Source organism: Schistocerca serialis, chromosome 3, assembly GCF_023864345.2.
Source record: "Schistocerca serialis cubense isolate TAMUIC-IGC-003099 chromosome 3, iqSchSeri2.2, whole genome shotgun sequence".
In the NCBI taxonomy this organism is placed as follows: Eukaryota; Metazoa; Arthropoda; class Insecta; order Orthoptera; family Acrididae; genus Schistocerca; species Schistocerca serialis.
In genome coordinates, this window is record NC_064640.1 from 688,743,308 (window position 1) to 688,815,396 (window position 72,089).

Genomic DNA, 72,089 nt, shown 5'->3' on the forward strand with positions numbered 1-72,089 from the left:
TATAATATAATAGGCTAGACAGTAATAACACACAATTGCATGCAAAGTATGTGCATAAAGCTAAATGATTTACATCAGAGTTATAAATATGTTTTTATGAATGTTACATTGTACACGAATAGTTTTTATTCTAGTTAAGCTCCTTGCACTAATTTGTAATTATAGTATCTCAATATCGTACACGGCGTGTGTTATTCACAGTATGAACTTTTCCTCACTGTCTGGTCATATACTTTTGCTTTGTGTCATTCTTCTTCTTTCAAAAACATTATTAGGGTTGCCAGTAAAATCTTCTCAGTTTTGAGGTTTTGTAAGTCCCTTGGAGGTGCTTGTATTAATTTTATACAAGCATATTGAGGCCCTTTTTCTAAAATCTGAAGTCTGTGTGAAATGGACTGCAATTGTTTCTTGTTCCTTGTGTTATGAAGATGAACAACCAGGTCTTTGAAACAGTTGCAATAAGATTCTTTTTGCTTCTTTTTCAGTATAATTGGAATGGCTTTCTTCTGTAGTGTGGATAGTCTTTTCAGTCAAGTGATGGTTGCGTTTTGCCATACTGTGATATCATATTGCACGAATGGTTCAAAATGTCCGTGATAGACAATGCACAAGAGGTCTTGTTGTGTATATTGAGTCAGTCGTTTCATTATAAATATCACTGAGCTTAGCTTGTTGGATACCCTATTTTTTCTGCTACTTCCAGTTTAGCTCACTGTCTGATCTTGAGTGTAAAACTTCAACTGAGGTTACTCCTTCCTGTTCCTTTTCACTTAGAAAAACGTCTATGTGTTCTTCCTTTTGTTTAATGTTGAAAACCATGCACATAGTTTTTTTTTTCAGATTAATAATTAACTCACTGTCTATGTGCTATGTTGTTGACGTGACATGAAAGTGCTTTCTCAAGTGCTTCACTGTTGTTGGAAACATTCAGCACAATCATATTATCTACATAGAGTAACTTATTTTTATTTTCGTACATTTGTGCATTATTTACAAATAAATTGAAGAGGATAGGTCCTATATCAGATTCTTGACGTACATTATACTTAATGCCGCTAACTTCTGATGTACCGGTATTTGAGTTGTTCATGGTTACATATACACTACTGGCCATTAAAATTGCTACACCACAAAGATGACGTGCTACAGACATGAAATTTAACTGACAGGAAGAAGATGCTGTGATATGCAAATGATTAGCTTATCAGAGCACTCACACGAGTGGGGGACACCTACAACGTGCTGACATGAGGAAAGTTTCCAACCGATTTCTCATACACAAACAGCAGTTCACCGGAGTTGCCTGGTGAAACGTTGTTGTGATGCCTCCTGTAAGGAGGAGAAATGCGTACCATCACGTTTCCGACTTTGATAAAGGTCGGATTGAGGGCCTATCACGGTTGCGGTTTATCGTATCGCGACATTGCTGCTCGCGTCGGTCGAGATCCAGTGACTGTTACAGAATACGGAATCAGTGAGTTCAGGAGGGTAATACGGAACACAATGCTGGATCCGAACGGCCTCGTATCACTAGCAGCCGAGATGACTGGCATCTTATCCGCATGGCTGTAACGGATTGTGCAGCCACGTCTCGATCCCTGAGTCAACAAACGGGGATGTTTGCAAGACAACAACCATCTGCGTGAACAGTTCAACGACGTATGCAGCAGCATGGACTATCAGCTCGGAGACCATGGCTGCAGTTACCCTTGATGCTGCATCACAGACAGGAACGCCTGCAATGGTGTACTCAACGACGAACCTGGGTGTACGAATGGCAAAACGTCATTTTTTCGGATGAATCCAGGTTCGGTTTACAGCATCATGATAGTCGCATCTGTGTTTGGCGACATCACGGTGAACGCACATTGGAAGCGTGTATTCCTTATCGCCATACTGGCGCATCACGTGGTGTGATGGTATGGGGTGCCATTGGTTACATGTCTCGGTCACCTCTTGTTTGCATTGATGGCACTTTGAACAGAGGATGTTACATTTCAGATGTGTTACGACCCATGGCTCTACCCTTCATTCGATCCATGCAAAACCGTACATTTCAGCAGGAATATGCACAACCACATGTTGCAGGTCCTGTACGGGCCTTTCTGGATACAGAAATGTTCGACTGCTGCCCTGGCCAGCACATTCTCCAGATCTCTCACCAATTGAGAACGTCTTGTTAATGGTGGCCGAGCAACTGGCTCATCACAATACGCCAGTCACTACTCTTGATGAACTGTGGTATCGTGTTGAAGCTGCATGGGCAGCTGTATCTGCACATGCCATCCAAGCTCTGTTTGACTCAATGCCCAGGCGTATCAAGGCCGTTATTACGGCCAGAGGTGGTTGTTCTGGGTACTGATTTCTCAGGATCTATGCACCCAAATTGCGTGAAAATGTAATCACATGTCAGTCCTAGTATAATTTATATGTCCAATGAATACCCGTTTATCAACTGCATTTCTTCTTTGTCTAGTAATTTTAATTGACAGTAGTATAGCTTCCACTTTGTTACTGTGATATGATGTTATCCTATTTGCAGCTTGTCCATGAAACTACATGATTAATTATGTCGAAAGCTTTGGATAAGTCAAGAAAAACAAAGACAGTTGTCTAAGGCCTGTACAATAAACACTGTTTATGGTTCAGTTAGACTTGCACCAGGTGAGCGGTCTACCCGACGGGAGGCCCTCGTCACACGCCATTATTATTACTGTTCTTGGTGATTTCCCTTTCTGGTATCCATGCTGTGCTGAAGTTAGAATAATATGCTTTTACAGATAAGCAGTTAGTCAGTTGAGCATAAGCATTTCTAATATTTTGAGAAACCTTGAGACTAAAGGTACTGCTCTGTAATTGTTAGGATCATCATCTTTTCCCTTTTTGTATACTGGCACTACTTTAATTAATTTAAGTTGATCAGGAATTATTCCTTCTTGGAATAGCAGTTGATAGTATCCAACAGTGAAGTAATTATTTCTACTGTCTCCTGCTTGATCAGGTAGTCTGATACTTCATCATGTCCAGCACAGATATTTCCCTTACCATTTTTTACAATCTTCGTCACTTCTTCTTTAGATAACAGTTTCAGGAACATTGAGTGGCTTGGCTTAACTTTCACTGTGGCCTGATGACTTCCTTGGTTATTGCTTGCATGCTTTAGATTTTCCACTGTTTCTATGCAACTATTATGCTGAATGTTGGCAGTTTCTGTTTGGTCTGTAATGACTTAATTATTCACTTTCATTTGTTTTCTGCATGTATTTTTCATGGCTCCTGAGAGTTAATTATATCCCAGGCAGTTTTCAGTATATTTGTTGATTTTGAAATAATTTCGTTTATTGATTTGGGTTTCCCTTATGTTATCAGCTTCTGTACTTCCTCTGATGATGTTTGTAGGTTTCAGTACTTTCCCTCTGTTTCATCGCTTTAAGGTAGCCTTCAGCCCTTTTATTTCTTTTGTGATCCACTGCTTGTTCTGGAGGATTTTTCTTTCCATCTTGGTTTTTGGAAATGCTATAGTGAAGTAATGTTTTAAGGTTTCTTAAAGAGAACTGTATTTTTCATCTGTTCCTTAAGCTTGAAGAATGTTTGTCCAGTGTTCATTTCTCAATATTGCTTTAAAAATGTTGATGTTTTGTTGGCTGAAAAGCGTAATATCTCTTTCTATGTTTTTGTCTTCTGTTTGTGAGTGTAGATTTCCATATACTTCACATAGTTCTCCAAAATGATGAAAAAGTCCTGTTTATAGAACCCTTGTCGTATATTCATTGCTGTCTATATTAGTGATAATATCAATAATTGACTCAGTTTCTAAAGTTATTCTTGTAGGTTCCATTACAGTTGCTTTCATGTTGTACTGTATTAGCATCTCCACAAATTTTTCTCTCTTTGTAATTTCATAACCTTTTCTTTATCCATGGCCAAATTTTTGTATATATCATTCATACTGCTAAGTAATTCTCAGCTGTTTTAACAAATATTGCTACTAATCCACTATTATACAGATTTCTGCAGAAATAGTTTGCAATAATATAATCGTTTATAGTAGACGTGCATATTTCATTTTCATTTATTCCACGTTCACTTATATACATTATAACTGGGTATGTTTCATTTATGAGTACTTTTACTTCCAACTTTTTTATTGCTCATGTATTGTATATTTTGATGCGGGGATTCCAAGCATAATTTCTTTTTCCATAATGATAAAGCTGTCATTCTCTGTTTTTTCCTTTGCACAACTGCTTCTTGCTGCTGCTCATCGGATGGTTGGTTTTGTTTTTTGGACTTAGTGCCAGTAACATATGCTCTTGTTCTGCAGAGGATTCTTTAGTTTCATTTATTGTCTTCATTTCTATTGAGGAAAATGTTACAATTGCACTCCGCCTTATTAGGCCTAGCTATATCTTACTGCTCTTCATCACTGGGTTTGTCTATTACATTAATTTGCAGTGATATTGTTTCTTCTTCTGCAACAGAGTTTGGATTTTGGTTTGGTTTCTGCATTTATACTAAGAAGATCTCATAGTTGAGACCTTTATTCTCAGATAAATGGTTGATAGCTCTTTAGGCTTCCACAGATATGTTTGTTACTCTTGATGATGAAGATTTCTCTGTCTCACTTATCAGTTGCACTTTCAGTCTGCTACACAAAGCTATTTTTCCTTTTAACACCATTGCACCGATATGGGTCAATGTGTTATATAACTGCAAATGTTAGGTTATGGAACAGCCACCAGTTTCAGTATGAAATATTGTCCTAATTACTGCAAATGTGTTTGAAGTGTAAACTTTTTAATCAAGTATCTGCCTAATAAGTCACAGATTTAACCACATACCTATGTTAACAAGAAATACAATACTCCATCAGCACATCCTATGTGGCAATTTAATGGTGAAGTTTCTTTACATATAATATACAACTTCAGTGTTTGAACATTAAGTTATGTTTAACGTGCCAGTATAAAATGAGATAATTTATTTGTATTTCTGTGAAATTCTTCAAATGGACAGTGAAGTAATTTGCAAATTTTATAGTTAAAAGTTGTATTATGAAGTGAAAAATAGTATTTCCTATCTTTCCATTCAGTTTAGCAGATAGCACTTTTTTTTATTGAAGCTAGAACATTACAATGGGTCTAGTTCTTTCTGATTTTATTAAAAGCTTTTAAAGATTCCAGGAATTACTGTGCCTAGAAATGCCTTCTTCCTTATTTTAAGTCTTCAGCACTAGAATAAGATTTAGAAATTCATTTCTGTTACAGAGGAATGTCTCCTTAGTACTCACATAAAAATCAAAAAGACCAATTTTTGTGGTCACTACAGTCCAATTTCTTTATGAAGATCTTACCAAGAGCCCAAGGATAGACAACTAATGTATTGGGGGAGGGAGGGGCAAATGATTTGTTCCTTGTGGGAGTTAATATTCTGTCAACCACAGCAGCCGACTGGGCATACTCAGTGACAGGCCAGATGTGTCGATAGCCACAGTCTCCAAGAAATGTTTATTTCTTATGTAGGTAGTGGTGTGGTTTGTGGTGTCATTGCCACTTTTGTGAAGAAAACTGAGATATCAGTGAAATAAATAAGAGCACATGTGAATGTGCTGTCACTCATAGGATGTTACCATTTCCCAAAAAAATATTTTTGTTTGGCGCAGTTGGATATCTCAGCAATATTTATGATACAAGGTACCTCCACAACAATTTCTCCTTAAAGTTTGCCAGTAGGATTTTCAAAATGGGATGTTAGATTTGACTATAGAAACCAAATGCTGTCACTCTGCAGAAATTAAATAAATGAAACATAAAAACTGAAAATGCTGTGCAGGACATAGGCAACCAGGAAATTTATGAAGTATGGTGAAATGGCACTAATAAACATTTCCAAAAATAAAATCTGTTTTTTTGTTATTACATATGCATGCCTTATGATAGATAATTATGACATTTTTTCAAATGTTATTCGTAATGTTAACAAAGCTTGTTTCATTTAAAAAGCTTTAAGCAATGCTTTTCAGCACATCCTTGATTAAGAATGTGCTTGTGATTTACCTTTACCTATAGGTCAACGCAGAAAGAGAGCATAGTGTGAGTACGAGGTCTGTGAGAAAAATTGCCGTAACACCTTTGTGTTAGAAAAAGGTGAATATTTTGGCAGCTAGTTAATACTGAATTTATTTGGATTCAGTGACAGACAAATGAAATGAGAATTATTAATTATAAAGTTATGGCTAATTCCTATGTCACAGTGTGCAAAAATATAAAATGGGACATGGCTGTCAATAATGATGTGCAGGCTATTTTTTTGCAGTGTTTAACACCAGGGCACATTTGCTGTTTTATAAGAAGGGGAAGGCTTGTTATGTGAAGTATGGTCTGCTGCCATTGTTAGTAAGTCAATGGAAAATGAGATAGATAGCTGAGTTCCGTGCTCAGCAGCTATTGCAACATCAGAATAAGAACCAGTTTTCCCTTTCCCATTTTGCTGACTCAGTTTTCCCTTTCCCATTTTGCTGACTGTTATATGGAGCATTGTTAGCAAAATCTGGAGAAATGATTCACTAGTCAGTCATGGTTCAACCATTAAATCAATTGGTTGTATGCTCCCATGTTTTTTACGGAGCTAAAGAGATTTAAAACTGACTTACATGTCAAAATTATTTTCTAAAATTCTCAGAGACTTACCCTTCTTTCTAAAACCATAAATGAAAAAATTTTTGAACGCATTTGTAAAATATTGTCTCAGTTTACAAGGTTGCTGCAACTAGAGGGGAACTGCTGGTTTCAGCCCAACCTGCATTGTCACTATATTGCCAATCACTTAATTTCCCTGATGGCATCATACAGCATTGCCAGATTTCCCCCAAATCTGTTCCCCACTCCTCTGATCTGTCAGTTTAACTAGGTAAGTTGTGCTAAGCTTAGAATCCAAGGCGGTGGGGTTAGTTCACGTGTTCTAAGATTAAAATGGAATAAAATAAAAAAAAAATCCAGTAGGGTGGATGGACTAGACCACTTGAATTGAGTTCAGAATGGGAAGGAATTTAAAAAATCACATTTTAAACTGGCAATAAATTCAAAAGCCACATTGGGTCCCCTCGAACCCACTCTTGTTAAGTTTAAAACTTAAAAAAAAATGTCCAAAATTACTTGAGAGGCACTTGTCTTCAGTTTGAAATGGTGGAAAATTTAAATATCCCAGTTGTTTCAAGTTTAAAATGGCAAGCTGGCTCACTGGAACAGTCTGGGTCTGCATAGATGTCAAATTTACCCCCAACTGGTGGAACTATGCCACTAATACTAAATTTAAAAATGCAGTGTCACATCCCAGTGCCACTGCCTGCGTGGATGCCATTATGCGTAGACATCTGCTACCTCTGTGTGTGTGTGTGTGTGTGTGTGTGTGTGTGTGTGTGTGTGTGTGTGTGTGTGTGTGTGTGTGTGTATGTGTGTGTGTGTGTGTGTGTGTGTGAGTCTGAGTGTGTGTGCAGACAATAGATAAGACAGGATTGTTCCTTTACATAATCAGTTGTGTTGTTATTTTATTTATTTAAACAATAGTAAGCCATGTTTGAAGACAGACCATGTGCCAAGACCTCTATGCCAATTGCACCAGCAGCCATGTCACACATAGCTCACACGAGGCATGCTGCTCCAGCTGGCTGAGGGAACCTGCACTGTGGTCTGCACTGCAGCTGACTAACAGCACTTCACAATCACTAGTTACCAGCATTCCTGTGCTGTAATTTTAGAACTGGACAACAGCATGGGCAGACAGGATGCTGTCCACTGTGCTGCAGAATTGCGATGCCCCAGCATAAAATAAATGTAATGACTTTTCTGTGATGGTTACAGCCAGTGGCTGCTGCTGCGTATGGACACAAGAGCACGTACACACCCGAACATACGATACCTCGCGGATATTGCAGTTTTTTTTTTCTCTTTGAATGCTTTTAAACGTAACATAGATTCTGCAATGTGGAGTATATAGCACTTTTATCTACCGCGCTTATCGTCCTTTAGAGTACCTGAAACTTGATATCATGGTCACTAGGACGCCTTCAGTCATGAATGTTTTAAGGAGCTTTTTGCACATACGCAACTTGCGTGACGTAATTGCCTTATGGGCCAGACGCATACGGATTTGATCAACAATGTGCACTGTTCAAGATAAGCACAACTATCCCTTGCGACTCGATTAGAAGTTTAAATCAGTGCTGCCAGATTGTAGCACACTGCAGCAGACTTTTATCCCCATCGGCTCGGCATAAATCATGTTATATGATAGCACACTCCTCAGATATGCTAAATCCAGTCACTATATATTGTGGCACAATTAACTCAGAAGCCGGTATATGTTAAAGTTGTATTGAAAGTTAACTAATTTTGTAAGTTTCTGAATGAGTTACAGTATATTAAGTTTTTAATTTTCTCATACAGTAATTGATTTGAGGTGCTCGCAAGAGAAACGCCCCATCGCAGCCCCCTGAGATTTTGTGCTCAGAAGGACCAGTGGACAGCCCGAGAAAAGCAAGATCAAACGTGAAAACAGGAAGAATGTGTCCTTAAGTGTGGGAAAAAAACAAAATAGAAACAGTGAACAGACCAAGGACAAAAAGTGCAATCTAGAGGAACCACATACAGCACTGGCGTCGTGGTTGAGTGGCCAGGATGTAGGACCGCCAAGCAGATGATCTGCATTCAAACCTCTCTCTGGCCATTTCATTTCCGCTGTATTCAGATTGGTGATTTGTGTCTGTGTCGAGGTGTAACGTCCGTTTGCAACAGCGAGGTGTAAGGAATGGACCTATAATGACAGCTGATTCTGCACAGCTACTCTATTACCAGCCGAAAGGAAATTACTTTCAAAAGGGAACCGCAAACGTTTGATGCCAAGGTGACAAGTCAACTGAATCCTGAACTGGAAAATACGTCTGGTGTGTGTTACAAGGCATTAGTGACAGTATGTGTGTCATATGATAAGAATCTCTTACCAACGCACCTAATTTGCACGCCTGGTGAGTGAGATATGCCTCATTGCCCGATTTAGGCGTTTGTATGAATGTGATTGCGATCGCCGCCAAGGAAATGATGAAGACACAATAGTTTGTCATATAAGCTGCAACAAATGGACGCAACAGTTTCACAATCACCAAGTTTCTCTGTGCTCCGTCAAAACATATGTTTTAAGCGTTATTGGAAGTTTTGACTCTTGAATTCCTTTGTTGTAACATAGTTAACACCATTTTATTTGTTTTTTTCATTTCTGTGTGACGTCTACGTGGTATCACGCCTGTTCTCACCATTCATCACGTTACTTGTGATGATAACATATTCTTACAACATGACTCATATTGTATAACTAATATATAGTATGCCAACTCGCAAGACTAGAAAAAGTGAACAAACATTTCAATGACATGCTGAACACTTCATAATACGGTGAAAGAAATTAAATAAAACAATGGCATGAGTGAGTTTTTAACACAGCTCGTCACTTAACGGTACAACACCATGACCTTTTTTTTTATTTCCTCTGTGCTACTTTTTTATATTAAAATTTTCCCCTGGGGAGTATAAAAGGGATTCAAAGAAGAAAGGAAAATTGCCACCGCCTCTTTGGCCCTAAATAAAAAAACAAACCACCACTTAAAGCATTCGCGTGTTCTAGTTCTACTCAAAGCACAGCTAACGTAGAGCTATGCGGGGGGAGAAAGAATAAAGGGAGGAAAACTGTAGGGGAGTTACGAAATTTAAACTCAATTAGTCTTTTCGTTTTATTTTAATTTTTATTTGTTTTATTTTTATTTATTTCTTTTAGTTTTGTTGTATGTATGAGAGCCATGAGTAGCGGGACCTGCATCGACCAGCATGTCCAAACATATCTTCTCGTCGAGTGGGCATAGATTCCATTATCGGTTCTATTCAGTTCATGTAGGTTCAGATCAGTTTTCAGCTTCTCATAGCTTAAACGTTACAGCTGCGCGGAGGATCATTAAAAGTGCTCCATAAGAAATTGGAGAGGTATCGCTGACAGTGTGGGTTGCGTATTAGTAGCAGTATCATTTGTTGAGATAATTCCAATATCCCAGCTCTGACTTATAGCCAGAATTAAAAAGATATGGGATTGTGTGGCCACAGGTCCATTTCAAAGAGTGAGCTTCGGTGGTGGGGTAAAAAATCCCCTTCAGGAATAAAAATGTTTGGATGTCTATCTGAGAGGGCGTTTTTCATATAAGAAACCCCAAAATATGCTGCGCAAGTGTCCAGGCATCGGATGCTGTACCACAGTGGAACCGGTGGTCGTCTGTGTTGTCCACTCTACAGTGGTTTCAGAGGGGTGAGTCGGCTAGATGGATGAAAGGAGTCAATACTGGTTTACTTGTTTGTCATTCACTGTGATGTACCACACTGAGTGGACGTTGGATTCGAGAAACTCTGTTGTGACACTTTGTAAACTGTTTCGTCTGAAACAAATGTGTAAGTGTTTAAGACTGGTAGACATAACTGAAGTCCAGGAAAAATCACCGGATATGATAAAAGGGTGAGGGATGGTCGATACTAAAACTGGGGTGGACAGTGAGACTGGTGCAAAGTCTTGGAATAGGAACCCAGTGAAGCTCTGCAGGTAACAATGTCAGAGTTTGAGTTGGGAGCTGATGTAAAGCACTGTGACTCTAGTCAGCACATTTATTAGTCCAACCTCACCACGATCACGTGGTAGTGCAAGGGAATCATACTGCACTTTGGACAACATCCCCTGCTGATGAAGGAGCCCAACACAGTCAACAGATCTTAGGTCAGGGGAGTTGGGACTGGTAGTACCGTGGTGATACATGGGGGGCATGTTAGTTGTTCACACACTTGGCGCACTGGATAATGTCAAGTCTTGTAGCCGGTGATCTGAAGGCTAGCTCTGATGGTCTGTAGCAAACGCCTACCATTAATTGCCGCTGAGCGACGGAGATCGGCAGTGAATTCAGTGCCAAGAAATCGAACGATGGCTGCAATGCTAAGGGTGGCTCCGCTTCTCTCTGGTAGGCTCTAACCAGTGAGCAAGACCTTGGATTTCGGCACACTGAGGGAGCTGCCCGATGCTTCGCTTAAGTTGCCACCCATATCAGGGCTACTCGAACTTCATCCTCACTGCGCAGATAAAGGACAAGGTCGTCTGCATATGCCATGCGACAGAGACAATGCCCATGCAACTTCATACCTTCCAAACATTGGCGCAGTCCCTGGAGCAGAGGTTCGAAAGCGAAAGCATATAAAATCGTGGAAAGGGGGCGGCATTGCCGGACAGATCGTGCTATGACCAGGGGCGTCGTGAGGCGGCCGTTGTACATGATTCTGGAGATGGCGCCGGTCAGAAGGTGCAAAACTACCATGACAAAATCGCTGGGGAAATCCATATGTTAAAGAACAGTTCGCAAATAGGAGTGGTCTACATGGTCAAAGGCCTGGATAAAGTCCAGCGATGCCAAGGTACCAGGGTATACGTTGGTGATGAGCAAACGCTATTGTGTGTCAGTTATGGCACATAGCCATATGGATATTGTTGTCACCTCCTAGGTAAGTCTGGTCGCAGGAGGTGACGGAATGTGCGACCTTCTTGAATCGCAATGACAGCAACCATGAAAATATTTTCACATCACTGTTGAGCAATGTGATTGATCAATAATAATGAATGCTTTATCACCCACGCAATTTGTGAATTGGTATGATAATGCTATTGAGGAATGTGTTACGGACCACTGTAATCGTGGACATCAGCTCTTGTGGAATGTTCTTCCATGTGGAAGCCATCAAAGAGTTAAAATTTTCGTAAAATTCAATGGAGATACCATTGGGCCCATGGGATCTGTTATTAGATCCTGCCTTGATAGGGTTGAGTACTTCACCTGTGGGCCCGTCTTCCTGGAATTCATGTATTACCTCCACTGGGAGAGCACTCATAGTAAGTCACGTGACCTCTGTGAACAGTTCCACGTAATGTGTTATGGCTGCACACAGTATGGTGAAATGATTATGGAGAGCATGGCTGACGGTTTGTTGGGTTTGACCCCTGTGGTATTCCACATCAGTGAGGATGTGGATCAGAGCACTGCATCATCGTTGTCTTCCCTGGAGGAGGTGGCACATTGGCGGATGTTCTTGAGGTCAATGATTAGAGGGCAGAGATCAGGTTACAGTGCCTTCCAGGAGATGGCAAATGATCAACGAGATCTGTGCCTTTGTTTGGTGTACCACCATCTGCCTGGCTGACGAAAAAGGCATTGTCACGAAGAATGGAATGATAAAAGTCAAGGAATTAGCATTCCATGTCTTGGATTCCTTACCATAGCTCATCAATGTTTAACGAAGGGTCGGTTTTGCATATGAGAGCCACCAAGATAAAGTGGAGTCATACGCATCACAATGATGCCAGCATAGTGCCCATGAATCCTCGACCATATGGTGACAGTCTGGGGAGGTCAGGTGGGCGACATCGAATCTCCACAGACCACGACTCTGCCACACACGGTGTCATGCAAGAGTGTATGCTTTAGGGTCTAAAAAGGCCATGGGCCAGACGTCTGCATGGTGGGTTCTATCAGCAACTGGGCAGGTGAGATAGATGTGGTCTGTGTGGCATGATGAGTGGTGTGTATAACCTGGTTGGGTTCCATGGAGCCTTGTCCAGGTGTCAATGAGTTGCAAGCGATTGATGACCACGGAGAGAATCGCACAAGATGAATGCCATGAGAGTTGGTCAGTGGGCCCTTGTGTTGAGTTGAAGTCCGCACTAAACACTAAATCACCTCGTGGGCCTGTGAAGAGTGGTGTGGCCTCCTCAGCGAAGAATGTATGTTGGTTATGATGAAGGCTAGAGAAAGACGTTGTGTAGATGTCAATTATATGCATGCCAGATACGGTGAGAGCAGTAGCCCATGCAGTGGGGAAGTATGTGACATCCTATGCATGGAGCCCATCATGTAAGAGGGCAACGACACAGCTACCAATGTTGGAGGTGTGAGAAACATGGGTGGTGCACCCAGTGGGAACTTGGAAGTCAGTGATGAATACCTCCTGTAGAAGTCAACATAGGATTATACAGCACGAGTCCAAAATCAACATCCTCTGAGTAGATGGTGTCTTGTAGCATGGCCAACTGTGAGGGGTTGGATGATGACAAGATTCATTGTGGCGATACGATTTTGCTGTGTATTGTTCGTTGCAGTCGATGCAGAATGCGTGATGGAAGCATCCTGTGAGTGTAGACCTGCCGGGTCTGCTGCTGACATCAGGAGTACTGACAGTGCAACGGCTCAGGCCCCTCTGTGGGATGCTCTTGCTCTGAGACGCTGGTGGTCTGACCTGCTTCTTCTTCAGCATCATCAGCCCAGGATGCTGAAGTCGAAGACATGTGACAGTAATTTATTATCAGTGTGGGGAAAGCAGGTGCTATGACAAAAGATGTGGGGTGTCTGTTATCCTCATGTACTGGCAACATCGAGTACGTGTTCTGGATTGAGAGAGGATCCATTACAGGAGGGGTGTCAGAAGTGGTCGCATCATGTGACAGACATCTGGTCGTCATCTCTTGAGGCCATCTGAAGGGGGGCGTCATCAGAGGCTGTTTGTTAGCGTTTCTTGCCCTTCCTGGGCGACCATTGTTTCCCAATGTGTTGTTCCAAATCAAAGTGTGGCCACCCAACATCCTGTCGGGATAAATGGATAAGTTGGCACGACGTCTTTTTCAGCGTCCATGGTTCTAGCAGGGTCGTCCTGAGATTGGATGGTCTCAGTGGGAGCACTGAGGGTGATGCCATGCTGGTATTGTCGGCGTGTTGTGGTGTGGTAGGTGGCATTGATGAGGATTCACGCGTAGCCTGAAGTGGCATGGAAGGGTTATGTGCTACCACTGCGCGGGTAAAAATGAAACGAGCATATGACATTGTTGGCTGGGAGGCCCCATCCAAAGAAAATCGGCCGCCGAGTGCAAGTCTTGTTTCAATCGGCGCCAAATGAGGACAACACAACACCCAGTCCACAAGTGGAGAATATCTCAAACCTGGCTGGGAATCGAACCCAGACCCACTTGCATGGGAGGCTAGCACATTACCACCCAGCTTAGCAGGTGGACGTTTCGCAGGTGATGGGTAGGGACATGAACATCGATGCTGGGGTCGCTTCACCCAGAAGTGTCTGTATCAAACATTGGCATAAACATTCGGACTGGACATATCCTTCCTAGCCACATCCTTAGTACGTTCATGGATGGCCATTGTATATGACGATGGCTGGCACACTGCCAATAATCAGGTGTTTGTTCGGCTCAGTTTTGATCTGTCAGACGCTATTTAACACTGTGTAGGTGGTAAATGTTTTCTACTTCTTCACAAGGTGACTCAAGACGTTACCATAGGGTTGGAAAGTGGCAATGACCAATTGTTGATAGCCCTAGAAAGGGAGCTCAAACACCCACAAACTTCAGAGACTGAATCCTGCATGGCGCACTGTCACTGCACCTACATGTCCATCAGTGAGAGTCCGAAGGCATGTAGTTGGACAACTTCAGCGCATAGCGCCTCTGTCTACATCTTGATGTATACAATACTCCTTGTGATGGAAAAATGTATTCCGATCATGCACAGGGGGTTCAAACCCAGAGCCTCTCGTATTAACTGGTCAACTTCAAAGGCTCTAGGTCGTGGATGTTTGGTTTGAAACGTTAATGTTTCTATTTTGCTTCTTTTTCACAGTTCAGTACACTTTCTTACTGTTTTTATGGTTGCTTTGTCTTCAGTTTTTGACGGGGTACCCAATGGGCCATCTTACCATTACATCCCAGGGGCGTGCGATGGGGAGTTTTCCTTGTGAGAATCATAGGGGCTTAAAGCACACCACTCTCTATTGTGAGATTGTAGCATTTATTCATGCTTATGAAATCTGTTGATCTTAGGGGCGAGTGAGGTTTATCTGTGCTGTAGGCCCACGTTGTACATATGAAAAATCACGAAAGGTATCTGGTTTCTCTGATATTCCCTGAAATGTGGGATCGACAGTGGTGTGCATTAGGCCCTTATGGATCTCAGCGCCTCAATTGTGTTCTATTCGAATTTAATCATTTCCACAAACGGCCCTTTGTGTTTAGAGTTGGTTGTTTACTGCGCGGGAATCGGCTTTCGGGTGCAGTGTAAACGTGAACTGTGTTACATCTATTTTAAATGCTAACAGAAAACTAAAGCTGCGAGGACGGATCGTGAGTCGAGCTTGGGTAACTCCGTCAGTACTTACTTATCTAAGAAACAACTAAATTCCACAAAAACAATTCTTTCTTTCGTCAGATAAGTTCTGAATATTATTAATATTATTGCTGTTATTATTGTTCTTATTATTATTGGCAGTGGCTGTAGTTATATAAACTTTTTGATAAGCATAACTGTTATACAGAATATGCTGTTAATTTCACACTCTCAGTTTTACCAGAATCTAAAAATTTGTGAACACCCGGAATGTATACTCACGAACCGCCACTGGTTATAGAAGCTGCTTGGGGCAATGTGCACTGCCCAGCTGGCGCCATGGCGGCTGTGACAAACTGCTCTAATTTCGCCTGGAATGTGAGAAAGCGACGGTATTTTTAGAAACACGCTACGCCAAACCAGTGCCAGGACACGTAAACAACTTTTTAGTGAGACACAAAGTTTCTGAAGACTGCTCTTCATCTTCCTGCCTATGCATGTTTGGTGTAAACGAAATAAAGATTGGTTACTTGATGGTTTGATAGTACATCTACGTGTATACTCTAAAACACGTTCTAGGGCACTTGACAAGGAGAGCAGTAACATTATTGCTAGTTAATCCTTTTGCAGTGTACGTTCTCAGAAAAAGAGATGGAAAAATTTGGAGGGGCAGAGTTGACTTCCAACTTCCAATAGCATCCCATCGGATTCAGCTCAGAAGAATTTGGTGGCCTAGGTATCAACGTGAGTGCTCCTCAGACAACTGCAGAATAATTCTGGCCATTTATCGAGGACAGTTATGTTGCACAAAGACATCAAAAATGAAGGGATACGATTACAGCAATTCTGAGATACTAAAAACAGTGTGTAGGTTAACCAAAATGAAAAAAATGTATCACCTGTAGGTGTGACTCCAGCTACCCAAAACGATAGAAGACACTGTACACATACACGGGCCCTAATAGGCGGGGGGGTGGGGGGGGGGGACAATGGGGTCCAAATCTTCGGGGCCCAAGCCTCTTGGGAGGCCCAAGTCTCCAAGAGTTCCAACCTCCTGAGTGTGCTCAGTTGACAAATACCAGGCTGCTACTGTAACATAAACTTTCCATCATATAATAAATGAAATAACATTAGGTCAGCACCAGCATAACCAATCTGGGTCTTCCTTTCCACTCAGTTCTTCAGTTTTATGAATCATACAGGCTAATTGCAAAATTTGTGTTTCATGTTTAATCTTGAATGCACAACGATTTCCTTAGACATCGTTTACTAAAACAACCTTGTGACTGAGTCGAAAATGCGCTTTCTTTAAATGTTGTTGGAAATCCTACCAAAACATTTCCCCAAAAAATGTACATGACAACAGCTGCGAAATATTGTTATAATTTGGTAGGTTTGCCAACAACATTCAAAGATAAGACATTTCGGATTCTTTCACAAGGCAATTTTACGTAAAAAAAACTTGTAGAGAGAAAATACTTTGCATTAAAGAGTAAACACAAAATTGCATATTTCTGTTTGGATTTAGCTGTCTCTGAAGGACTGTAAATGTGAAGATATGGAATGACATGAAGGAGCTGCAATGCCGGTGCTTGAAAGTAAAGAAATAATGTTCTTTTTTTGTTCATCCACAGAATAGCCGACTTATATCCGAACTCTCATTTTACGGTACTTGTAACATTATTTCTTAGTCAAAGAGGCTTAGCCTTCAGATGTTCAACTCAGAAAACTAGAGATTCAAGTAATGGAAATTTACTCGGAACATTAGAGCTCTTGAATCATCAGGATCCAGTTCTTACAAAACACGTTATCAAGGTCGCAGATCGACAAGAATCTGGAATGCTTTAACAAGTGCATTATCTGTCAAGTGATACTCATAATGACTTTATTTCTAGTTGTGCCCATCATGTTGGGGGGCCCATTTCGGAATAGAAGGGAAATGAGAGGTATTATAGAATTATTGTGTGCTTGTGGTAGCCTTATGTGGAGTACATGCAGCTGAGAATTATCATGAAGCAGATACTTTTGTTGGAGTGACTTACGCCCATGTCTGATAAACGTTGGAGTGTTCGGATTGACACTGTAATACCAATTCTGATCTGTTGGATAAGACTGTCATTAAGGTAAATTTAGGTAAATTTGTCAGCTGAAACACGTTCTGTGTTATGGGGTGATTTGGGTTATGTGAGCCCACTCAAGTGCTTAATAATGGCATCAGTTTAGCTAAAGTGCTTGGTACAAACAGACAACAGAAGCTAATTAGTACAGGCCCGAAATACTGCGATAGATGAGGGAAGACACTTTGAGAGCTTATTAAATGATTTAAAATATCTTCGCAAAAATTAGGATGGCATCCTCCCTGATCTAAAGTTGTTGCCATTGCAGTTAATATTGATCCTGAATTTCCGGAGATGTGCGCTAAGAAGAAGAAATTATTTGATGATGAAACCAGGAATGAAGTGACAAACATGAAAGGAGAAGATGTATTCAAGATAAATGTATTTCAGCCGGCCAGGGTGGTTGCGCGTTTCTAGGCGCTACAGTCTGGAACCGCGCGACCGCTGCGGTCGCAGGTTCGAATCCTGCCTCGGGCATGGATGTGTGTGATGTCCTTGGGTTAGTTAAGTTTAAGTAGTTCTAAGTTCTAGGGGACTGATGACCTCAGAAGTTGAGTCCCATAGTCCTCAGAGCCATTTTTTTTGTATTTTATGTCATTATTGACAATCTAGTGTCTAACTTGAAAACCCAGAACGAGACAGTGAAGATTTTAGATGAAATATTTGGGTCTTATGGAAAACTCAAAGATGACTAATGACCAGGTCGCTGAGGCGAGCAAGTTATTTATCAATGAATACCATAATTACGTCACAACAGACTTAAAAAAGAAATTAAGTGCATTTAAAACTTCAAATTTTCAATACATTACTGTAAAACCACTAGAACACTGGAATAAGGTGCATAAGCTTAAAATTTTAAGCTTGTTTCCGAATATACTTGTAGCAATGCGCATTATTTGCGCTTTTTCCATTGACTGTAGCTAAAGCAGAAATATCATTCTGCACTCTGGCACTGGTTTAAAGCTGTCTCAGATCAACTATCTGTTAACAGTGTCAAACACATTTGGGACTCTTGGCAGTTGAATATACTTTGGCAAGGCAGCTGGACTTTTATGCTGTTACTTACAAAATCCCTGAAGGCAAGGCTTACAAAACGCAAATGACATCGTTATATGCAAATAGCTTATAATATGCTACCATTTGCATGACTCATTGAGGTTTACTCTTGAATGCAGGGACGCCTGTTTACTGAAATATGCAGGCATGCCAAGGAGCGAGTGGAGGTACAACACAATACTGCAGCGTTACTAGCACCAGATATTTAATCAATGTACATATCAGTATAATACTTAGCCTTGTGTTTTAAGGTGAAGTGACATTTCACCAATAGAAAAATCAGTATAATATTTAGCTCTTTGTTTTAAAGTGAAGTGAAAGTAAATTAAACTAATTTAAAAAATAAAATTAAATGGGGCAAATATACATTTTACAATAATGCGTTACTGAATAGTTTCTGAAGCTGAATTTTTAAGTTCGTGAGTCATATCAGTTTTCTTCCTTGCCATGTAAGTCATGTTCGAGCTGTCATCCAGTTCCCTACCTGTGGTGGTCTTGGGCTCCAGATAACTGTTTTCGTCACTACATTTCAAACCAGTTTATCATCATCCTTTCAGTCTCCTACTCCATGAAGGGGTCATGGTACTAGCATTCTTTCTTGATGCATTTAACCTTCGCATACTGACTCAAGATTCAGCTAATTGCCATGTTGGTTCTTTCAGAGCCGCGGTGAGAACTGGAGACATAGTTTACGACGATTTTTTGTATTCCTACATTCCATGTAACTTTTATTGCAATAGAACACTACACAAGGTGTATCATAATAGCTACTACTAGTTACCCGAAATAACAAAGGACGCGAATTTAAACTTGTTTCTTAATAAAGCTGAGTCTAATATTGTGACGTTTTGAACTTGCACTAGGACGAAGGAAACTGTATATTTCAATAAAGTTTCTGGAAGGACTACATTGCAAAACGAGGGTGAAATTTGGAGCATGATGTTGGCAATGGCACATCACATAGGTGTATCACTAACTATTTTCTTTCTATGAAATTATCATAATTAAATATAATGAAATTGAAAATATATTTGTAAATATAATTTAAATTTGTATATGGCTTTGGCGCGAATTGTGCCCTCCGCCACACACCAGCTTGGTGGCTAGCGGAGTATATATGTAGATGTAGATGCAGATCACAACCACAGGTGGAAACACAAGCGGCCAAAGACACTGCTAACTAGGGCATAACCACCTATGGTAAACTAACATACGCAAACAGCGACAAACGCCGGTAAGCCCCTGCATATCAGCAACACTGACTGGTAACTACCAGCTGCTATTAGAGCCGACCAACAGGCCACAGCAGGGATACAAAAATGGCTCTGAGCACTATGGGACTCAACTGCTGTGGTCAAAGTCCCCTAGAACTTAGAACTACTTAAACCTAACTAACCTAAGGACATCACACACATCCACGCCCGAGGCAGGATTCGAACCTGCGACCGTAGCGGTAGTGCGGTTCCAGACTGTAGCGCCTTTAACCGCTCGGCCACTCCGGCCGGCCAGCAGGGATACCGACGAGCTCGCCCACAGACGCACGAACAATCTGCAAACACTCCCTCACACTGTGCCTCCGGTATATGACCTATCGGACACAAGACCGATAACAAACATAACTGTTGCAGGTTGCAGGACGCTGAACGAGGACTCTGTACCAGCACCCAGCGCCAGCCGCCGAGCAGCACAAACGCACAACGTCAAGGTATCGACATGCATGATACCCACTACTAACAAAGCCTATCCTTGCACAACCTATCGCAGGCAGCAAGACAACCGCTACTGCTCTTACCGCCCGACCTAACTTTCGCAGAGGTTTTTTTCCCTTGGCTCTTGCCTTGGCACTTTTTTTCCTCTGCCCTTCAAACCGCTACCCTTCGTCAGATTTCGACCAATCTATCTCCAGATGAGCGCGTATTAATGGTTAATCCTAACCAGACGTACGCAAACATCGCAGTACCCACATCCTGCGACACCTCACTTTAGTGAATACTAACCCCTATGCAGAGATGGCAGTAGACCTTTTGTGTTGGCCATCATGCCGGTGTGGGCGTGGAGGGGCTCCACCTCTTATTTTTTTTATTTTTATACATCTAAACGAGGAATGATGGCTACTGGCTTTTGTATAGAAAACGAACATTTGCAGACACTGTATTATTGATAAATGTTGTTTGCAACATTGTCCTCTAGGACAGTTGAAAATTCGAAACAATTATTCTGATACACCTGCGTATAAACTTTCTGCTATGCGTCGGAACATTTCGCGCTATTTATTTGGGGCATCCGCTTTCTAAATACAATGCAGTGACATGTCACTGTCTGTATAATTTCCTCGAATATTCACGTGTTCTGCAATACAGGAGAACACTGCATTCAACATGCAAGCGAAGTTATTATTGTTAACAGTAGCCCAATGATAAACCATCTGTATACTACTACGCATCGTGATTCAACCAATTGCGCCATGAGCAACTGTTAATTCACTCGAATTCCGACGACAGTATCTCGTGGAACCTATAAGACCGTAGTATAAACCAGCGGACAAATGCTCCTATCGGAAAACAAATACTTGAAGTTGTTCTTCTTGAGAAGGCCCTAATAGCCAAGTAGGGAAACAGCTACCCCAGTCCTCATTATGCCTTCCTTACCAAAAGTCTTAGCATGTCAACACATTCGCGCTCTTTTAATAGGTTGGTTGGTTGTTTGGGGAAGGAGACCAGACAGCGTGGTCATCGGTCTCATCGGATTAGGGAAGGATTGGGAAGGAAGTCGGCCGTGCCCTTTCAGAGGAACCATCCCGGCATTTGCCTGGAGTGATTTAGGGAAATCACGCTCTTTTAATAAAGAACATTCTAAATGAGTTTATCCAGTATCTCATTGTAGTGAAACTTCAGACTCAGTATCTCCCTCTTCCTGCCTCTGTCTATATGTTTCTAGCCTTAGTAGTCTCCTTTTTCCTCACTGCGGAATCTCACTGCCTCTGTCTATTCTCTCACTTAAACTGTCTCCTTTTGCGTTTCTTGGTACTGCCACTGTCTCCTCTATGTCTCGGCAGCTCAAAAATTCGTGGGGGGATACAACGTATTTTTTCCCCTGCACCAACATGTTACATAGACTTACGTGTTAAAGTTCTTCAGCCTGGAAGGGCCCAGACCCCCCCAGATCCTATGTATGACGTCCACTCATCTCTCTTTCATTTCCCCTGTCTCTCGTCTCTTTTCCTCCCTCTACTTCTGTCTCCATGCATCTCCTTATCTTTTTTACTGTCACTATTTGTTACTGACCAGCAGTATCTCCTCTCAGTTTGGCAGCCACTGCTATTGCCTTTAACCATCTCACTTTCTCTTTCACTGACACTTCTTCTCTCCCACCACTATTGTCTCCTCTCTCTTTCTCTTCCACTGGCACCAAATGCTATCTCTTCCACTGTCACTGTCTCTCTGCTATACTATTTCAAAATAAAAACGTGCGTATATGCTTGCGTGTCAAAATTTTTTAGTGCGGAAGGCGGAACGAGGGTTAAGGCAGCTCACTCCCTACTTTCCTGTCAGTCATGTCAAGAGGAACATATTCGCCGTTTTCTGCTCCAACAGGATCATTATTTCGCTGGTTTCCTTCTACAGCAGCGTATATAGTGTATATAACGAATCCTATAGGTCAGAAAATTTTTGACATTATTTTTGTACTTTGACACATTTATATGCTTTGACACATATAAGCAACAAAGAAGAGCGAAAAATATAAGGGTAACAAAAAATTGCTTCTAGGTGATTACATACATGGAGACATTTGCAGCGAACACATTATGTAACTCCATATAAGAATGAATGCACTTGTTATTACATGGGAAATCCCACCCAAAGCGCAGAGCTACTGCTGTTATGACATACAGTGTGCTCCGGATGGCGGCTTAGTATTGTCAGCAGATCGAAGTATGCTAGCGAAGCGGTGCTACAGTAGATCCTTCCAGTTTTTGATTCTTGTCTGTATACTGGTTGAGTAAATGTTCAACAGTAGACATTCACTGCAGACACGGATGTAAGGATATCCTTATCGATATTAGCGGTTAGTTCCTCACAAGATAAATAAGGGTTGTTCAAAAAGAAACGAGCCGGAATCTGGAATGCGCAAACCGGTGACAGGAGGGTAATATCGTGGCGTGTGTAACGAGGTGTGATTCCGACCAGAGCGTGGAAGTTCACAGCCCGTCGCTAGAGGGCACACACGCACGTCACGTGACTATACAGAGCTAGCAGCAGTATGCATCAATCGTCCAATGCTGCTAGTCGCATTGTAAACAGTGACATGGAGGCGTCAAAAGAATAGCAAACAGGTGTAGTTCATTTTCTGACAGCAGAAGGAGTAGAAGGAACGGACATTCATCGACGAATGTCACAAGTGTACGGCGAACACTGCATGTCTCTTGTAAGAGTCAGGGCGTGGCACAAGTGATTCAGGGAAGGACTGGTGTCATTAGCCGATGATGCACAGTCTGGAGCACCATATTGCATTACTGATGTCATCGTCTAGCTCGTGGATGCACTCATTATCCAGGACCGCCGAGTGACAGTGAAAGCCATAGCCGCCATGGTCGGACTGAGCGCTGGAAGTGTTCACTTCATCATGAAGCAACGACTGCACATGCTCAAAGTGTGTGCCCAATGGGTGCCCCACAGTCTTCAACCACACCATAAGCATGTCGAATGGCCCACTTTATTGCTCATCGCCAGCACTGTGCTCGGGAAGAGAATGCGTTCCTGGCATGGGTGGTGGCTGGAGATGAGTCATGGTGTCATCACTTCGAACCAGAATCAGAACGACAAGTCTCCAGTGGAAACATTCAGGGTCACCACCATTAACAAAATCCAAAGCCATCATCACAAGTGCAGGGAAAGTTATGCTCACGTTCTTCTTTGATCAAGATGGCCCCCTCCTGATTCACTTCCTGCAACACGGGACAATAGTGAATGCTGAGTGTTACTCGCAAACCTTGACCACCCTTTGCCAAGCGATCAAATCAAAACGACCATGCAATCTCACCCTTGGGGTCATTCTGCTCCATGACAATGCAAAGCCTCATACGGGCAACAAAGTCGCTGCACTCCTGCAGAAATTCGAATGGGAGGTTCTCAGCTACCGTCCATACCGTCCAGACCTCTCTCCCTGTGCTTACGCTATTTTGGTCCTCTTAAAAAAGCTCTGAGGATCAAACGATTCACCTCGGATGACGACGTCCAGCTGTATGGGCGGAACTGGTTAACAACGTAGCCCTGGGAATTTTATGAGACAGCCATTCACCACCTTGTGTCTTAGTGGGACAAGTGTCTCAACAGCCAGGGTCAATACTTCAAACGTACAGATACTGCTTTCTGTAATTATGCCTCCAGCCCGTTTCTTTTTGAACGCCCCGTATAATTCATAGTGCTCAAATAAAAGGAATACATTTGGAAAGTTAATTGGATAGGGAATCGCCTGTCCCCACAACGTTAAATTATGTGTCCTACAGGGAACATTTTCTCACGAATTACTTTTCTTACTGTGTGTGCAATGACATCTTGTAACAGTACTGAATCAACAGTTTTAGTCAAAGTAATTACTTACATAGATTTGTCATTTACGTTACAGTAAATTTTTTCCATCATTTTTCACTACATTATCATCTCTAAATCTTTTTTAAATCAAGGAATTCAAAAATCATTGTTTTAGTGTTACAAGAAACTTTTTAGTTAGGTTTAAATAGTTCTAAGTTCTAGGAGACCGATGACCTCAGAAGTTAAGTCCCACAGTGCTCAGAGCCATTTGAACCATTTGTTGATTGCCAAAGCATCGTACACTCCCCAACGCAGTGTATTAATTCCAACAAACACTACTTTGGGAGGCGATGCCGTACCACACTATTCATGCTCTCGTTGCAGTTCTGCATTCTTCCATGAAGAATCAGAGGACTTCTGTCAGCCATATCTCTGAAGATTATTTCTTCCATGATGGTGGCTGGTAGACTGTGGTGAGAACTGTATTTCTCCTGTTATTAGTCCCTACTGTATTTACACCTCCTCTTATCACCTTTGGAGAACACATCGTGTTCTGGATGCTCATCTGTGGAAATGGTGCAGAAAGACAAAGCCCTTAGAGTTTTCCTCATTTCTTCAAGATTGCCTGTATTTTGCCTTATGGCTAGGCCATAGCAATTCTAAATGAGGTCTATCATGGGATCAGTCAATCTTCCTTTTCCATCATCTAGTTTTTTCCTTTCATTATTGATATCAACCTTGTCAGCCTGGCACCCATTCTCTTCTGCACATGTCCTATACATTCAAGTTTGCATATATTTACACTGTTCCCATATGGTTCGGTTTCCAAAACTTGTTTGGATGCTTTAGAGTCACCATCTCCCAGATACCGGACACAGCGAACATTTTACCACACAGAATAGTGATGAAACAGATTTTTCTTCCCAGCAATCTCCATCTCATAGCACCTACCATAATACACTCCTGGAAATTGAAATAAGAACACTGTGAATTCATTGTCCCAGGAAGGGGAAACTTTATTGACACATTCCTGGGGTCAGATACATCACATGATCACACTGACAGAACCACAGGCACATAGACACAGGCAACAGAGCATGCACAATGTCAGCACTAGTACAGTGTATATCCACCTTTCGCAGCAATGCAGGCTGCTATTCTCCCATGGAGACGATCATAGAGATGCTGGATGTAGTCCTGTGGAACGGCTTGCCATGCCATTTCCACCTGGCGCCTCAGCTGGACCAGCGTTCGTGCTGGACGTGCAGACCGCGTGAGACGACGCTTCATCCAGTCCCAAACATGCTCAATGGGGGACAGATCCGGAGATCTTGCTGGCCAGGGTAGTTGACTTACACCTTCTAGAGCACGTTGGGTGGCACGGGATACATGCGGACGTGCATTGTCCTGTTGGAACAGCAAGTTCCCTTGCCGGTCTAGGAATGGTAGAACGATGGGTTCGATGACGGTTTGGATGTACCGTGCACTATTCAGTGTCCCCTCGACGATCACCAGTGGTGTACGGCCAGTGTAGGAGATCGCTCCCCACACCATGATGCCGGGTGTTGGCCCTGTGTGCCTCGGTCGTATGCAGTCCTGATTGTGGCGCTCACCTGCACGGCGCCAAACACGCATACGACCATCATTGGCACCAAGGCAGAAGCGACTCTCATCGCTGAAGACGACACGTCTCCATTCGTCCCTCCATTCACGCCTGTCGCGACACCACTGGAGGCGGGCTGCACGATGTTGGGGCGTGAGCGGAAGACGGCCTAACGGTGTGCGGGACCGTAGCTCAGCTTCATGGAGACGGTTGCGAATGGTCCTCGCCGATACCCCAGGAGCAACAGTGTCCCTAATTTGCTGGGAAGTGGCGGTGCGGTCCCCTACGGCACTGCGTAGGATCCTACGGTCTTGGCGTGCATCCGTGCGTCGCTGCGGTCCGGTCGCAGATCGACGGGCACGTGCACCTTCCGCCGACCACTGGCGACAACATCGATGTACTGTGGAGACCTCACGCCCCACGTGTTGAGCAATTCGGCGGTACGTCCACCCGGCCTCCCGCATGCCCACTATACGCCCTCGCTCAAAGTCCGTCAACTGCACATACGGTTCACGTCTACGCTGTCGCGGCATGCTACCAGTGTTAAAGACTGCGATGGAGCTCCGTATGCCACGGCAAACTGGCTGACACTGACGGCGGCGGTGCACAAATGCTGCCCAGCTAGCGCCATTCGACGGCCAACACCGCGGTTCCTGATGTGTCCGCTGTGCAGTGCGTGTGATCATTGCTTGTACAGCCCTCTCGCAGTGTCCGGAGCAAGTATGGTGGGTCTGACACACCGGTGTCAATGTGTTCTTTTTTCCATTTCCAGGAGTGTAGTTAGCAACACGGTGATCACCATGTCATTTTTCAGCATATCTAGCATCTACAGTATTAGACATTATCCCAACATCAGTAACCTCACCAGTGGCAACACTAGTTGCTGTGACAACACCACTGATGGAGGTGTGACCCCTATTTTGCCATATGCCATCAAAAGCTACTGTGACGTAATTTGCTTTCAGTGCTTCTTCCACAGCTTTCTGCATTGACTTCTGTGCTGCATCTCCAACTGCTGATTCTAGCACTTAGCTGTGAGCATCAAACTTTGAAGGTACACTGAGGAGATTTAGAACGTCACATAGCATATCATCTGTTACTTTGCCCTTGCCAAATGCTTGCAACTTGCAAGCCAATAGATTAACCTAATATTTACACTACAGAGGTCAGTTTTCTTATAGCCATTATTTACAGTTACTGAAACAGAACATGGAAACTTACAGCTTTATTTACAAACGCTGCATATTAATCTGAACTGGGCAGCGAGGGCAACATAGGACTCTACTTTCAGAGAAAGGATTTCTTGACATTTTTGCAACACCTACTGTATTCAAAAGCTTCACGCAATATACTCGTATCAATGATTTCAAAAACTTCCTTCCCTCTATCAAATAAATTATATTTCTCTTTCAAATCTCAGAGTTTTTTTTATGAGAAGTATTGTTATCAATTTGAGTGAGTTCGTTCATCAGACGTAAGTGGACTCACATATTCCAACAATGGTGATGAAGAAATGCTTCGCTTTGGTAGTGAATCATCGTTTCTTTTCTTTTGACATTTCACACGTTTTTCAAACATTTTTGCCCTAGAGCTGGGCATTTTTACTGCGTAAAATGACGCACTACATACGAAAAAACTCGATGCAGCTTCTTTCATATAGCACATACTTTGCAAATAATCCAAAGTTAAAAAATCAAAGAGTAAGTTCATGAAACTAGAGACAAACAATTTTGGGCAAGTAATGTATAAAGAGTATCTGGAAAGTGGGATATTGGAATTCACTTCACATGAATGTACCGCCAAATAGTTTATGGTCAGTCATGACGGAAGTGAATCACAAAAGCTCAATCCCCGATCTCACAAATCTATAAAAATAAAATAGTTATAATTCTAGTAGAGCCAAGTATGGTGTGTCATTTTAAAGAGGAAACGGCGAGGAATTGAATAAGCCAAAAAAAAAAAAAGAAAACCAAACGGAAATCCAATTTTTTCACCCAAAATTTGGTTCCATAGCCCCCGCTAAATTGTGTCTCCCACATTCTGTGCGAATAGTCCGCCTGCTTAGCTGAGTGGTAACGTGCTTGCCTACCATACAGCGGCTGCAGGTTCGGTTCCCTGTCCGGTTGGAGATTTTCTCCGCTCGTGGACTGGGTGTTGTGCTGTCCTCATCATCATATCACCCTCGTCACCGGAACGCAATAGCCCAATGTGGCATCGACTGCAATAAGACCTGCACTTGGCTGCCGAACTTCCACGTATGGACCTTTTTTTCGTGATGATATATGTGTAGTATTAAATCCAAACTACGCCAGAGCACGCTAGACTCACCCAAAGATCTAACAGAATATGTTAGAGGAAACCTCAGCTTGCTAGCAAGAATGTTCCCCAACCAAATCTCTTACATTTCACGTTTAAACGAAAGTTGACCATGCAATGGACGTGTATGCATCTAGTAGAGCAGTTTTTAATGTGAGGGTCTCTCCGTGATATACAGGTACTGTACAGAAACGTCACAAGAAACAGCGGCTATTGCAAAAGACCTGTAGGTGTAAAGGATAAGACTGCACCTAGATTGCCACTGACTGAAACACGCTTGACTGTGAAGTGAGCAATGCATGAAGCAAATCCAGAAAAGCTGGACTCCTTTTTCAAATGATCCTTTATTAAGGAAGATACAGAACTCCAGGTAACAACACAGCCTGCTCCAGTGAGTGATGATACTGGAAGGACATGGGAAATCTACGGATTTTTGAATTTACCACTAGTTTAAACTTTGGTTAGAGATCACAGAAACCATGCAAACTATGACAGTTCGATGTGATGTCACAGTTTTAAACTTACTACAACTGAACTAGTTCCACATCTGGGAGGCAGCAATTGCTTAAACCTCACAGAAAGCATGCCGGCTGTCCCAACGGGATGCCACTTCAAAGTTTTAAACTTATTACAAGTGGCATAATTCCACCACTCGGGGAGAGATCTGACAAGCCCGCAGGCTGCATGAGAGGTCTATCTCGTCATTTTAAATTTAGGACAAATGCACTATTTGAATATGCCGCCATTTTAAACTTAGAAATGTCCATGTTGAATTTTTTTGAATTTTTCAGCATTTTAAACTTAGGACAGCTGGATGAGGGGAAATTCAGTGGGTTTCTGTATTGCCTGCCACTTTAATCTAGGATTTTTTAAAAATTTCCTATCATTGTGAACTTAGCACAAATGACCTAGTTGCTCCGTGTAAGTTTTTTTAAAATTTTCTGCTATTTAAAACTTAAGACTAGCGGGCTGGTTCTGCCATCTGGCATCATAGGAGTGGAAGGGAACTCTAGGAGTGAAGGGGAAGGGGGACATAAAAATGTTGCATGACATCCATGGGGAAAGTGGGTCGCCGGAAATCTACAACTCTGCAGACTGTGCTGAAACCTACAGTTCCTCACAATTTCTACAGTATAAGAGTTTCGGGGAAGTATTCTCATCGTTATCGCATATCGAAATTGACATGTATTGTTTATAATTTCAATACAATTACCTTTTCACATTCTTCAGCACATGTTTCGTCGTTGTGCAGAGGGACATAAAATAAACTGTACTTTCGTATGAATCAACGCAGATTACGAAACCTCTCTTTGCAGTCAGTTATGCATCAAACTACACACCAGTTTAATCGATAAATCATGTTATAATAGAACCAAAGATGGAAATGAAGACAACTTGCTTCTGATTATTTTGTTCAATTATTGAGCATAGCCCAGTGAAGATGGCTTTGAGCACTATGGGACTCAACATCTTAGGTCATAAGTCCCCTAGAACTTAGAACTACTTAAACCTAACTAACCTACGGACATCACACACACCCATGCCCGAGGCAGGATTCGAACCTGCGACCGTAGCAGTCCCGCGGTTCCGGACTGCAGCGCCAGAACCGCACGGCCACCGCGGCCGGCCCAGTGAAGATATGGCACTCGGTATAGTGAAGCTGTTGGCGAGATACATTGTCTTTAAGTGCAAGAACAGTCACACTTCAGTGAAGGTCAGACAAGAAATTGTCAGCCTACTGGAAAAGAAATCACAGATCGTGACAGGATTGCTGCGCTTTCCAAAGAAGGTAATGCATAATATCTTCGACTTTACCAGCAATTTGTTAATACGTCGTAGAATCATATATACTGCTGGTGGTCCATTTCTTCCCAACACGATGTTTCGACGTTGTAAGTCGGTGTCTACAAGTGTTTTGCTGAGACTAGTCGATTTGCTGGCCTGGTCCCATATTTATGCTTGAGCGATGTCTGGTGTTCACTGAGCTGTAGGCGCCTGCTGTGCCTGTTTCTTGCGTTGTTATCCATCCCCATTCCCCCCCCCTCCCGTACGTACCCATCGCGGCTATCTTTCATGGCGTCGGCCGTCTGATGGCATTCCGTATTAGGTCCGAGCCTGCCAGGCGTGTTCCCAGCACTATTGTGACGCAATAGACTTAGCTTACGCTGTTTGTGCCCACTCTGCATGTCTCTCGTTGCCATGTCATTCTCGTGACTTTCTGAATTCGTTAGGCACCCGTGAGTTGCGCTTCCTGCGACTTTAGGCTGCTCAGGTGTCCGGTGCCTGAGAATTCAGGTGGTTGATATTGTTCCCTATCTTGTCCATGGCTCATGTGGCTGTCTCCCGACGAGGTAGTTGCCACCTGGTGCTCTGTGTGATATCTAATCCCGCTAATTACGATCCTGGTCGTTAATTACCAGTTTTAATACCAGAAAATGGGATTTTTTTCAATCTTTCTGTAGCAGTTCCAAAGCCGATCTCCTCGTCGTATTCCGCTTGTATCTTGGTTTCTGTGTGATCAGATTGGCTGCCATCTTGATTTTAATAGGTTCATTGATGACTGTATCCCAGAAACTTGGGGTTTGGGCCGGTATCCTTGTTTTGTCAAAATTCATCATGTGTTCAAAGTTCCTTGCGTGTTCTACTTTTGCTGATTTCGTGGTCTGTCATAGCCAGGTATGTCTTTGGTGCTCCTTACATCTTATGTCCACTGCTCTGGTGGTTTCACTGACGTAAGAGATTCCGCATTCACAATGTATATGGTAAGTACCAGGTTTTCTTAACCCCAGATCGCCCTTGACTGTTGTAAACAGCACCGTGATCTTGCTGAGTGGGAAGAACATGCTGGTGCATTTGTGTTTCTTTAGTATTCTGCTGATCTTGCAAGAGACAGGCCGTGCATTGGTAGAAAGGCTACTTTGAGTGTTTCTTTTTCTTGTTTCTCTTCCGATGTATCTAGTTGCCTGCTGGGATGTAACACTTTGCAAATGCCTGTGACTCAATATCTCGTGTATGCGAACACTCACTGTAGAAGTTTCAACTCCTTAGTCAAGATATCTGGGTCGGAAAGTGCCATGGCTCAGTGTACAAGTGTTCCGAATCCCCCACTTCACGCTATGTGGTGGCAACTGTCAGCCTGTAGATACAAGTCACTGTGTCTTGAATTCCGTTATTCACTATGGCCAAATACGCGACATGATTTCCTCTTCACCAGGACATCTACGAACGAGAACTGACCGTCTTTCTTTAGTTCCATGGTGTGTTTAATGGAGGAATGTCTTGAGTGCAGATGGTCCAGGAACTCATCCAGTGTTTTCCTGTTGCCTGGCCAGATGACAAGAGTAGTAAGGTAAAGTTCGGTCTGGCATACTTTGTTAGTGTGGCTTGCATACATTCAGGGAAAAACTTGCTTAATATATGACCCCCACCCCCTTAAACTATTGTTATTCTAATTGTTTGATGACCCCCTGGGGATAATCAATCCTTATGCTCCCCCTCCACCTCCCCCACCCCTCAGTGAAATCCTCAATCCTAATCCCTCCCCTTACTGAATATGTTTTTTTGTCAAATTGAGTAATTAATTAAATGGATAAATTAATAAACCCCTGCTCGTCTATGATATCCCCCATGCCCCTCCCTCCTCCCATGCCCTTCATATACTCCTCCTGGAAACTGGGGGGGGGGGGGGGGGGAGACTCAGTCTGTGCTGGAGATCTCATGGCACGAAATACAAATCACTGTAAATTACATAGCAAGGGATATACTGTTTATTTATAAAATCCAAACTACAGTGGCTGGATTTCTTTTTTGATTGGAGGGAAGTGCTCATCATTTTCTGCTGCTTTGGAAGATGCAGGAATACTATCACAAAATCAATGTCAACATAACTCACCACACATAATAATACTGTTAATAATGTTTGCACGGACGGCAAGGGAGACATGCTGGGAGCCGCAGCCACACAAGGTATTAAATATATGTATATTACTGTGGCGAAGAAAATATACACTGCTTAAAATGCTGTTGCTGTTGCTGGCTTTCAGCAGCAAGCTCATTAATTGTCCGCTGGACGTATACTGAAACAATAAGATGATCCCCGAAATCATATACAACAGCAAAGACCCACCGCGCATTAAATAACAGCATCATATTACATATACAAAGGCAAATATGTGTGCTATCTACGATGCTGTTGCTGCTGCTGCCACTGCAATCTCTCTGCCGCCACCTCATCCACGATTTCGTGGATATGTGCTGAAATAACAAGAATAAAAATTGAACACCTGAATCTGAACACGTTCTACGACACTCTTTTTAAGTGCAAAATGTGAACATCAAGGATTTGATACTACGAAACTTTTTTACGAAAATACTTCGAAATCTGAACACACAGTGATTTGATACTGTGAAACTTTTCCTACGAAAGTATACTTTACAAAACCCGACCTTGTGCTATGAAATTAAATATGTGCTTACCTGGTAATTCTCATTCCTGCGACAGTGTTGGCATTGGACAGTAGGAGCACAGTATTGTGAAAAGGGATGAAAACCTCTGCCTGTGTGATTGGACACATTATTTCACACTGAAACAGGAAGTAGCCATTTGAGAGAGAGTGGAGGTGGTTTTCCAGGTTTCCAATATCAAAGTTTTCCCAGTATCTGAAGCTTTTGTTTTTGGTACTAGTGCGACTTCCGGTCTGCATGCCGCACGAGTTGGCCCTAGGTATGGGTCTCTCTCACGACCTGCACACACGCGGGAATACGCCAGGCGGCCAGTGCGGCTACAGTCACGAGCACATCTGCCCTGCGGTCGATTTAAAACCTTATCAGAAGATTTTCAACTGGGTAATTACGTGCAGTGAGGTATGTTGATGTCGATATCTTGACAGTATTGCTTGCCCAATCGGAAAAAAGCGATCTATTTAATAATTTCCAGGTGATGGAGGAAGGGGAAGTGGGGGAGGTGAGATTGGACTTGTGTATCTCCCATATGGGGAAGGGTTAATTAATTTATTGATTTAATAAATTAGTCAATTAATTTGATGTTAAAAATGTGCTTATATTGTTGATGGGGAGGGGTGTGGGTTGGAGACTTCACAGAGTGGTGAGGGAAGGTGAGGGGTGGGGGGTTTCTCAGAATGACACATTATCCGCTGAGTGTCATAAACCAGTTAGCAGAACAATAGATTAATGGGAGGTCATAATTCGATAAAGTTTGCCCCTGAAATTATGCAATCCATACTAACCCAGTGTGCCACAATGAACTTTACCCTACTACTGACGAACTTGTCATCAACATACGTGAAGGAATACATCGGCTGGCAGGCAGCAGTTTTAAGGGTCTCAGCCTCGATTATCCCCATGAACAGATTTGCCACTGCCAGAGATAAGGGGCTACCCATCACCACGCCTTGAGTCTGCTTATAGAATTGGCCTCAGTACTGGAAGTAAGTCGATGCTGAAATATGCTTGATAAGATCTAGCGGAACTCCGCCAAATCTCTCACTGATCAAATTGAGTATAATGACACAACGTCAATACTGACCACGATGTCTGTGTTCGAGTGTCACAGGTTTCTTAGATGTTACACAACGTCTGAGAAGCTGTGGATGTGGCAGATGCACTTTTACACATATAGTGCTAAAATCTTTTTCTGATAGAAGATTGCTAGGTAGGTGGCTGCAGTGATATTGCTCATGAACACAACGAAGTATAGATCTTGTGTAACCCACACAACCTGGGTGGTACTGGTGCCTTGGCATTCACTTTCCCAGGTCATCCTGTTTTCCTAAGAAAATCCTTGGTATTCCTGCCCACTCTATTGGCATGGTCATTCTATAGTGCACTGTAAGCACAGATCTTCTGGTCACAGTCGGTCTTCTTTAATACGTTTGTAGAATTTCTCTTATCCATTGGTAACGCCACTAAGTTCTCATCTCCCTGAAAACTCCTGGGTCATCCTGTTGCGTCTTGAGATGTTTGTTTTGGGTGGCCTGGCTCTGGTTAGCACCCTACATATCTCTCCCTGAATCTCTTCTGCATCGCTTGATGGTAGAATTTTGACCACATGATCAACAGAGCTGATGAAGCCAGAAATCAGCAGGTGTCTAGGTGTGAGGCCCTTCCGAGTACTTTTATGGTGACATTCTGTAATACGCAACCACACAGATTTACCACCTTGTGGGTATCATATGTTTGCTGCACTCAGTTGTTCATGCACTCACATTTAACCAGTTGTCGAGCTGTAGCGTTGTGTTTCATGAATGCTGCCAGCTACCATACCATACCGTCCATTATGTCCCAATCATCAGGTGCTAAGTTGACTGCCAAAATGCAGATGTAGACGTATTATCTCCGTGGAGGTGACATCCAGTCTATGCCACATCTCACCGATCCTTTCCCGTACCAGAGCAATACCAGCGCGATATTTGATCCTTTTAGCTGCCGTTGTTCTGATATGAAGTTTAGTCTTGACAAATACAGGCATCACGTCTCCTTCTCTGAATCTGAGTAGGAAGTTGAGCGAGCTCACCATCCACTGTTTGCTCTCTCTTCATGCATATTTCCTTAGCATAGTCTCTTCCAACGTAATTTCTTAGACTCTGCCAGCGATTCATTGTCATCTTGTAAAACTGGATGTACTACCAGTGATCCACATCTTCCCAACACGATATTTAGACGCTGTAACTCAGCAACCACTTAGTGGTGTTACTCGTGTACAAGGCGAATTTAGCTGTCATACTGCACAAGACCGACTATGACCAGGTCTGTCATCAACTTTTAGAGGACCCTGCTTACAGTCCACCATAGAATGACCCTGCTGATAGAGTGGACAGGAAAAATCAAGGCTTCTCTTATGGAAAGAGGTTGGGCTGAGGAAGTAGTCTCGCAACTAAAGACGAAGGCACCAGCACAACTCAGACTACATGTATTACAGAAGGTCCGTAGAGAGGGTGTCCTACTTTTTCCTACCATGAGCAATATCAGTGCAACCAGTAGCCACCTACCTTCAGAAAATTTTAGCATCATTGTGTCTACAACATCTGCAACCCATCAGACTTTGTAAAACATCTCAAAAACCTATAAATCTCACAGACATCATGATGTGTCTCTATTCACCAGGGCACCACTTCAGGGCACATTCGATTTGATCAGTTAGAGATTTGATAGAGCTCTGCTGGATCTTATCCAGCATATTCTAACATCGACTTACGTCCTATGTTTAGGCCAGTTCTGTGTTCAGAGTGAAGGAGTGATGATGGATTAAGTTACCATGAAATTAGAGAACGATGGTCAATTCCTATCCTTGTGAAGAGGAAGGCAGATGACACGTTTGGTCACACTGTGTATGAGAAACCAACACATGCCGTTTTTCAGGGAGGTGACCAAAATCATTAATATCTTCTTATATCATGTCAGACCTCTTTTTGAGTGGCATAGAATAACAAGCGGACTTAGCACAGACTCAACACATCGTTGGAAGTAACCTATAAAAATATTGAGTCATGTTGCCTGTATAACCATCCTTGATTGCGAGAGTGTTTTCAGTGCAGAATTTTGTGCATGAACTGACCTGACCTGTCAATTATGCCCCATAAATTCTCAATGAGATTCATGTCAGGCGAACTGACTGGTCAAATCATTCGCTCACACTGTCAAGAATGTTCTTCGAAACAATCACAAACAATGGTGACATGGTGTCGAGTCTATCACTGTTTGGGAACTTAAAGTCAATGGATGGCAGCAAATGGTTTCCAAGTAGATGAACATAAGCATTTCTAGTCAATGATCGCTTCGATCGGACCAAAGGATCCACTCCATTGCTTGTAAACACAGCGCACAACATCATGGAGACAACACAAGCTTGCCCAGTGCCTTGTTGAAAATTTGTGTCAGTGGCTTCGTTACGTCTGCGGCCTCTTGAAACCTACCATCAACTCTTACCAACTGAATTCGGTATTCATCTGACCAGGCCAGGGTTTTCATTCATGCGCCTCTAGCTCCAACTGTCATTCTGTGTTCAAAGCCCGTTAATTCACGTGTTGCGGCCATGATCATGTCAAAAACCAATTCACATGAATCATCTAAGTACAAATGAGAGCTCCGCCAATGCACTGTCCTATTATACGTTATGTACTACATACTACCGATATATATATATATATATATATATATATATATATACACTCCTGGAAATTGAAATAAGAACACCGTGAATTCATTGTCCCAGGAAGGGGAAACTTTATTGACACATTCCTGGGGTCAGATACATCACGTGATCACACTGACAGAACCACAGGCACATAGACACAGGCAACAGAGCATGCACAATGTCGGCACTAGTACAGTGTATATCCACCTTTCGCAGCAATGCAGACTGCTATTCTCCCATGGAGACGATCGTAGAGATGCTGGATGTAGTCCTGTGGAACGGCTTGCCATGCCATTTCCACCTGGCGCCTCAGTTGGACCAGCGTTCGTGCTGGACGTGCAGACCGCGTGAGACGACGCTTCATCCAGTCCCAAACATGCTCAATGGGGGACAGATCCGGAGATCTTGCTGGCCAGGGTAGTTGACGTACACCTTCTAGAGCACGTTGGGTGGCACGGGATACATGCGGACGTGCATTGTCCTGTTGGAACAGCAAGTTCCCTTGCCGGTCTAGGAATGGTAGAACGATGGGTTCGATGACGGTTTGGATGTACTGTGCACTATTCAGTGTCCCCTCGACGATCACCAGTGGTGTACGGCCAGTGTAGGAGATCGCTCCCCACACCATGATGCCGGGTGTTGGCCCTGTGTGCCTCGGTCGTATGCAGTCCTGATTGTGGCGCTCACCTGCACGGCGCCAAACACGCATACAACCATCATTGGCACCAAGGCCGAAGCGACTATCATCGCTGAAGACGACACGTCTCCATTCGTCCCTCCATTCACGCCTGTCGCGACACCACTGGAGGCGGGCTGCACGATGTTGGGGCGTGAGCGGAAGACGGCCTAACGGTGTGCGGGACCGTAGCCCAGCTTCATGGAGACGGTTGCGAATGGTCCTCGCCGATACCCCAGGAGCAACAGTGTCTCTAATTTGCTGGGAAGTGGCGGTGCGGTCCCCTACGGCACTGCGTAGGATCCTACGGTCTTGGCGTGCATCCGTGCGTCGCTGCGGTCCGGTCGCAGGTCGACGGGCACGTGCACCTTCCGCCGACCACTGGCGACAACATCGATGTACTGTGGAGACCTCACGCCCCACGTGTTGAGCAATTTGGCGGTACGTCCACCCGGCCTCCCGCATGCCCACTATACGCCCTCGCTCAAAGTCCGTCAACTGCACATACGGTTCACGTCCACGCTGTCGCGGCATGCTACCAGTGTTAAAGACTGCGATGGAGCTCCGTATGCCACGGCAAACTGGCTGACACTGACGGCGGCGGTGCACAAATGCTGCGCAGCTAGCGCCATTCGACGGCCAACATCGCGGTTCCTGGTGTGTCCGCTGTGCCGTGCGTGTGATCATTGCTTGTACAGCCCTCTCGCAGTGTCCAGAGAAAGTATGGTGGGTCTGACACACCGGTGTCAATGTGTTCTTTTTTCTATTTCCAGGAGTGTATATATATATATATACGAGTATATACACACATCACTATCTCATGGCTTTCGTCACCTCACTGTGTATCTACTGCCCAAGAGCTGCCACCACCCAGCAGAGAAGAACAGGGTGTTCAGGACACTTGTACACCAAGCCACGGCACTTTCCGACCGAGGCAGGTTACAGCAGTATTAGAACATTGTAAGAACCGTTCAAAGACAACGAATATTGAACCAGGGCTATCATAAAAGCGTTTCATCCCACCAGACGACTGGATATAACGGAAGAGGAACAACAATTAGAAACCAGGAAGGTAGCCTGCCTACAGTGTAGTGCCTATCTCTGCTAAGATCAGCGGATACCTGAAGAAACACAAAGGAAGGCAGCTTTTCTACGGTATGCAGGGCCTATCTGCAAATATCAGCAGAATCCTGAAGAAATACAGAAGCAAAAGTGTGATTAACCTACCGAGCGACATCAGGGCGCTGTTTGAAACAGTCGAAGTTGTTCTGGGGTTAAGAAATCCTGGTATTTACCATATACCTTGTGAATGCAGTACCACCTCAAATCTCAAGCACCACACAATATGGGAACAAACATAATACAGTACACTAGACGGCGACTAATAAATGCAGTACCACCTCAAATCTCAAGCACCACACAATATGGGAACAAACATAATACAGTACACTAGACGGCGACTACCGCCTCAAAAAACTGCTGCAGCATACACAAACATAATATCCTACTCCAACAGCAGCCTGATGCTGCAAGAGGCGCACCTCGAAGGCGCGTACCGAATTCAGAACGCCACGAGGATGACATGGCTGTGAAAGAAAGCCGTAGCGGTCGAGAGCAGACTAAGGAACGTCTACAGCGTCACGATAGTGCTAGAAACGCACCCTGTGGGGGCGGACCTAATACGAAATGCCACTGGACGGTTAGACCGTAAAATACAGCCGCATTGAGTGAGGAGAAAAGAAGGAACACTTGGAGACAGGTACAATACAAGAAGCAGCCACAGCAGGCGCGGATGATGTAGTTAATACCAGGCACTGCCCAGGTATAAATATGGGCTCCAGTCAGGAAAGTGACTAGTCTCAGCAAAACACCTGATGAAGACGCCGAGTTACGACGTCGAAATATCTTGTTAGGTAGACATGGACCGCCGGAAAAATACACGATTCTACACACATCAAAAAAAGTTTTGCATCACCCCGGCTCCCAGAACTCCTGAAGATAGACGTTGATTGTGGATATTGTATCACAGACACAGTCCCTTTGACTGTTCAGAGATGTCACTAAACCGGCCCAAAGATGTAAACAACCATGCACGAGCAGCGCCTATTAGACGGAGAGGGTTTGACAGCCGATCAGTTCCTATCATTCCACCAGGAAGAGGTACACGGCTCGTGTTGTCTGTAGTTGAACCATGCCTAGACGGTCAATACTGCGGTTCGATAGCGTCCGCATTGTTACTTTGTGCCAGGAAGGGCTCTCAACAATGTAAGTGTCCAGGCGTCTCGGAGTGAACCAAAGCGATGTTGTGCGGATATGGAGGAGATACAGAGAGAGAGAGGAACTGTCGATAACTTACGTCGCTAAGGCCGCCCAATGGCTACTACTGTAGTGGATGACCGCTACCTGTGGATTATGGCTCGGAGGAACCCTGACAGCAACGACACCATGTTGAATAATGTTTTCATGCGGCCACAGAACGTCGTGTTACGACTCAAATTTTGTGCAATAGGCTGCGTATGCGCAACTTCACTCCCGAAGTTCATGGCGAGGTCCATCTTTGCAACCACGTCACCATGCAGCGCAGTACAGATGAGCCCAACAACATGCCGAATGGACCGCTCAGGATTGGCATCACGTTCTCTTCACCCATGTGTCGCATATGCCTTCAACCAGACAGTCGTCGGAGAAGTGTTTGGAGTCAACACAGTCAGTCTTATCGCCTTAGACACACTGTCCAGCGAGAGCAACAAGGTGGTGGTTCCCTGCTGTTTTGGGGTAGCATTATGTGCGGCCGGCGTACGCTGGTGGTGGTCATGGAAGGCGCCGTTACCGCATAAATGCCATCCTCCGACCGATAGTACAACCATATCGTCAGTATATTGGCGAGGCATTCGTCTTCATGGACGACAATTCGTGCTCCCATCGTGCAAGTCTTGTGAATCACTTCTTTCAGGATAACGGCATCGCTCGACTAGAGTGGCCAGCATGTTCTCCAGACATGGTCTCTATCGAGCATGCCTTGGATAGATTGAAAAGGGCTATTTATGGACGACGTGCCTCACCAACCACTCTGAGGGATTCACACCGAATCGCCGTTGAGAAGTGGGACAATCTAAACCAACAATGCCTTGATGAGATTGTGGATAGTATGCCACGATGAATACAGGCATGCATCAATCCAAGGGGACGTGCTACTGGGTATTAGAGGTACTGGTGTGTATAGCATGCATTGTGTGGTTTTCATGAGCAATAAAAAGGGCGGAAATGATGTTTATGTTGATCTCTATTCCAATTTTCTGTACAGGTTCCGGAACTCTCGGAACCGAGGTGATACAAAACTTTTTTTGTGGTGTGTATGAGATTATGGGGTAATGCATTACCATCAGCTAAACAGGCAGCTACATTTTCGTAAATATCATTTAAAGCAACATCACTGTTATAAAACGAAAGTAACACGTCTTACGCTAGACAATGCTATGGTTTGGTACAGTTATAATATATGGTAAACATAAACCAACTGCATGGAAGAGTAATGCTGGCTGAGGAAAGTGCTGCTAATCTGAGCAGTCTCATTCCCTTTTTCGCTATCTTAGTATGCTGCAATCTCAGCGTAACTAATTAAAAAGGCGTCGTTTTAAGATGTACCATAGGTAAAATGTATAACTTTTCATGATCATTACGGGAAATTCGTGTAGGAACATATGGGATCTGAATAAACTGAAAGAACCAAAGGTTGTAGTGGGTTTCAGAGAGAGCATTAGGAACGACTGACAAGAACAGCTGAAAGGAATACCTTAGAAGAGGAATGGGTAGCCTTGAGAGATGAAATAGTAAAAACAGCAGAGTACCAAGTAGCTGAAAAGACCAGGGCTAGTAGGAATCCGTGGGTAACACAAGAGATACTGATTTAAATCGACGAAAAGAGAAGATACAAAAATGCAGTAAATGATGCAAGTGAAAGGGAAAGCAAATGTCTAAAAAAAGAGATCGACATGAAGTGCAAAATGGCTAAGCAGGAATGACTAGAGGACAAATGTAAGAATGTAGAAGCATTTATCTTTGGGAGGTAAGACAGATACTGCCTACAGGAAAATTAAAGAGATCTTTGGAGGAAAGAGAAATACCTGTATGGATCTCAAGAGCTCAGATGGGAAACCAGTACTAAGCAAAGAAGGGAAAGCAGAAAGGTGGAAGGAGTGTATAGAGGGTCTATACAATGGAGATGTACTTGAGGGCAATATTATGGAAATGGAAGAGGACTTAGACGTAGATGAGAAGGAAGATATGATACTGTGGGAAGAATTTGACAAAGCACTGAAAGACTTAAGTTGAAACAAGGCCCCGGGAGGAGACAATATTTCATTAGAATTACTGATAGCCTTGGGAGAGCCAGCCCTGACAAAACTCTACCATCTGGTGAGCAAGATGTACAAGACGGCGAAATACCCTCAGACTTCAAGAAGAATATAATAATCCCAGTTCCAAAGAAGAAAAGTACATACAGGTGTGGAAAATTACAGAAGTATCAATTTAATAGGTCACGGCTACAAAATACTAACGCGAATCGTTTGTAGAAGACTGGAGAAGCTGGTAGAAACCGACCTCAGGGAAATCAATTTTGATACAGGAGGATTGTAGGAACAAGCGAGGCAATACTGATCCTACGACTTCTCATAGAAGATAGGTTAAGGAAAGACAAACTTACGTTTATAGCTTTTGTAGACTTGGAGAACGTTTTTGACAATGTTGACTGGAATACTCTCTTTCATATTCTAAAAGTGTCAGGGGTAAATTACAGGGAGCGAACAGCTATTTACAAACCAGATGGGAGTTATAAAAGTCGACGGGCACGATAGGGGAGCAGAGGTTGAGAATGGAGTGAGACAGGGATGTAGCCTATGTTATTCAATCTGTACACTGAGCAAGCAGTAAAAGATGAGCATGCAGTAAAGGTAACAAAAGACGAATTTGGCGTAGGAATTAAAGTTCAGGGAGAAGAAACAAAAACTTTGAGATTTGCCAATGACGTAATTCTGTCAGAGACAGGAAAGGACTTGGAAGAGCAGTTGAACAGTATGGACAGTGTCTTGAAAGGAGGATATAAGATGAACATCAACAAAACCACAACGAGGATAATGGAATGCAGTCGAATTAAATCAGATGATGCTGAGGGACTTAGGTTAGGAAATGAGACTCTTAAAGTAGTAGACTAGTTTCGCTATTTGGGAAGCAAAATAACTGATGATGGTCGACCTAGGGAGCATATAAAATGTAGACTGCCAATGGGAAGAAAAGCGTTTCTGAAGAAGAGAAACTTGTTAACATCGAGTATAGATTTAAGTGTCAGGATGTCGTTTCTGAAAGTATTTGTATGTAGTGTAGCCACGTATCATCAAGGGATCACTAATTTAGTACTGGAGGGAAGCGTGGGGGCTAAAAATCGCAGAGGGAGACCAAGAGATGAATATAGTAAACAGAATCAGAGAGATGTAGATTGCAGCAGTTGTATGTTAACCGGGGACCTAGAAACGACGGAGAGGCTCCGTCCCCGCCGCAGCCGCAGTGGTCCACAACCCCACGACGACTTCCGCAGTCCACTTCACTCCTCTGCCGCTCCACGCCGAACCCAGGGTGATTGTGCGGTTCGACCCCCGGTGGACCCCCAGGGAACGTCTCACACCAGACGAGTGTAACCCCTATGTTTGCATGGTAGAGTAATGGTGGTGTACGCGTACGTGGAGAACTTATTTGCGCAGCAATCGCTGACATAGTGTAACTGAGGCGGAATAAGGGGAACCAACCTGCATTCGCCGAGGCAGATGGAAAACCGTCTAAAAATCTTCCACAGACTAGCCGGTTCACCGGACCTCGACACAAATCCGCCGGGCAGATTCGTGCCGGGGACCAGGCGCTCCTTCCCACCCGGAAAGCCGTGCGTTACACCCCACGGCTAACCGGGCGGGTTTGCAGCAGTTACTCGGAGATGAAGAGGCTTTCACAGGATAGAATAGCATGGAGAGCTCCATCAAACCAGTCTTTTGACTGGAGACCACAATAACCACTTCTATAAACATTACAGTCTCTACTTAGCCCAACGGAGAACTAAATTCTGTGCTACTGCTGACTGTGGCATCAGGGGTAGCTGCCCACTGGCAGAGCATTAGTTGAGCGTAGGTTACCTGTTAAATTTCTATTTTATTGGTTTTGCCAGTTCTAAATAGGCTCACAATTTTGGATTTGTTGTTGGCAGGGAGGATCAGCCAGTGAATCGGCAGCTTTACCTGATTGGAATGCTTTCTGCAGCCACTTAAGCTTCAAGCACATCTGCGTGGCTTAGCACGTGGAAAGTATCCACTGTTAAAAATAGCTCGTAATTTTCCAGTATAGCTTGCTGTTTCCGTGATAGTTATATTCCACACTACCTTATTCCTCGAAAGTACCCTGAGGAATTTTGAAACTGATTTATTTAAAAATATAAACACCTGTAGAGTATCACCATATCACAATACATGAGCGCTACTGAAGTCAGTATTTTTGATTCTTTTAAGTCCACCAAAACCAGTGAATAAGCTCCTGGTATTGGCCCAGGTGCAGTGTTTAGATTTTTGTATGGATAGTTACTTTAGTCTGTACCGTCTGACTTTCAGAGCCTTAGTTCGTAAGTAATTTTTTATAGGTTTCCTCTCTTTCTTCATCATCCTCTTTCAATTTCAGGTCTCAGCAGCGGCTCGTTGGCGTGCACACTTCCTTCAACCATCATAGGTAGGATCAGTGACCGTACGACGACTGCCGCTTGATCGCTGGGACAGATTCTTGCTCCATTTCTGGAATCATTTATTTGCTTGGTTGAGAACAACTCACGATGAAGCCATCCTCTAGCAGAGACAAAGTAAGTTACAAGTCCTTAGTTTGTATTTCTATAAATGAAATCTATATTCTGTTAATTACATTCCCTGACAACATGATCTTAATACATTCTTTGATTACGCTGTACCAGCTCCTGCGAGACACTCCCAAAGTCCATTTACTCTCGTACCTTGTGTCGTCATTATAGACCACGTAGAGCTCCGCTATCACTGCTTTATTTCAATGCAGTTGGCCCCTAGTGACCTGTTTGTATGTATTTTATGTAGTAGAAGATTAATTAGAAATAACAAACGACCTTTGTTACGTAGAACCGCAGTTCCCTGAGGACTCATACACTCCTAACTTAACTGCATTTACAATCAGTCACCAGTCACTCAAGAGTAAACAGTAACTTTGCCTTCGGCAGCTGCAGATGACTCAAGTTGGCCGTCCAAGGAGTCTGCCACATGATGTCACTTAGAGTGGGTTGTGAGTGGGAAGTGGAAACGCGAAGGAACAGCCACACCTAAACCAAGACCAGGCAGATTTAATGTACTGATGGATAAGGGCTGTCGACCGTTATGGAGGATCGTTGTGCAAAATCGCATGAAACCAGCGGTAGAAACGCTTTGGGAGTTAAAAAGAATGGGGTGCATCGGTCGAGGAGCTCCTCGTAAGTCACATATTTCTCTAGACAATGCATGGCGACGCTTGAGGACGTGTAAAAAGCGACGCCACAGGACAAATGGATGATAGGAAACGTGTGATTTGGAGTGATGAATCACTCTTTACCCTGTTTCAGTCTGGTCGCTCGATTTGGGTTTGGGAAATGCCTGGAAACGTTACTTGTGGTCTAGTGTTGTGCCAACGGCGAAGTAGGGAGGAGGTGATGTTACGATATAGGGCTGTTTTCCATGGTTAAAGGTGGTTCCCCTTTTTGCACTTAAGAAAACACTAAATGCAGAAGGATGTGAACACATTTTACTCCATTGTGTACTGGGTACTGTAAAGTAACAGTCCGGAGACGATTGTTGTGTGTATCAGCATGAGAATGCAAGTCCGAAGCTCGTGGTCGTGCGGTAGCGTTCTCGCTTACCACACCCGGGTTCCCGGGTTCGATTCCCGGCGGGGTCAGGGATTTTCTCTGCCTCGTGATGACTGGGTGTTGTGTGATGTCCTTAGGTTAGTTAGGTTTAAGTAGTTTTAAGTCCTAGGGGACTGATGACCATAGATGTTAAGTCCTATAGTTCTCAGAGCCATTGAGAATGCACCTTGCCATTAAGGAGCGTCTTTGAGGCCATGGTTTGTGTACAGTAACATTCCTGAAATGGGATGACGTGCCCGGAGTCCCTACTTGAACCCAATGGAAAACCTTTGAGATAAATTAGAGTATCAGCTTCTCTCCAGACCTCAGATCCAATAACACTAACTACTTTGGTTTCCTCTCTTCAGGAGAATGGGACACAATTTCTTCATAGACATTTAGACACCTCATTGAAAGTGACTCCGACAGATTTCAAGTCGTGATAAAGGCGATGGGCCTGCATACCCAGTGGTAATGTCCGCTAATAGCTGTTTATATATTTTGATAATATATTATATATGTGCTGTAGCTGGATGCGATGGGGTACAGGAAAAGTATTGTGAAATTTTTCGCAGATGGGTTATCAAAAAGACTTAGTATTCCCCAAATTGCTGAATTCAGTGAAAGTTTTAAACAACGTTTTCGTACGTATATCACATTCACTAGTAAATTAGAATGCAAATCAATACGAAAATTGCCGGCCGAGGTGGCCGAACGGTTCTAGGCGCTACAGTCTGGAACCGCGCCACCGCTACGGTCGCAGGTTCGAATCTTGCCTCGGGCATGGATGTGTGTGATGTCCTTAGGTTAGTTAGGTTTAAGTAGTTCTAAGTTCTAGAGGACTGATCACCTCAGAAGTTAAGTCCCATAGTGCTCAGAGCCATTTGAACCATTTGAATACGAAAATTCATATTTCCCGCCGAAATATCACATAGGGTAAGGATGGAGAATCCTGGGGATTTGGCTTTGCTCTTCGGATATTGACGCAATTTGAAGAGATCGACATTGCTAAAGCAATACGTACGGCCCACCATGTTTTTTTCTGCAGAACTAAAGTGTTATAGGTGTGGGTGTAACCCTGTCAGCGACCTGAATGCAGTAAGTGGGGCCAAGTTGGATCCCAAGCACAGGATTGTGGGAAGAGCAGACAGGGTAAAAAAACATCAACAGAAACAGCCATTAAACGCAAATGGAAATGCTTGAGCCGTAGGAAGACATTCCATACAAAATGTAACAGTACAAAATTAGATGTACAGGAGGGGGTGCTGCTTTTCAGGCTCTGTGAGAGGCAAGGGACATAAGTTTCGGGTGGATGCACATGCTCACATTTCAGTCGTCAGTCTTTATCTTATAGGTATGAGGCGACTGGGACCCCGACGTAACAAAAAAAATGTTCAATTGTGTGTGAAATCTTCTGGTACTTAGCTGCTAAAGTCATCAGTCCCTAAGCTTACACACTACTTAACCTAAATTATCCTAAGGACAAACACGCACACCCATGCCCGAGGGAGGACTCGAACCTCCGCCGGGACACCGACGTTACAGATTGCGTGGAATGGTGTTAATAATGTACAATCATTGGGTACAAAGTTGCCTTGTTTTACAGATCTTCATGAGAATATGGAAGCATTAAAATACATGGGTGAAGAGTATTTGTCAGTTCTTGGATTAGACTTTCTAAAAAAAAAAAAAAAAAAAAAAAAACCATGCAATATTGATCTTTCGTATTATAAAGTAGAAATCAGTGGGAAGTGATTTCCTTTGAAGGATATAGCTACAAGCGAAGAAATGTAGCAAGGGACACTGCTCGTGGAGGTGTTTGTGGCTAAACTGCGAACAAATATGCTAAACATTGATTTCCACAGTAAAATGTCAGCTGGCATGGGGAAGTTAATATGGGTTTCGAAAATAGCAAATTTGAGGTAAGATTCTGTGATATCAAACTGCTGAGGTCATCGGTCCCTAAGCTTACACATTACTTAATTTAACTTAAACTAATTTACGCTAAGGACAACACACACACACACACACCCATGCCCGAGGGAGGACTCGAACCTCTGACTGGGTAGCCGCTCGGATCGCGATAAGGCGCCCCTGACCGCGCGGTTTCCACTGATAACCGTATACCACGTGAAGCATTGTATGTGGTAGAACCACTATCGGAAAATGAAGTATTAGATAAAATGTGTAGTTTCGGATAACTTTGGTATGGACATGATTAGTCTACATCTACATCTACATCCATACTCCGCAATCCACCTGACGGTGTGTGGCGGAGGGTACCTTGAGTACCTCTATCGGTTCTCCCTTCTATTCCAGTCTCATATTGTTCGTGGAAAGAAGGATTGTCGGTATGCCTCTGTGTGGGCTCTAATCTCTCTGATTTTATCCTCATGGTGTCTTCGCGAGATATACGTAGGAGGGAGCAATATACTGCTTGACTCCTCGGTGAAGTTATATTCTCGAAACTTCAACAAAAGCCCGTACCGAGCTACAGAGCGTCTCTCCTGCAGAGTCTTCCACTGGAGTTTATCTATCATCTCCGTAACGCTTTCGCGATTACGAAATGATCATTTAACGAAGCGCGCTGCCCTCCGTTGGATCTTCTCTATCTCTTGTATCAACCCTATCTGGTACGGATCCCACACTGCTGAGCAGTATTCAAGCAGTGGGCGAACAAGCGTACTGTAACCTACTTCCTTTGTTTTCGGATTGCATTTCCTTAGGATTCTTCCAATGAATCTCAGTCTGGCATCTGCTTTACCGACGATCAACTTTATATGATCATTCCATTTTAAATCACTCCTAATGCGCACTCGCAGATAATTTATGGAATTAACTGCTTCCAGTTGCTGACCTGCTATATTGTAGCTAAATGATAAGGGATCTTTCTTTCTATGCATTCGCAGCACATTACACTTGTCTACATTGAGATTCAATTGCCATTCCCTGCACCATGCGTCAATTCGCTGCAGATCCTCCTGCATTTCAGTACAATTTTCTATTGTTACAACCTATCGATTTACCACAGCATCATCCGCAAAAAGCCTCAGTGAACTTCCGATGTCATCCACAAGGTCATTTATGTATACTGTGAATAGCAACGGTCCTACGACACTCCCCTGCATTGCCACTGGAACCACAAGCAAACTTTCAATGCAGGAGCGGTACGTGACAAGTGCGTCACTTGTGATGCAGTATTAGGCAGGCAATGGAAACTTTGCTACTGTTGTTTACTAATTTATTTGCCATTAAGGATCCTTTACCAGCAGCACCTGTTTCCCAGCACTACATATATGCAGGTAATAATGCGCCGGTTTACAGACAGCCATACTGCGTAACAAAACATCTCCTACTCAAAATGGAAGAGTTTATATTTCAACAATTAGCGGAGGGTGTAATAGGGAAGAGTGAAAGCCCATGAGGCACAAATGTCATCACACCAAAAAAGTTGGTAGATGGGTCTAAGAAGTACAGATTCTGTTGCGGTTACCACTACTTGAAAGCAAAAAGTATGATGGATTCATACCCCATCCCCAATATTACAGAAACGTTAGACAGTCTGTGACAGTGACAGTCCTCAGGAACAATGGACGTAAGAAGCGGATATCACCAGCTAAAGGTAGTCCAGGAAGATAGATCGAGTACCACGTTCACAGTCCCTTGGGGACATTACCAGTATAAATGATGCCATTCAGGCTGAAAAACGTTCCAGCCACGTTCCAGAACTTATTAGATGGGCTCTTACGTGGTTTAAAGCTAGATATCTGGACAATATCATCGTATCCTCCAAGGATATGCCAGAATATGTGAAACACTTGGAAGATCTGTGCGTTAGGTTACAGTCAGCTTATCTAATGCCTAGCATAGACAAGTGCCATTTTAATCAAACACGGGTAAATTATCTTGCGCATGTGACTAGCGGGAAAAGTGTTCAAATGGATCCTCTCCTAACAGAAGCAATCTGGAACTTCACAACACCACAAACCACACAATAACTACAATCATTCCTGCGGTTATTCAGTTGTTATCACGAATTCGTAGAGAATTTTTCAGAGATCGCAGAACCTTTGAATTGACTGTTGTTATTAATTCAGTGATGGAGTTAATTCTCACCTGTGACACTACCAATGGGCGGGTGGTTGTTTCTTGAGCCAGAATAACAACGCGCAGGGTCATGCAGCAGTGTAGGCCCCTAAAGAAAGTGGAGCATAACTAATCCCCTAGAGAAAGGAAAGTTGGCAGTGAAATATGGAATAGTATACTTTTATTGTTACTTGTATGGACAGACGACACGTGATTAAAATGGCTGTTGGGGTTGAAGGACCTTCCTAGTAGGTTAATGAGATGGGCACCCAAACTCAGTGACTTTGATTATAACATGATTCATAACACGATAGGAAGCAAGCAAGTAGATATACTCTGAGTGGAAAGGTTGCTGCTGCGTGCGCTGAGCAGAAGTGTAACAGAGTGGCAGAAACCAAAAGTGGCTGGCAAAGACTCTCAGGAATTCAAGTGATAAAAGTCATAAACACTGAATGAAGGCTTTCACGGCAGGTGTTGTCATCATTTAACATTTCCGGGCTGAGATGCCGTGGTCTATACATAAGACTCTCCCCTGACATTTCGCCTTTGACTGCAGAAGGCATCCTCCGAGGACAATCGGCGAACTGCATGCATTGTCCTCGAAGGATGCATTCCGCAGTCAAAGGCGAAACGTCAGGGGAGAGTCTTTTTATAGACCAAGGCATCTCAGCCCAGAAATGTTAAGTGATGTCATAAACACTGTTCGTGAAGCATGAGGGCTTACTCTGGAGAATGATGAAATGCGGACCACACATAGGAACTTCTTTGGCGCTCAAGAACGAATGACTGCGACAAGTGCATGACCATGCGTTGTCAGGTAACTGAGGATTGTTACCCTTTTCTTTTTTTAATTTTTTGTCCGTAGACTATACTTTACAATGACGTTGGACATGTCATGTTTACGGTTTATTACAGAATAAGATAAATTTCGTAGGAATGTGTCCTTAATACATGAAAATCATTTTTTGTAATAGTACTTTATAGATAACCAGTATCAAATATACTAATAGCCTACATTAATTTATGCAACAATCTTACATACTTAAGGTGAGTCTGCAAAGTTAATGTAGATAAAATCAAAACTGATCTCTTAGATCATCTATCTTGACAGTACTGCAGAAAATATTTAGGTATACACACACTGTGAAAATTTATTTAAATCACATTTGCACCAGTACAGTTAATCTGTATATTCTCTTCTGTATTTTCAGCTCTACACCTCGTTTTTCTTCTTTTAGGAAATTTGTTTTCACATGAAAATGAAAGTATTTTACTCCATTTCCAATTTTATATTTGTCCTGTGGATTTGCCTGCAAGTACTACTTCACCTTATACCAACATCCAGAGATGAGAAGTTCCTTCAGTTTTCTTTATCCTCTTCATGCTATGTAGCAGTCTATTATAAAATAAGCGTCCTGCATCTGTATGGTCCCTATCTGTCACTTCCAATCTTTTGCTGTAGATATGGTAGGTATCGCTAGTTCTTGTGTTTTGCTCATGTAAATCTCTGTTTAGAGGTGTTGTGCAATTTACCATTGAAAGAAGTATTGCATGTACAAACTTGGTGCAGTCGATATTTTAAGTTCTTCGAATTTGCTTTTGTAGCGATGCATCTGATGGCTTTCTTTTAAAGTTTTAAGCTTCTGTGAATGCGTTCATCTGCCAGTCCTCCTTGTATTGATATACAGCACAGTATCTGCAGAAAAATAAATCCATAGTATATTTTTAGCAATGTTTCTATTTTCACTGTGTACTACGTTCTTTTCATTAAGAATATATTTGTACTCAATTTTGAACAGATATCATTACTACGGTTTTCCCATGTCGGATATTTGTTCACCCCTATTCCCAGAAATCTACCGCGGTCCACATTTCTAAGTCAGCATCCCCAATGCTCAGAATAAATGCCTCTGAGCTGTCAGTTCTGTTTGTTTCAAGTTTTGTACTCATAGTTTTCTTCGTGTTGATAGATAAACTATTTTCTATAAAATATCGTTCCAGATTTTCACTGGTTCTCTTTTCCAAATCATCCACTGAGTGACTACATGCTAGTAAAATTGAGCCATCGGAATTCATAACCAGTTTTTCATTTCCTGCAGTGGGCATATCATCCGTATACAAAGGCCCTAGTGCTGAACCCTGAGCTATTCCGTATTTCACCTCGGAAAATCCGAGTGAGACATTTTTCTGTGTATTTGCAAAGTTATGTTTCATTTCTACACACTGTTGTTCGTTTTCAACAAAAGTTTTTAATGTCTGCAGCTTTTTCTCTTGTGCCATAGCAGTCCAAGGATTCTATAAGAATTTTATGGCAGGCAGAATCAAATCTTTTTAAAGGTCTAAGTATAAACTAGATATTTCCCTTTGATGGTCAAGTGGCTCAGTGATGTGTATTATGAGTTTGCCACTGCAGTCTAGTGGCTCTCCACTCTCAAAATCCATGTTGTGCTTTGTCTAAGATGTTTTGTTTCCCTATGATGTTTATAATTCTGCCTTGTATCACTGCTTCTACTATTTTAGACAGAATTGTTGTGATCGTTATGGGTCTATAGTTATCTGGATCTCATTTCTCCCATTCTTTAAATCGTGACACTACCTTGCTTTAAACATCTTGGGAATACGCCTTCGTTCATTACTAAATTTATCAAGAACGTCAGAGCCTTCGCAAGTTATTTAGCACAGCGTTGGACCAATTTTGCTGATACATCATGCAGACCCTCTGTATTTTTATTGTTTAGTGGTCTAGTATGTTTTTACACTTCCAGTGCTTCCATAGGAATTAAGGTATAAACAGTCAGCTAGCCTATTGGAACTTTCCTTGCTCTTTGGTGCGATATATTTTGTTTTAGAAGATTCTCCACCACAGGTACGTAGTGCCGATTGAAGATATTACACAGTTGTGGATCTGTCACTTCTTTCTCCTCCCTTGTCAATATTACCTTTGTATCTTTTAAGACATGTGACTCCTTTCTGTTCCTGTTTATATAATTCCATCCTGTTTTAGAGATGTTAGGAGATGTTTGTATTTCTAGGTTTTGGTGGCTAACCTTTGCTTCTCTTATCATCCTAGTGTATGCTTTTTGCTTGCACCTGTAAGCCTCACGACAGTTATGTCCCTTGTTTTTCTGATCATTTTCATAGAACTTATTCAGTTCACCACTTGCTGTTTTATTTTATATGGTGTACCATTTTGGGGTTTGGTTTATGTAGTGTCTAGGAAGCTTGCATAACCGGTTCAATAGACAGACAAATCAAACAAGTCGTATTAATGAGTTTCATTACAATAAGAAAATTACGATACATAACTTTCACAATTACAAAGGCGTGTCGCAAGCAGTATAAACTATCCCAAGTCTGTGCTACATAGATTGTACAGGCGAAGTGACTAGCGTTGACGCTGCTCTTGAACTGGGCCGTCACCAGTCGGTCACGGCACTCACACAGGGGCCGTTGCTGTCGTGGAGGGAGGTCCGGTCAGCGTGTGACTGGTTGACTTCTGACGGCCTTCTCTTCCCTGTCATTCCTGACCGGCGTGCCAGCGCTTGACTACGTCGTAACACTTCTGACGGCCTTCTCTTCCCTGTCATTCCTGACCGGCGTGCCAGCGCTTGACTACGTCGTAACATTCCTCTCGATAACTACAGGCAAACCTTCTAGGCAAAACATAGAGGACAACGCCTAAACTGTGCTACGTACGTTGTCGAGTTCATTGGCATAGCGAAAGGAAACTTGCTATAAGAGTCTACCACGATCACCCAACGAGTGTTCCAAAAAGGATCTGCAAGGTCTACGTGCACACGTTGCCATGGTGATTGCGACTTAGGCCAAACAGTGAATTTTTGTGGCGGAGCGGACTGATTTCCCGCACATGCGTGACACTGTGACGTCATCTGTTCTATTTGGTTGTCCATACCCTGCCTAGCACTGTGTCGACGCGCTAACTGTTTCGTACGAACAACCTCCTGTGTCTTTGGTGAAGTAACTGCAACACTTCTTTTTTGAAAAGCTTTGGCGATCAATACACGTGACTGTCCACTGTCATTCTGAACCAGAATCACACCTTGCTGTATAGCGAGGCTATGCCGACGTGCAAAGTATCGGCACACTAAAGAGTACTTATGCTGTGCAGTGAGCGAGGCCAAGATGTGCGAATGTATTTAATCAAAATGTTCAAATTTGAATCAGCTTCCGTGGCCTGTGCAATTTTCCTATAGTTCAGAGGAAAGGATTGAGGCAATTCAGAATCATGAGCATCGATGTGACAACAACATGCAACAGAATCGTCGAAGTCTGTATCAGGGTCAATTGGAAGACGTGAAAGTGCGTCTGCCTTACCATGTTGAGCTGTCGGACGATACACAATCTCGTACTGGTATTGAGACATCACTGTCATCTGCTATTTCTGGGCAGTTCCTACAGGAACCGACTTCATCTGATGAAACAAGGACTGCAGTGGCTTGTGATCCTTTACGAAGTAGAATTTTCGCCACATAAATAGTGGTGGAATTTGTGACACCATACACAATAGCCAATGCCTCTTTCTCTATTTGTGAATAGTTACACTGAGCTTTCCACAACACCTTTTATGCGAATACAATTAGCCTGTCATTATCACCAATTCTGTGCGGAAGCACTGCACCAATTCCTTAAGAGGAAGCGTCAACTTGTAACACATCTTTTGTGTCAAGATCAAGGATCGATCACTAAGCAATGCATCTTTAAGTTTTTGAAAAGCTTCTTGGTAGTCATCCGTCCAAACAAATGGGACGTTCTTGCGACGCAAGCGATGCAATGGAGCTGGATTTGTGCAGTATTCGGTATGAGCCGAATATAATAGTTCATTTTCCCTAAGACTGACTGCAATTCTGTGACATTACGAGGAACTGGTAGGTCATGTATGGCTAACAAATGTGACTGAAGAGGATGTACAACTTGACTATTTATGACATCACCAAGCTACCGTAACTCAAGTTTTTAAAAAATCACACTTTTCCAGTCTACACTTTAGTCTTGCATTGGATAACATACGAAAGACAACACGCAAATTTGTAGTGTATTCTTCATGAGTACGACCTGCTACGACAGTATCGTGCAAATAGTTTGAACAGTTTGGTACTTGAGTAGTCAGTTGTTCCAAATACAGTTGGAAATAGCGGGTGCAGAGGCACTGCTAAAAGTCAAACGCAAATATTTAAACAAGCCCAAATGAGTGTTCACAACACACACGGCTTGAGTAGCGACCAGCGTCTAATCTGTGCATGAGGTCCTTTGCGCTTAGCAATCGGTAAGTATCAACCACAGTTTGTGAGTTGACTGTAGACGTAAAGTAAACATAGAGGCGAATACAACCTCAGCGTTTGGGGAGCAAAACCAGTAGACTTACCCACTGACTAGCTTGCATGGACGCAATAGCTCCGCTATCTCGCAGTTCTCCAAGTTCAGCAGTCACTTTCTCCCGTAATGCAATTGGTACAGTTCTGGTCCGGCAAAATTTCGGCTGAGTATTGACTTTTATAGTAATATGTGCAACAAAATTGTTAGCCTTGCCCAAATCTTCAGAAAATAGTTCAGGGAAATCTTTCAGCAAGCTAGCTTCACTGTCTTTGGCACTGAATGCAGTCACTGACGAAACTTTGTCCTTAATTTGAAATCCAAACAAATCAAATGAATCAAGGCAAAATATACTCACGTGATTGTGGCACATTGAAAGTCACACTTCGCATATGCGAGTGATACATGGCAGGCGAAGTACATTTTCTGAGAACGGGAATGTCTTATCCATTATAAGCTGTCAGGTGCATGCTAGTTTTAGACAGGCCTGGGAGCCTAAGAGTTCACATGTGTTATAATTCAGCCATGTAACAGAGGAACCCATGTCCAACTGAAATTTCACACTTTTTCCACTAAAATGCAAATGAACAAGAAGTTTGTTGGACTGGCGTAGCACTGAAGAAACTGTTTGCTTGCTAGTTTTGCTAATGTCTGCAGCAGGCTTTGAATATACTGCGCTGATTATCTGGGTCTTGTGACTAGATTTTTGTGAGTGGCAGCAGTCTTATGTTTGTTATGTTGCAAACATAAGAATTGTACTTGACCTTTCTTGCCACAAGCATAACACTGTGCTTTTCTGGATGGGCAGTCTTGGCTTTTGTGCCATGACTAGCACCAAGGGCATAACTTAATTCTGTTCGCCTGTTTAGAGAACTGTTAACTCAGCGTGGCGCATGCATGCTGTTGCTGTGTACTGGGCCAGTCGCAAGCAAGGGACGACTCAACCCAACAAATTGGTGGCTGCTCAAATTTATCGGCCGCTACAGCACCTGGTTCATACTGATCTAGATTTGGCAGTATGTTCTGAAATGATAGATCGGACTGTTTCAAAATCTGTTTCCTAAGTCTGACATCAGTTACATTGTACATGATCACATCATGTAACATAACTTCTGAATACAAAGCACCACAAACACATTTGAATTTGCTTTTCCTCGCCATACCCTGCAAATCTGTCACCCACTCACCATAAGTTTTTTCTGACCGTTTTTTGCAATGAAATAATTGGTACCTAGCTGCCACCACATTCACTTGTTGGTCATAATAGTTAGTTAGAGAATCTACAACCTGATCATAGGAAAGTTTACTCAGAGTAGCGTTAGGGAACAATTTCTGAATGAGGCAAAAGACTGCACTTCCTGCTGTTGACAAAAAGTACTGTAGTTTCACTGTACCTGATACTTTGCGAGCAATGATATGGAGTTCATACAGCTGAAACCACTCGAGCCAGTCAGATTCTTTTTCATTAAACTGGCGAAAAGGCGGTATGGCTTTTGGAGCTACAGTTGTGGCAGGTTGCGCTGCATGATTAGTTTGATTCGCCAGTGACTGCTCTACCGTGTTTAGCAGGGTGGCAACCTGCTGCGTGTGAAACTGAAACATCTGTATTAGCTACGTTGCATCTATCGCATACCGCTGTGTCGCCTGAGCGGGTGGTGGGAGAGGTGGGTTGCTCATGCGATAAACAGACAAGCAAGCAATAAAAATAAGCACACAAGCAATGAAAATTTCCGCAACACCCATCTGAAAACACTGAATAGAAAAAACAGTATAAGAGACACTGTTAAAACAGGTAAACACAGCCCTGCAAAGAAAATATAAGGTAGAATTAAGGCACCAGCGAGACACTAAAGCACAAGACAGAACAAAATTGTGGTAGCCAGTCTCTGGGTTATCGCTATGATATTCAACCAACCTCATCGCCAAATATGTATTCTCTAGTAAGCCTGCATACTCGGTTCGCTAGACAACCAAATCAAGCAAGTCTTATTAATGAGTTTTATAACAATAAGGAAATTACAATACTTAACTTAGACAATTACACAGATGTGTCGCAAGCAAGGGGCGACATACCAAATAATCAAGCTTCGTCAGTATAAACAATTCCAAGTCCGTGTTAAATAGAGAGTACAAGCAAAGAGACTAGAGTCGACCCTACTATTGAACTGGACCGTCACCAGTCAGTCGCCGGCCGTTGTGACCGAGCGGTTCTAGACGCTTCAGTCCGGAACCACGCTGCTGCTACGGTTGCAGGTTCGAATCCTGCCTCGGGCATGAATGTGTGTGACGTCCGTAGGTTAATTAGGTTTAAGTAGGTCTAGGGGACTGATGACCTCAGATGTAAAGTCCATAGTGCTTGGAGCCATTTTTAACCAGTCACTCGCGGCGCTTACGTCCTCTTCAACATAGGGCCGCTGCTGTCGTGATGTTATCCTGGAGGGAGGTCTAGTTAGCATGGGATTGACTGACTTCTGACAGCCTTCTTTTCACTGTTGTTCCCGACTGGCGTGCCGGTGCTTGACTTAACGCTGTAAAAATTTAGCCCTATTGTTTCTGTATATTTTAGGACAAGTTACAGCTATGAAGTGTCTCAATACATGACAGAAAGATTCCTAGCTCTTTTCTACACAGGCCTCTACAAATCATCCCACTTTTCGGCTTTTAACAAAATGTCTAGTCTACTAAAATTTCAAAATTTAGTTTCTCTGAATTCAGCCACTGTGATGCCTTCACTTTTTATACTGTATCGCAGTTGCATTGTTTGCCCAAAGCGGTCTGCAACAACAGTATTTACAACTTCAACTTTTGGTCTTTCTGTTGCTATATTCGAAAGAACATGGTCTATTAATGTGCTTTCTGTAGATCTGTATACAGCTGGAAATGGTATGTCTTCATAATGTCACGAAAACCTCTTGTGTAACCATTGTCTTCCAGCATATCTGAATTTAAGTCACCCTGCAGTTACTACAAAAATGTTTTTCTTCATCATTCTGTACTATAGCACATGAACGTCCAGTAAAATATTTTCAGTACCTCATTTAGGTGATCGATATATTGCTAGTAAAAGGCATCTCTCCCCTATTATCTTTATAAGCACTGCTGCTGCTTCAAAGCAAAAAACTGTGGAATTTGTGTTCTTTTTTCGTGTGTAGTCTCCTATTTTGCTATGTATATATGTTCCTGCTCCCCCATATTCAAGTTCAGTTCTGAAATATTATGCCTCATTCTTGTATCCCATTAGACTGAAAACCTAGAATTCAGTCTCCTTTAAACCATGATCTGCTATTATGAAAATGTTGGATACTTCAGCAACTAGTAACACTAATAAGTCTTGTGATTTGGTTGATGAATATTGGACATTTTGATGTAGTATTTCTAAATTGAGTCTTTTTCAATCTATTCTCTGTTTGTTATATTGGTTTTTTCCGTACCTCTGGGTACCGAAAACTTTGGTCCTTTTGTATGGGCTTCCTGCCCCTTGCGATTCTTTCCATGGGTCCAGGTGCAGCCGCAGCAGCTGTCAGAAGATCTGCTGCTGATGTTTGCACTGCTGTTGCTGTTGATTTCTGAAAGTACAACTGATCCTTGTGATAGCCAAACAATGGACAGATGCATAGGGGGAAGTTTCTGGTAGAGAAGAAGAAAGCGTGATTCAAGCAACAAATGGGATCCAAGCAATACGTGAAGAACTGTGTTCCTTTTACACAAAGAGCTGATCATAGTTCTCAAAAAATCCCTTTACGATAGCCGTCTAAAACCTTTGAAATTATTGGGCTCTATATCTTAATACAATGTAATAGGAGACCTGTCGGAAATAAGCATAAGACTACACACTATTCCAGACTATAGTTTAGAGCTGGATACCTGAGTCTGAAGTGCTTGATATTTTAGTTATGGATTTCAGCACGAATTTGGTATCAGACTTGATGAAGCAATTATTTCATGTCCTTAGAATCCTGAAGTTACAGAGAAGCCCATTCCATCCACAAATTGACAACAGAACGAAACGTGTACATAGGACAATCTCTAAAATATTGAGCGCTTATGTGAAGGGGGGTAAGACGTAAAAAATAAAAAAAAATGGATTTCAGCACGAATTTCGTATCAGACTTGATGAAGCAATTATTTCATGTTCTTAGAATCCGGAAGTTACAGAGAAGCCCATTCCATCCACAAATTGATAACAGAACGAAACGTGTACATAGGACAATCTCTAAAATATTGAGCGCTTACGTGAAGGGGGGTAGGACGTAAAAAAAAATGATTTTTCAAAAATATGCCTATTTTGTAGCGAACATCTTCCTGAATAGTTTGATTGTAAAACATTTATATTTGAGAGATTATAAGGCATGTCATTTGCTCTTAAGTGTACCAAGAGCAGCGCCACATCCCTTTGCTCAGCATTCTTCTGTCGTACGTAGGTGTATTTCGCTCTGTAGAATTCGAATGTTTATATTTGTGCCTGAGATTGTCATACATGAAACAAACGACTATTGATATCGATAATTTCTCTGCTGCTATAGACGTACATTGTTTTGATCGCTGATCTTGTTTGTTCTATGTTTTGAAAGGCTTCCAATGTGGTGTTGTGAGTTTCGAAACGATTTTCATTTGGCTATGTTGTTTTGGGTTCGTTTGTGGCATATTATCGCCAAACATGCCTAGAATTCGTTGCTTCAACCGTAAACAGTGTCACCACGGCAACATATACAGAGTAAAGGGTGCTACAACATGTGTTACACCAGTGGCTCAAGACTGCAATCTCTCAGAGCCCGTAGACAAACCACCGCTGAATACTTGAAGAAGGAAACTTACTTTTCGTGTTAATGAAAATGGAGGCTGTGAATCTGAAGGTTTGTATACCGTAATATTATTGTTCATGTTAACATACTGTCGCTGTTAATATTGGGCAATGTTATGTGCAAGTATTGCATCGATGTGCAGTGTGTTTCTGTGGAGGAAGATCAGACTGCCAGGAAAGGCTTTGCCCCGAACTTATCTGTGAAGTGCAGCAAATGCAACGTTGGTGCGTTTTGCATGGCATCTAAAATCGTAAATAAAAGGTTATGATGTGAATTTGAGGGTATCATATGGCATGTGCTGTATTCGTAGGAGACAGAAGGCAGCACCTACACTTTGTGCTGTGATGAATCTTCCACCTCCTCCAGCAAAATTTGAGAGATAATATGACTTACTACTTGGGGCTGTAAAAGAAGTTGCAGCATCATCAATGAAAAGTGCTGCGGAAGAATCTATTATCGCAAATGATGGTGACAGGCAAGGTTGCTACATAGAAGGTTGGGCCAATGTGTTCGGCAGCGATCGGGCGCTTCCGTGTGAAGTCACTGTCGAGAAGCGTCAGCAGCGCGAGACGTTCGCATACGGCACTATTGCGCTTAAACTAACATTAATTTACGAAACGTGAAGGGCAATATAATGAATTATGGATTCGATCGAAGCTTACCAATACAGGGACTGAATGTTAATACCTGCTACGACTGTGAAACTCTTATATTGTCTCTCTGGTAATGACAAAAGTAAAACTACAGATTTGTGGCTTCCCCTCATTTTATATTCTATTACTCAATATTTTTTGTTAGATAACAACAATCTGGTATGCTTCAGTCCCTTTTTATATATTTTAGAATTTTTAATAGTACTGGAAACGCAACAATTACAAGAGCTTTCAGTTTACTAAACACATTTTGTGCATCACAGTCGGCAATAGTGTGTACCATCTTTTTCATGCAGGTATTAAGCAGCAACCGTACGTCTAGTTAGTTGAGACATTACTACACATAATGAGTCAGAAGCCCGGTTTAATGAACTCACATTCAAAAATTTTAAGAAGAATTTAAATACCTTAATCAGATCTGGAGGGGACTGCAGAAGCTGTTTTTAAAACTTGGTGTACTTTAGTTGTCACTTTAGTACTTCGTTGATACTGAAGGCTTTCGCATAGCTTTCTCTTTCTGCTTAATGCATGAGCCAGTAATTTGTTTCTCGTTCTCAGCGCGTTGTTTTCAGCTATCAAACGCTTATTTTTTTCTGTCTGTAGCGATAATTCCTTATGAAGCCTCTTCATTTCATCCTCTATGCGGCCTTTTTCAGTTTCTGTGCTTTGATCCACTTTTATCTTTCTTCGGTGACAGTGAAGGTAGTCTGTTAAGTGCACGTTTACGTGTTTCACGATCTTTCCTTCTGTCATTTCTTTCTTGGACAGAAACGAAGCAGCAGCAGCAGCTGCAAATGTGGCTTTAATGAGGTGCAATGAAGGAACTGCAGCCGGCTTTAAGATCTTCTTTGGCGGAAGTTTCATTAATTCAGCTTGGAGATCCCGTAAATAATCGTCTTCTTTAAAATGTACGCTACAGATAGTAGCATTTTTAATGTTAATACTATCACTTCTTCTACAGAGCTGAACCCACCGAGCATATGTTTCAGGATCTTTCGGAAACTTATGATAGGAAATACTACTCCCTTTAGTCTTCTGGTTATATTTTTCACACACAGCCACGGCACAATTCGGCATTGTTAAAGTGTCGCAGAAAGAATAAACTCGATTCAACACGATTACAAACAGCAACAACACAAAACTTACTTGCTTCAACACATAAGAAAGCGCGCGCGAACTGAGCGGAGTTTCTCGACGCTGGCGTCATGCGCAGTACGGCGAAAAATCTCTGTTCTGCGCACGCATTATGGGCCCCCCCCTGGGTGACAGGGACATAGTGGCCGGTTTTGATGGTACCTGACAAAAAAGAGGGCACACTTCATTCAATGGTGGTGTTACAACAACATCTGTTGACACTGGCAAAGAACTACATGTTGAAGTATTGAGGAAATTTCGTCATTTTTGTGTGAGAGGAATTCCAGATCATGAATGTGATATGACCTATAAAGGCTCAAGTGGAGGTATGGAAGTGAAGGGAGTTGTCAGCTTGTTTAACACATCTGTTCCCTCCGATGGCCTGTGATATGTGAAGTACCTTGGCGATGGAGATAGTAAAGCTTTCTTTGAGGTTCAAAAATGTGCTCCACATAGAGCTGAGACTATTGTGCATAAGTTAGAATGTGTGGAAAGTTAGAATGTGTGTAATATGTACAGAAAAGACTTGGTAGTAGACTTAGAAGGCTGAGACAAGATTTGTCAGGTAAAAAATTATCTGATGGGAAGAGAATTAAAGGGAGAGGACGAATGACATTTGCAGAAATTGATAAGCTATAGATATATTATGGCTTGATAATAAGAAGGAACACAGGGGACTTGAAAAATATGAAACAAGCATTTTGGGCCTTTACTTGCGAAAAATGTCCTCAGACTGTAATCCTATCCACAACTTGCACCCAAAAGGAAGTGAATCATAGTGTGGCTACCAAAGGTCAATTGCTGGTGGTGAAGAATGTTATCACAGGAATTCTCTACAAACTGCTGTAATGGAAGCCATCAAACCTGTATTCAGGGACCTTACAAATGAAAACTTATTGAAGAAATGTCTTCATGGCGTTACCCAAAACCTAGATGAAAGTTTTAACCAATGTGTATGGGAAAGACTGCCAAAAACCTTTTTTGTGGAAATATATGCACTTGCTTCTGGTGTTTATGATGCAGTTTCATATTTTAATGATGGCGTGCAAAGCAGAAAATATGGTTTAGAGAAAATGGGAATTAAGCGTGGAGTGAACTGCATCAAAGTTTTGTTTGTGATAGACAGATAGCATGTAGTGAAAGCAGATAAATCAATTTTGGAGGTGATAAAATCAAGAAGAGTGCGTCATAGGAATGTGAAAAAGGAAGAAAACTGATTTAGAAAATCAAAAAGGACCTACTTATGGTGATGGACAGTTCTAGAATAATGCCAAATACAAGGAGAAACTTTAACAGCCATTTTTCGCAAAACACAAATATGTGTACTTAGGTACATGTAATCCAAAATAAATATCGTATTACCTTCAAACTTGGTATGCTTATTAAACACAAACTCCTTAATGCAAAACTCTCGAATTTTCCAAAACTATTCAAAACTGCGGTAAATACTGAGATAATTAACTATAAAACTTGAGTTTTTTTCTAAACTTGAAGCTTAAAATGTAACAGCTCATTCATTTTTTCATGAATTAAATAAATTCTAGAGTTCCATGCACCTGTAAGTATTGTTTGTATGCTGTGTAAAATTCAGCAAAGAATCTCTCTTACTTATGAAGAAAAGTGTATCTATAACGACAAATGCAGTCAACAGTAAGTGAAAAAATGATGAAACTTCACATGCAAAAAAAAAAAATATGTTTTTGAACTTCCACTACTATGGGTGTGACTCGTGAATCCTTTCTGGTCATGCTGACAAAGTTTTATGAATTTATTTGTAAAAGTATAGACAGCGGAAATTAAAATGTCATGTTGTGCCTCGCCTGCTCCAAGTCGGCCCGTTTGTCGTCCTACATGGGGTTCATACCTACAATACGTAGTTCGCACATATAACTCTCAAGTACATACAAGTACAGGTCTCTTTTGAGGTGGCATATGGTTGGAAAATGTCCCCCTTCGATGTCATGGTGTCTACATTAGGACCTAACTACAAATCGGTTAAAAAATTTGCAAAAAGAGTACAGGAGATATGGCAGAAAATAAAGAGAGCCAATACTAAAGATTTGGAATGTCAGGAAAAATCCGCACGGTACAGAGTGGGTTCATGGGTGTTGGTCACTAACTCATACGTGCATATAGGAAAGAAAGAGAAAAGCAGAAAGGCAGACATCACTGTGCTACATAGCAAGGTAGTGTGAAGTATCACTATGTGACTTCAGCACCAGGCGCCTCTGTTAAGTTAAACGTAGGCAGAAACACCCCAACTCAGTGACTCAGGTTAGTTAGTCAAGTAACACAACGATTATGGGGAGAATAAAGGAGGAGAAATGCGTTCATACACACACAGTAGCTGTGTCGTTAGTGCTGGTTTAGCCCTGGAAGTAAGGAGACTTTCAAAGCACAAAGACACATTCAGTGATACTGCTATTCTGTCCGTGTTACTGGAACCAAAAATAACTACAGTCTACTGAGTATCAGTGAAAAGAAGACAAGCTGATCGATGATGGTCTGCCTGTTACCTCCTTCCTGACTTCAACACTGAGACACAGCCAACCAAATCCATATCACAGTCATGGTCTCCTGTTGCTGCCTACTGGAACACCACAGACGAGGACAAGACGGGTTTGCAGTCATCCGTTCTCCACTAAAGGTCATAATAAATGATCTGCAAGCTGTCATCTCGACACTGACCAGGTGTGGCACGTTCGCACAGCCATCTGCAGAACGTTTTTCGATCCATGGTGGATGACCAGGGCCTAGTGTTCCGACAACAGCCATTTTGGATCACAGTACACTGTGTTCACCTGAGCATGTGACGGGCTGTCAACGACAACACTGAGGTCAGAGCCATAGTGTAAGGCAGAACATCTCGGGGGCGAGACCCTCACGTCCCCATGCTTCAGCGCAGCACATGCCAGTGTTCACTGCCCTGTAAGGCAACGTCACATCTCACTGACGAGGCGTTCGCACATCTTTGGGGCTTTCACCTATGCTTGGCCACCAACTACCACCTTGAAGACACTCTAAAACTTTACAAACTCAACACGAGAATTAAACTCATATTCTGTTCAAATGGTTCAAACGGCTCTGAGCACTATGGGACTTAACATCTGAGGTCATCAGTCCCATATAACTTAGAACTATTTAAACCTAACTAACCTAAGGACATCACACACATCCATGCCCGAGGAAGGATTCGAACCTCTGACCGTAGCAGTCGCGCGGTTCCGGACTGAAGCCACATTCTGTCGTCGGCCTCCTGCTAACAACGCGATCCCAGTTCTCTGGTTTTCAACGTGACCAAACCTGCTGTGCAATATCCGTATTGTAGGAGACTGCAGTCTGTGTTTAGGAGTTGAAGTACTTACATCAGTCAACCCTAACCACATGGCATTGTACAGTGACAGAACTTGCGGACTTGATTTTCATTTATAGGCAAGCAGATGGAAGCAGAAGAGAAGTGGTAAGGTCGTACAGAACCAAATATCTGTGTAGAAGACATCCGACTCGCACCTTATTTCCAAGACTCTTCCAATGATTTAGTACAACAACTGATGTGGATGACAAACTACACAGACTCCCCCCGACTTAGAAGATGCAGTGCCTGCTCAAGTGGATGAAGCACTACTCGATCAGCTGCACATAAAATGAATGCTTCACACAGCACTGTATTGTGAATAATGCAGTCACACATCTACCACCCAGACAAAGTCCATGCTTTGACTCCTGCTGACTCTGGATCTTGCGTGGTCTTCAGTCAATGCTCCTTGCAACACCTTAGAGCTGTACTTTTCGCGCATGAAGCCTGTTTCAGTAGAGACAGAACGCTAAATAGTCATAGCAGTCATGCGTGGGTCGATGCAGCTGTAAAGAGCCTCAAGACAGATATCCAGTCTACATGTGGTTGAGAATACTCACTGATTATGTACTAGGCTCATTTCTTCATCCTCCTTGCTTAAATGCATGTCTCATTGTGTACACTGTATATCAGAGACGTACTACCCAGGTTCATGGTATACATTCATCTTGTTATTCGTTAGTGGATATGATTGCAACAAGATCGGGTCCGACCTCAGTTTGGACTGAGGCTTCGTGAAAACCTGGATCAGACATTCTATGAACATTTGACAGGTAGAGGAGGTCCTGTTTTGCAGCCACCATGTAAACCTGATCTCACCCTACTTGATTCCTTAGTGTGGGGAATGTGGAAAATCTTGTGTACGAGACTCCTGCTGAGACTGAAGGGGATCTCCTGGCAAGAACTCTTGCTGCCTGTGACACTATTCAGATGATACCAGTGGTATTAGAATGAGTACAGCAGAACTTTGTGTGATGATGCCATGCCTCCATTGACGCTGGGGGCCCTATTTTATTCAACTGTGGTAACTGTTACAGTTTGTGAAACTTGTGCTGGACTGTGTGGCTGATCCCGGCGGAGGTTCGAGTCCTCCCTCGGGCATGGGTGTGTGTGTTTGTCCTTAGGATAATGTAGGTTAACTAGTGTGTAAGCTTAGGGACTGATGACCTTAGCAGTTAAGTCCCATAAGATTTCACACACATCTGAACATAATTACTGTACCTCACTCTTAGGTTTTCTGGTGTCTCTGGCATCAAGCTACATGGTCCGTTACCAGTCCACCAACAGAGAAAATTATCTGAGGGTATTGTGGAGTATCCAGCGGGAATTCTGTATGTCATGATCAGGATTAAGAAGTTGTGACCCTTAGTATGAGCGCTGGGTGAGGCTAAGGCGAAACACGACTAAATTTTCGCTTATCCCTGTCGACTTGATCGTTTCCAGACTATGGTCCCTTACCTCAAATAGGTATGTTTACTCTTCCCCACCATACTTGAAAGTATGTAACGTCATCACGAAATCATCCTGTACATCTGCCTCTACATCTACGTGATTACTCTGAAATTCACAATAAATTGCTTGGCAGAGGGTGCAATGAACCACCTGCAATCTGTTTCTCTACCGTTCCCGCCGCTCGTAGTGGCCGCGCGGTTTGAGGCGCCATGTCACGAATTGCGCAGCCCCTCCCGCCGAAGGTTAGAGTCCTTCCTTGGGCATGCGTGTGTGTTGTTCTTATCATAAGTTACGTTAAGTTAGTTTCAGTAGTTTGTAAGTCTAGAGACCGATGACCTCAGCAGTTTGGTCCCTTAGGAATTCACACACGTCTGAACATTTTTTTCTCTACCGTTTCACTCTCGAACGGCGCAAGGGAAAAACGAGGCCCTTAAATTTTTCTGTGCGAGCCCTGATTTCTCTTATTTTACCGTGATGATCATTTCTCACTATGTAGGTGGGTGCCAACAACGTTTTCGCAATCGGATCAGAAAACTGGTGATCGACATTTCATGAGAGGATCTCGTCGCAACAGAAAACGCCTTTGTTTTAATGATTGCCACTCCAGTCACGTATCATGTATGTGGCACTAACTCCCCTATTTCGCGATAATACAAAACGAGCTGCCCTTCTTTGAAATTCTTCGATGTCATCTATCACTCCCATCCGATGCAGATCCCACAGCGCACAGCAATACTGCGGGCAAGCAGTCTCTTCAGTAGACCTGTTGCACCGTCTAAGGGTTCTGCCAGTGAAACGCAGTTTTTGGTTTGCCTTATCTATGTGATCATTCCAGTTTAGGTTATTTATAATTGTAATCCGTAAGTATTTAGTTGAATTTACAGCCTTCAGATTTGTGTGACTTATCTCGTAATCTAACTTTAGCAGATTTCTTTTAGTACTCATGTGAATAACTTCACACTTTCCTTTATTCAGGATCAATTGGCACTTTTCGCTCCATACAGATGTCTTATGCAAATCCTTTTGCAATTCGTTTTGGTCATCTGATGACTTTACAAGACGGTAAATGGCAGCACCCTCTGCAGACAGTCTGAGACGGCTACTCAGATTATCTCCTATGTCGTTAATATAGAGCAGGAACAATAAAGGGCCTATAACGCTTCCTTAGGGAACGCCGGTTATTACTTCTATTTTACTCGATGACTTTCCGTCTATTACTACGTACCTTTCTGACAGCAAATCACAAATCCAGTCGCACAAGTGAGGCGATATTCCATAGCCACGCATTTTGATTAGAATACGCTTGTGAGGAAATGTGTCGAAAGCTTTCTGGAAATCTAAAAACATGGAATCAATTTGACATCCCCTGCCGATAGACCTAATTACTTCATGAGTATAAAGAGCTAGTTGTGTATCCCAAGAGCGATATTCTCTGAGTCCGCGCTCACTATGTGTCAATAAATATTTTTCTTCGGGGTACTTCATCATGTTCGAATACACTATATGTTCCAAAACCCTACTGCAAATCGACGTTCGTTGATATGGGCCTGTAATTCCTACTTCCGTTTTTGGGTATTGGTGTGACTTCAGCAATTTTCCAGTCTTTAGGTACTGATCTTTCTGTGAGCGAGCGGTTGTTTTTAATTGCTAAATATGGAGCTATTGTATCAGGATACTCTCAAAGGAACCTGACTGGTATAAAATCTGAACCGGAGGCCTTGCATTTATGAAGTGATTTAAGCCGCTTTGCTACACTGAGGATATCTACTTCTATGTTTCTCATCTTGGCAGATGTTCTTCATTGGAATTACGGAATATTTACTTGGTCTTCTTTGGTGAAGGAGTTTCGGAAGACCGTGTTTAATAACTCTGCTTTATTGGCACTGTCACCAGTGACTTCACCGTTGTTATCGCGCTGTGAAGGTATTGATTGCGTCTTGTCACTGGTGTGTTTCATGTACGAGAAGAATCTCAGTGGGTCTTGAGCCAGATTCCGAGACAAAGTTTCGTTGTGAAAATTATTCAATGCATCTCGCATTGAAGTACGCGCTATATTTCGAACTTCTGCAAAACTTTGCCAATCTTGGGGATTTTGCGTTCTTTTAAATTTGGCATGCTTTTTTTGTTGCTTCTGCAACAGCAATCTGACCCATTTTGTGTACCATGGGGGATCAGTACCATCACTTAATTTATGTTGTATATATCTCTCAACTGCTGTCGATACTATCTCTTTGAAATCATTCCACATTTTTTTCTACTCTTACATGATCAGATCGGAAGGGGTGAAGACTGTCTCTTAAAAAGGCGTTAAGAGCATTTTTATCAGCTTTTTTAAATAGCTATTCCATGCGTTTCCTTTTGATAGTTGTAGTTGTTACGATATTCAGCCTAGCAGCATTGTGGTCGCTAATTCCTGTATTCGTCACGATACTCCCTATTTGTCCAGGATTATTTGTCGCTAAGAGGTCACGTATGCTTTCGCAACAATTTACGCTTCGAGAGGGCTCATGAACTAATTGTTCAAAATGATTTTCTGAGAAAGCATTCAGTACAATTTCGAACGACGTTTTATGCCTGCCGCAGGCTTTAAACGTATAATTTTTCCAGCATATCGATGGTAAATTGATGTCACCACCGACTGTAATTGTGTGTGTTCAAAAACGGTTCAAATGACTCTGAGCACTATGGGACTCAACATCTTAGGTCATAAGTCCCCTAGAACTTAGAACTACTTAAAACTAACTAACCTAAGGACATCACACACACCCATGCCCGAGGCAGGATTCGAACCTGCGACCGTAGCAGTCCCGCGGTTCCAGACTGCAGCGCCAGAACCGCTAGACCACCGCGGCCGGCTAATTGTATGTGTGGAGTACCTATTTGAAATGAGACTCAAGACTTCCTTGAATTGTTCAGCAACTATATTTTCTCAGTCGGGGGGACGGTAAAAAAATCCTGTTATTAGTTTAGTCCGATTGCCAGGTATAACCTCTAACCTTACTATTTTGCAGGAACTATCTACTTCAAAGTCACTACAAGGTAAACTACTTCTGACAGCAATAAATACTCCATTTAATCTATCATATCTGAACACTGTTAGATCTTTCGAAAAAATTTCGGCTGAATTTATTTCCGGGTTTAGCCAACTTTCTGTATCTATAACTATTTGAGCTTCGGTGCTTTCTATTAGGGCTTGGAGCTGTGTCTTTTTTTTTTCAACACAGCCAATGTACAACTACAATATCGATCGTTTCTACAACTACTTTCCTGTGTGTTACCTGCCTCCTTTTAGGTGGACACTCTTTCTGTGGTTTCCTGAGACCGTCTTACCTAAAAAACCGCCCAGTCCCTTCCACACAGCCCCCGCTACACGTGAAACGCTTTGTCAGTGTAGTGGACTCCTAACGTGTTAAGCAGAACTCGAAAAGCCACCACCTGATGGCGCAAGTCAAGGAATCTGCAGCCTACACGGTCACAGAACCGCCTGAGCCTCTGATTCAGACCCTCCCCTCGGCTCTGCACCAAACGACCACAGTCGGTTCTATCGACGATGCTACAGATAGTGAGCTTCACCTTAATCTCGCAAGCAGGACGGGCAGTCTTTACTATTTCCGCTAGCTACCCGAAACCAGAGAGAATCTCCTCCGATCCAAAGCGACACACGTCATTTGTACCGACATGAGCCACCACCAACAGTAGGCTGGACCCTGTACACTCCGTAGTATCCGGAAGCACCCTTTCCGTGTCCAGAATGACTTTAACCAGTATGCACAAGGAGTGCACAAAACCCACCCTCTGTGAATGCCCAGACCTTGCTGGCCGAGGAGCTCCCCTGGAACAGGGTGGACGACAGCACCTGGCTTAGAGACTTCGTCAGCCACAGATAACGCCCAAAGCCTGTTCATAAAACGAACCGCTGAGCCCCTACAGTCGGTCCCTTGGAAAGTCTTTCGCTGCCTGCCAGACTTTGGAATGATCTCCTACTCGACCATGGTTGAGGGGTCAACCTCAGCACAGGCAATACCCGGGGCGGCCACAGCATTTGATCGATTGGAGGGCGCATGAGACGCGCTCGACCTGGCTTGCATACCTGCGTCCGACCCCCCACATTTATGCACTTTGGCAGCAGCCTCAAGCTTGTGATGGAAGCCAACACAGATTGGAGCTGTGAGAGGCGAGTCACCAACTCAGCTCGCATCTGTAGACAGCAATCACAGTTCCTATCCATTACTGAAGTCGCTCCTTTTTGAAGCTCGTAAAAATATGTAACAAACGAACAGTGTACTCGGCTTATTAGCAGCAGGAATTCGAAGTGCTCTCTCACTGATAGTCTAACAGACACTGAGCTACAATAAACAAAACAAACAAAAGGCTTTATGATACGAGGGTCGATAACAACGGTGGTACTCTGTTATTAAAATAAAAGGTTGGGCCTAGTAAGCACTCGAACACACAAGAAATTACAAACATAAACTCTTTAACTACACAGGTATCCACAGGTATCTATAAATAAGTCGCTGCTGTTGGAAGTTCGCAAAATATATAACAAACGAACATGGAGCTCCAAGAGAGGGCAGTGAACCGTACCGAACATTAAAATGCGGGAGCCAAAACAGCTGTATTTGACCTTCTGAAAGAGTTGTCTGTTATTTAGAGCATGTGAATAGGATAATTAACATCGTGTACAAGCTACAATGCGTTTGTCTACAAATAATGCAGTTCACTAAATTTCAGTGAAGTTGCATAAGAACCTGTTGGATTGTGAATGGTTGTTCCAAAGAACTGCTCAGCACATTGAATGTGAGATGTGAGCTGTGTACCAGTGATGGCACTAGTATTTCACGTAAAGTGCCTATTACCGCTTTGCACAGCAGCATAGTACTGAATCAGGACGGAAATGCAGATTGAATGAGGAACCATTTTTATCCTCATGGCGACTGCGACAGAAATTGGATGAATGTTGCACCTAGTGTCATTGAAAACCGCAATGAATACTAAGCTGAGATATATGTACATGAGAAACAAGGGTATTGATCGTCAACGGACCTGTCACATATCATTGCTGTGTAGCAGTCTTCTGACAGCACAATGAAAGATACATGGCACGAAGCTGTGTTTAGAAATAAGGGAAGGTTCTCCCTTGGACTAAGTGCTATTACATAACGAGTGTAGTGTCTACACGAGAAAAGCAACTACCTCAAACATGTCAGACAACTACACAGCAGGACAAGATCCACGCGTTGTATGATAGGATATAGCCTCCAAACAAGTTACATCTGTGGTAATTTCTGAAGGAACAGAGAACAGTATAACATACATCCAGAACATAATTCAGTTTATTATTTTACGTTCCTACAACTCCAGAAAGATGTTCTCATATCCCAGGACAATTGTGCCCGCTTCTTCGATTTCCCAAAGTATGGTGTCTGATGCAGGGTGGCATTGTTACAAAAAGGAGACATTTCGGCATGTAGGTAAGGCTTAACGGCCAATGATCTTCTTCAGTGCGGCTGCACTCACATTGCCCGAACTCTTACGGGAATCGGTAGATTGACTGCCGCGAGTAATGAGTATAGTGGGCAGGGGCACTACAGCTGTAGTGTGTGTAGAATAAAGTTAAAGATGTGGGTCTCACGGGGAGCGTGCAAGATCAGTCCCTGCAGTCGCACTGTCCTCTGTGTCCCCAGCGGCTCAGACGGATAGAGCGTCTACAGTGTAAGCAGGAGTTCCCATGTTCGAGTCCTGGTCGGGGCACACATTTTCAACTGTTCCCGTTGATATTTATCAACCCCTGTAAGAAGCTAATGGTCTGGGATTCATTAGCCGGAAATCGTTGTCAGAAGAGATGTGAATCTGTGATAATGATTATTTACCAGACGAAAACAGACCCTCTTGTTTCTCCATTGCTTCAGGATGTTAATTGTTACTATCCTACGAGTGTGTACGCAATAAAGCCTCTGCAGCCCTGCTGGTGCAGCAGTAGGTCACTGTCATCATTTTTATTTAGCGTGTAGAGTTTTTATGTATTGTGAACGTTTAAAAACCATGTTTTTGTAAGTAGGTGTTTTTCACAATGCACATTTTCCCAGAAGGTGGAGAAGCAGCGCCGCCGCAGAATGGCCTGTCATCTGGAAAGGCAGCGTCTTTTTCGAAAAGCTGTCATTAATTCTACTATTTACTGGTTTGAATACGTTCTCACCGATGAGGACGCCCATCGGCTTATGCACCAATGGTGCGAAGAGTATGAGGGCTTCGAAGAATTTATAAAGCGTCTCGTCACCCAGAGCTCCACTGCCACAGCAGTATCTGATGGCCAGGGCCCCGGAAAGGAGACTTGAACGCCACCTACTGAGGATCGCCTTTTACACCCTTCCAAAGAAGGAGAAGTGTCTAAATGTTTCATCAGTAAAACAACGAATAATGCCTGGAAAAAAGATAATGTTTATGCATTCATTGTGTAATTTATTTGTAATTACTTTTTATTTTGCTTCAGACGACAGTTAATATGCCTTTGTATGCACAATAAATAAAATGCCACGTAATATGAATGAAAGTTCCTTGTCAGCCACTCTTCATGCCATTTGATGGCCATAGGGACAACTCAAGTGGAGACCTGCTCATACAGCGTATCATGCAGTGCACTACATTGCCAGGAAGGTTTGT